Here is a 72,089-nt window from a genome sequence, read left to right as displayed (position 1 = left end):
TTACCATTACCATTTAAAAAACAATTATATTTTCAAAGAAACTTTTACATTATTTACTTAATAATAGAGCTCACCTACTTTCGACTTATTAGGGGAGTTGAGGATCTCTGTGCCTCCAACCAAAACTTTATTATTTCATTGTTGCATATTAGCATAAGAGGAATAGTATTTTGTGAATTGTATTCTAAGTATATTTTTTAATAGAATAGGACTATTCATCAAAAAAAAGAGGAATAGTAAACATACGTGGTAGCTAGAATTTTGGAGCAAAATTGGAACTTACTAGCAAGGGAAATGTTTGCATTAGATAACTTTTCAATAAATTTTCTAATTACTTTTATAAGGAGATAGTCAAGGGTATAGAATTGCCCCAAAGCTCTACACCACCTTATCTCTAATGATGTTTCAATGTAAAAACTCATGGTAAGAGTAGATATTTAATTCCACATTTGCCTATTTTCAAGTCTAACCACTCATAAGTTTAAAATAACAAATCTTAAAAAGTCAACCACAACCATACAACATGTAAAAAAATTGAAATTACAAATACTTGTGACTATTTTCAAACTTCATTCATGTAATCGAAATATATAAACTTACCTTTAATTGTTAGTTAAAAACATTTGAACCAAAATAACTTAGTACTTGAATAAGGGTCATAACTATCCACCCAATCCAAGTTTTAGCAAGTTTTAAATCGATTTGTAAATCAACATGTTATAACCCATGCAAAAGATGACAAACAAGATTTCAAAGAGTATACATTTAGCAAAACAAGGCCATATATGGCTTGCACTAGCTCAAGTAAGTAAAGTTTGAACTTATTGTGAATTTGTTCATTGGACTTCTTGTTGCATGAATATATCATAGACAATGTGCTGCACAAGTCCATTATTGCTCTTGGTTGAACTTGGTTAGTCTTCCTTGTTGCCGGGCTGGGTATCTTTCATGTCAAGGAAGATTTTGGGGAAGTTTATCAACTTCGTGGTAGGGTGGTAAAGCACTCCTATAATATTCTCGCCCTTGTGTTCTTAGACAGGTTAAGAGCTTTTGTCAAAATCGTTGACATAATCGGTACATCTTGATATTTTGGTAACTGAATTATGGTTTCTTTTAATTTGAGTATATATGTATATGTATCATTCTTAAAAATTTAATAATAATTAACCAACTAGTGTTGACTAGTTAGTATTCAAATGACTTTGACTTCTGCATATTATGGGGATTGTTGATGTGGCATTGGTTTTGCACGAGTAGTTCTTGCATTTGGTATAAAAGTCAACATTTTGATAGAATTAAATGTGAATGCATGCATTATTATGAAAATAGAAGTTAGACTTGCTCTCATTAAATAATTTTCTTAAATGTCCTTGATATGATTGTGATTAGATTATGTCATGTAATATCATCGCCCAAAATTGTAATAGACGTATGAAGAGGAATTATATCATTTATAAGTCCAAAACTACTAATTTAAAATCATTTAAGAACTTCAATGAAAATAAAACTATTAGTGGGGAATGAGGTAAGACATTGATTCACCCACAATGAATATCTGAAATGTTGTGTTGCATTAAGCTTTGAAATGAGATAAACTAGATAACTACCATAATAAATCATATGGAATTCTTGAGTACACCATTGAAAATCTTAAACATGCAGGGCCAAAGTTGAATGATTTATGGTCAAGATCCAAAAGTATTGCAATATAGCTTTCCAAAAAATATAACCAATTTAAAAACATTATTGCCCATAAAAAAATGCAAAACCCTTCTACAATGTGATGAACCTTGAGAACCTTGAACAATCTTACATTATAATTATTACCAAAGCAAATGCTAAGTCAACTTAGCATCTGCATAGTTTGTCTCATGAAAATATTAACAATTGAAATCTTAACCATATACATTGACATTCAATGGCATACCACAAGAACCATACTGATTCTATACAAAATAATGTTTAACACAATAATGCACAAATCAATGGAAGATATTTGATTTAATAAGCAATTATCACTCTAAATAACAAACCTCAATTGCTAACAAAGATTTGCAAATCAAGAAAAAACCAAAATGAATATAGATTGGTTTAAGAAAAAATGAAAAATGAATATAGATTGTTTTAATACCTAGAATTGCTTCTTGAGAAACTTTGTAACCTAGCTAACACAACAATATAGTTTGTTCCTCCCTCTAATATTTTGCCACAATAGTGACATATACTTTATGTTTTTGTTTTTTTAAAACTAATTACGCTTTCATTTAAGTTATGTATTTTTATTTATTATCTTATTGGATAACTTTCAACCTAATGCGCTATTTGTTTGAAGCCATGCCAAAATTTTATTTTTTCTATTGTTAATTTTTATTTCACCTTGTGCTCTCAATTGAAATATTATGCAATGTTCTATAAAGTACTTGAATTTCCAAATGTCTAGATTCATTCTGAAGGGTTTGCATATTTGAGAGGAAAGTTGAGTCACTTTGGGTAGTATTTTATAGTGTGTACATTGTATTTATATTAAAATTATTAATTAGTTAATAATAGTAATTAAACCACATGCACACATGTCTCTAGTTATTAATTAATTAATGATTTTAATATACACATACGTTTATGTAAAACATTTGTATAACTAAATATCATATATTTGCAAAGAAGTCTTATATTTATATAAATCATATAATAACCACTAATAAATGTGAAATGAGACAAATGTATTTAAGTGGATATTGGGTACCAAACATATGTACCTACAAGACATATAGACTCTAACCATTGCTAAATCCACTAGTACATGTCAGTTAAATGCCAATCAAGTCTCTTACAGTAGAACATTTTGATATAAATCTAGCATTAGGATCCTTCCTTCTCAACATAGGCACAAAATTTGCATCACCTTAAATCTTAACACTTACAAAATGAGCAATTTTCATTAGAGGGGTCATGAAATGGAGATTACTTTGAGTTAGTCATGAAAACATTCATACATGTATAATTTAACAAAGGGATACAAAACCAAATTCACCAATAATCAAAATTTTAATTGTTTATGTGCACACAATAAAAATGGAACATTATATTAAGTCTACACCCTAGTCCAAATTAATAGGACTACACATCTTCAAAATTGGCATTACTAGGACGTAACAAAAAACTATATATAGGGTGCATAATAACTTCGTAGGATGGTGTCAGTGTATAATTGTAATTTATAAATTCCTCACTATCTTGTCCATTTAATTTAATATATACTCTCTTTTATACTTTAAATATATCTCGTAAATTATTGTAAACCTAAGGGGAAATGAGAAGATGGCTTGTGAAGGTTGTGGCTACTATGACATGCATATGAATGAATTTAAAAGGTAATAGGCATGAGAGTTCTAATAGCTTGGGCAAGAGGTATGTGTAAAGAATGATCGTGTATAAGACAAGCAAAAACATGGATGTGGAGATATAATAAAGTATAAACATAACATAAGATAAAGTATTAAATGTAGGAGAGGCTGAACTAAGAAAGGTGATGATTTCTTGGGTAATATACCATATGATGTAGTGCCTACCCCTACTTTACTTTTCATGCTATATTGTCGAGTTCTTTTAGGCTAGCTTTTATGGTTATGTGTTATGATTTAGTGTTACTTGGTTACCTGATTTGATTGATGTTATTTCATACTTAGTTATTTATTTGATGAACTACTTGATTTTCGGTTATTTGATGTGTTCATGGTTATTCTTTCGATGATGATGCTTTGTATGTTTCACATAGTGATTTCAGTTGTTTCATGATGACAATTAGATGGATGATGTATATACGATTTTTATGGTTACTTACCCCATACTTGCATGTGTATTGTGTACATGTATATTTAACATTTTTGATGTGGTTGAGGGAGGGAGTTGCAGTCACCTCCTAGTCGAGATCTACATGATGTATCACTCCCTACCATTGCCTGTTTAGTTTAGATATATGTGCATATGTACATGTTCGACTTTTATGCAGATTGGAGGTACCAAGCATCGACTTCCCTGAATTGCCACAATGAGTGTGCCCTATCACAGTATTTCAATGGTAAAGAGGGGAGAAAGTTCTTGAGTCCAAATACTATATTGGGCCAATTGTCCTAAAACATAGGATAAGTATTTGAGTTATTTACTCTTCTGAATTCGTCAAGTGACATGAATTTGAGATTATGACCCTTAAGTTTGAATTTGTACTTTGTCTTTTAGATGAGTTTTCTTATTAAGTTTATGGGCCTGCTGTGATTTTCAATTATAATTTAATCAAATAAAGATATTATTAAATGATTTAATTTAACAAAAAAATTATAAAGAAAAATCATATTTTAATTATATTTAATTAATTGAGAAATTAATTAAATAGAGGAAATAAGTTTAAAGATTTAATTAACATCCAAATTTGGTGTAATTATCGTCGTTTAATTTAATAATAATTAATTTAGATGTTTCATTTTAATAATGAACTATAAATATTAATATTAGTTAAATTAATAAATATACTTTCTAAATACGTCTTATTTTAATAAAAACAAAGTGAGAATAATTTAAATAAACTTTATTCTAATTTAAAAAAAACAAAAAGTATGCACATGGAATTAAATAAATTAAAATAATAAAAGAAAAGGCTTTTGCATGTTCGTAAAACTGAAACCCTAGGTTGAGAAATTCTTTATTAAGAGATCAGAGCTCATTTCTCCAAACATAGGTTTGGGGGAGCAATTTTCGAAAAGGGTTTTGGGAGAAGAGGGTTTTTGCACTCTTCAAGCGTTCGTTAGGTTTTAGCATTAGATCGAGGTAGGAATTATGTAGTGTTTATCACAGTAATTATTTTGATTTGCCTCTATCTTCTTTGTGCTTGTTATATGGATCTTTTGTAATGATTGCCCCTGCAAAACAAATGCCACATCGACAATCTCCATAAAATGCGAAAAATTCAGCAAGAGTCAAAGTCTTTTGAATATTGACCAATCAACATTAGTTGATTAACTATCATTAACTTTAACAAAAATGATACATATACATATTGCTCATATTAAAAAGAACCATAATTTCATTACCAGATTACCAATACCAAATACCAGATACCAGATTTTCTAACCATGACGACAAAGTTGAAATGAGCTCCAGAACCTGTCTAAGAACACAAGGGCAAGAATATTGGAGTACTTTACCACCATACCATGAAGCTGTTAAGCTTCCCCAGAATCTTTCCTGACATGAAAGATACTCAACCCGGCAATGAGATAGTCTAAACAAGTAAAACTTAGAAGAGTAATGGAATCGTGCTATGCAATAATGTCAAGAACATTAATCAGTTAACAAGATAACAAACAACATTTTGTTAGATATCACATCAGTATCATAGACCCTTCACCATCATTTATAATAAGTAAAAACATGACAAGGTTTATGCACATTGAGCTCCATATACCCATCTACATACAAGGATAAAACCATAAAGTCCATTTATCATAGATCAATTTATTACATCATCTAAAGCTCATCTCTAGCAAGAAATTTAGACCAACTTTCAAAAATGCAAACAAGTACTACCATCAATTCTATAATTGGCACATTTTATAAATACACTTATATTAAGCCATTCACATCGCTAAGAAGGAAATTCTTTCTCTATTAATTCATAGTCCTAGGATGTTATCTTATCTTGAATTCCTCTCATAAAACATAAATACACAAGATGTATAGTAAGCATCAAGAATGACACTATTACATTCCATTCATCATGAAATACCCACATCTATGTAACATGATAATTTAAAGGTCATATATAAAAATGATGGCCATGTAAATATTATTTGCAAGGGAACCCCTAAGTGCTCAAACTATATTTAGCAGCCAACTTAAGTAAAGGAAAACTTACATACTTAGCCAATACCACCAAAGTGTACGATCAAAATTCAATAAGATTATAGGAGGTGTTGATAAAACATTTGTTATTCTTTCAGATTTTTCATTCATAGATTTCCCTCCTCAACTTTTCTATTAGTAATATTATATACAATGGTATGGTTCATGATTGTACCTAATTTCATGAAAGCTTTGAGAGGTAACTTTTCTCATGTACAAGAAAATATTTACCTAATGTACAACATTTAATTACGAATAACTTGTGTAACTGTTGGTTATATAAAGTATGAGGTTACATTCTTAAGTCATTCTTTAGTGCCTTAACAAGCAAAAATTCTATTGAAGTTAACAAGTGTGGATTCTACCAAGAACAATTTCATTCCAAGAAAAAATAAAATAGAAAGGGAACAACAAGGTAAGATATTTAAATAGTTGCACACTATATCCTTTCCCTAAAAGGCATCAGACATTTCAATCCACAACAAATGGAAAAAATTTAGTTTTTTTTTTGTTGACACCTTGTAAAGATTATGAACAAAAGAACACAACAATTTGGTATTGTGTGAAATCCTCACGTTTCTCATTTCAAGATTAAATATTTCTTTTTTCCCTAGTTTATTTAACCCCAATTAAGAGGGTTTCCTCATTTGGCCATAAATTTTAGATGAAAGATTATGAGCAGTTGTCTTTGAGAAAAAAAAGTATGCTTCAAGTTTGGGGAAAGGGTTCCTTGCTTGTCAAAGAATCCAGGAAATAAGTCATTGTTTTTCTCATAAATAGCTATTCGTTTACTTAACTTCTGAAATTTGGCACATATTTGTGGTTGTAGAACTATTTTTTTACATGTAGTCTAGTTTAATTTGTATAGGAAATGTTGTCCATTTCAGAAATCAATTGCATATTACAGAGGAGGAAGAATTTCTGTGAAGGATCATAGACTTTTACTAGAGATTAATATATTAAGCATTCTCATACTTGCAGTGCATCGTATTATCTATAAATGTTTTCTACTTGAATTAGCTTCAATTTCTGAAGTATTAGTATCTGATTTCATTCTATTTTTACATTAAACAAGTGCATTTCAAGTGTTCTTACATTGTGTAAAACTAATTAAAGCTAATAATATTCTTGGTCTTTTCACAAACCAAGGGCCAAATTTCATTTATCTGCTAGGAAACTTATGAAACCACCTATGCAATTCCTAAATACAGGAATTTTGAGCGAATATCATAAAGGAACCTGGGAGTTATGGTTGCTACTAGATTATTACCCTGCTGGTTACCTCTGACCCTCCTCCTCTAGCCGTCAATGCTTCCAACAACTATGTTTCCTTCCAAAACATTGTCCCCCACACGTAATTAAATGGTAGAGGTTTTTAAAAGTTGTGCTTATTCCATAGGGCTTCTTTTAACCGTTTCAGAATCTGCCCCCAAAACTCTTGTTTGACATGTTGCCAAAGCTAACAACACAGATAGAAATTACAATCCTTTACACAAATACCTCCTTATTAAGTTGTTGGTTCATGCATATGTAATTGACCCAACCTTCCTCCTCCAAATATTATAACTAACTCTTTCCCAACCACCATACAAAATTTTTAATTCTTATTTATTAAATTATCAACCAAAAAAAAAAACAGGTGGCAATGAGAACCGATTTATTCGGGTAAGGGGAGACTGGGTTGTGACATCTTTGTTTATGGAAATCGTATTTTAGATTGAAACCCCTGTTCTAGAATGCATTGTTTCGTTATTGATTATGTTAGAAACCAAAATTGAAACCCTTACTGAAAAGTTTGAATTTAAGAAAGAATTTTGTGGGTAGGGTTTGAAAAATCGAGAAAATATTATTGCTTTATAAAATTTGATTGATTGAAATTATTTTCCCTACTAGATCCATGGTGGAATTTTTTTTTTTTTAAATATGGAAAAATAAAGTTACCATAGTAATTTATCTTTTTGGTTAAAATGAGGCATGCATAATTTATTTACAAAAAAAGTATCAAAAAAAAAAAAAATCAAAAATATTTTTTAAGGAGGCAAGGCCTCTACCCTCCACCCCCACCCTTCCTTCTTACCTTGATGACAACCTTTAAGGGGTTGCACAAGACATGCTTGTTGCCATAGAAGTAGGTATTGTTGACATAATACCCTGCTGCTATGACAACAGGGTTGTCGCGACAACACCTTACCCAAGTGGGAAGGCTTTTGCACAAGAGAAAAAGGTAAGTCTTTTTCTATATTGAAATTTTTATTATATAATTATTATTTATTTAAAAAATTTAAAAAGTATATATAGTTTTATATATTAAAAGTTATTTAAATTGACGAGAAGAGGTTTCCACAATCTGGCATATTATTGGAATGTATTTCTAGATTGGATTGTGTGCTCAACTTTTGTATCGACAGTTCAAATTACAGTCAGTGATCCATCATCAAGATGAGAATAGTTGGAGGAGAAAAAAATGAGTGTGATGATGATGGATCATTGAGTGTGATTCGAAACGTTGATGCAAAAAATGAGCACACAATCCAATCCATAAATGCATTCCAATAGTTATTTAAATTGTTTGTAATTAGTTTTAAATAAAATTTTGTTAATTAGTATTAAATTATATATTTTTTGAATTGTTAAAATATAATTTAATACTAATTAACCAAATTTTATTTAAAACTAATAACAAACAATTTAAATAACTTTTAATATATAAAAGTATATATACTTTTTAAATTTTTTATAAATAACAATTATATAATAAAAAATTTAATTATAAAAAAAAAACTTTAAAAAAATGACTTGCCTTTTTCTCTTGCACGAAAGCCTTCCCACTTAGGTAAGGCATTGTTGCGGCAGCCCTGCTATCACAACAGTAGGGTATTGCATTAGCAGTACCTGTTTCTATGACATCAGGCCTATTGTGCGCAACCCCTTAAAGGTCATCATCAAGGTAAGAAGGAAGGGTGGGGGGTGGAGGGTGATGAACCCTATTTTAACCAGAAAGATAAATTACCACAGTAGTAAAATATTTTTGTGGTAATTTTCTTTTTCCATATTAAAAAATAAATAAAAAATTCCACCATGGATATGGTAAGGAAATCAAATTTCATAAAGCAATAATCTTTTCTTGATTTTTCAAACCCTACCCACGAATTTCTTCCTTAAATTCAAGCTTTTCGATAAGGGTTTCAATTTTGGTTTCTAACAGACGATCCAATAACAAAGAAGAATTCATTTTAGAACAAATTTTCGATCTAAAATACAATTTCCATAAACAAAGATCCTTATAACAAGCACAAAGAATACAAAGGTAAATTGAAAAAATTACTGTGATAGACACTACATAAATCCTACCTCGATCTAATGCTAAAACCTAATGAATGCTTGAAGAATGCAAAAATTTCCTTTTCTTGAAACCCTTTCAGAAAATTGCTCTTGCAAACTTGTGTGTGGAGAAATGAGCTCTAATCTCTTAATAAAGAATTTCTCAACCTATGGTTTCAGTTTTACGAACATGCAAAATCTTTTCTTTTATTATCTTAATTTATTTAATTCCATGTGCATATTTTTTGTTCTTTAAATTAGGATAAAGTTTATTTAAATTATTTTCACTTTGTTTTTATTAAAATAATACATATTTAGAAAGTATATTTATTAATTTAACTAATAATAATATTTAGAGTTCATTATTAAAATGAAACTTCTAAATTAATATATATAATTTAAAACATGGAGTTTCTTTTTAAACATCAAAATTTTGTATCATTATTGTTTTATTTTTATATATAGTAATGATTATTGTTGGGATTTTTTAAAAAAAGTTTTATTAAAGATAGGTTCTTTAAAATTACAAAAATAGGAAATTATATTATGATCATCTAAATCTTGAAGAGACATGTATTGGGAAGACTTTTACAAATGAAACTTGAATTTGATGTAGAACGATTTTTATGAAATCTATATCGAGAATTTTAATGGTTGATTAAGTAAACTTGTTTTATATGTCCTTTGGGGTTTTGTTCTATCTTGCGATGAGGTTTGGGGAAAACCTAGTTTTGACTAGTTAAGTATATTTACCAGAGGCTTGGGAAGTGATTGATTTATGATGTTATGTAATGTTATTTGGTCGAAATCTTTTTTATTCCCAACCATTGTGATACATTCACATATTTCTATGATGATATTTTTGATTTGTTATTTATTAGTGCTTTCCAGTTGCTTGTATAGGACTGAGGTGAATACTATGATTTTTTTGGTGTAACCTATGAGGTTTCAGTCAGTTATTTATTGGTTCTTTCCAGTTACTTGTATAAGACTGAGGTGAATATTGTGATTTTATGAGATGTAGTCTTTTTATGAGCTTAAGGTAGGTTACCTATGTGTATGTTAGAAAGTGGCTTGCAATAGAGGTCGAGGCCCTAAAGAGGCTGCTTGGGAACCCCATTGTAAGTTGCATTAATAAGTGACAACATTTCATTAAATGGGTTTAAATGAATTAACAAGAGTCACTGTTTTACCTCGCCCATGCCTCGAGTGCTAGTATAGGCTAGGACGAGAATAAAGAGGATGTTTGGTTGTGATCTTGCCTCATTAGTATGCCTTGTTAGTAAGAAAGAATACTGATGTGTCAATAAGAAAGGATATTGATGTTGCATATAGTCACTAGGGGGTTGGAGTCTAGAGAGGCTGCCAAGGTAACCTTAGAGTTGGCTCATGTGATGACACTTGCCCACATGAATATTAGGTTGCCTATGTGTCTTTGTTGCCTCTAGGATTAGGTATTACTTGTTTACTTGGTAACTTTGAGATAGATTGCTATTAGAATTCCTTGACCTAGATTCATGATATGACTAGGGATTGTTATCTATTTGGGACTTGAGATTATCTTCTCAACATGGTGGGAGTGGGCCATTAAGGTTTCACGAGGTCGGGTGGTAGTGTTTCTTATACCATTGAGATCCGACAACTAGATGTACTTGTGCATTTTTTCTATCCTTCTGATCTTGTGATTATGTTCTATGGTCATATTCTAATTTATCATACTTTGATTATTTGGGATCCTATGAGATGTTATATCTTATCATGATGTATTTCATACCTTGTGACTTGTATAGAGGATGATTATCCATTTTAGTTATGACATGTGGCATCTTATGTACTTATCTTTTATTTTATTTTATTTCATACTTATGGTTATCTTATGATGTGGACTTTGTTATCTTTTGGATTCAATCCTAATAAAACTTATGGATGTGACTCAATGTTATGGAACCCTTAAGAGATGTAATTGTTAATGTATTTCTTAGGTATGTATGTGAGTTATTACTTCCACTATGTTATCTCTTGTTGTTTTAATTTTTCAAAAAAATATTTGGCAAACTTAGTGACATAATAGGCTATTTTTTTTTGGATTCCCTAGTGGGGCATTAAATTTGGCATGAGAGCCTAAGTTTCTACATTGGGAGCTCTAGGTATATTGGAACACCACTAAATGACAACTAGTTAACTTAAATGAAACTTAAACAACTATATGTATCTATTACAACTTGAATACCTTGAACTTTAGATTCAAATACTTAAACATAGAAAAGGGAAAATTGAAATAACTCTTGATTTGGTTTTCAAAACATGTTTTCTTATGATTGTGCTTTAAGGTAGCATGTCTTTGTTGACTTTGTGGGCATTTTTGTTGTTCTTGCTTGGATGTTGTAATAGGATCGTTTCTGAGAGTAGATCAACTGTTAAGGGTCATAGTGCAGGCTAAGGTAGAGATTGTGGGAAAGGTAGAAATGATAGCCCTCCTCTAACTCATAGAGAGAGTCCTGTTTAGGAAGAGAAAAAGGAGGAGAACAATGGAGACCAGCATGCTAACTTAGAGGAGGCTAATTTGAGGTAGTTGATGAGGATTATCCTAGAGTGCCTACCCCCTCTAAAGGGTGTTGATTAGGAGGAATTACATCATGCTAGAAATGAAGAGAGACGAAGATCTAGGAGTTCTTGGAGAGATCCTCATGGTGATAGACAGAGGTCAACCAAGGCCGTGCATATAAGGGACCTATAGCAGGCCAAGATCAAACCCTTCACCATACAAGGTACTAGTTATGATGTAGAGCAGTGGTTGATTGCCTTGGACAGATGTTTCACAATGCAAGAATTTGACGCCAATGTCAAAGCAAGATATGCCACCACACATTTGGAAGTCTTTGTGGCCACATCGTGGAATATTGAGAAAAAGAAGCTAGGTGTGGACATGAATATTGTTACTTGGGAGTTGTTCCTTGAAAACTTTCATGATCACTTCTTACCAAAATAGTGGAAACATCAGAGGGTTGATGAGTTTCATAATCTAAGGCAATTTACCATGACCATGGTGGAGTAGGAGTGAAAGTTTTATGAGCTCATGCCATATGTAGGAATCAGTGACAGTTCACCACTGATGGTACAACACTTCATTTGGGGTTTGAATAACCATTTTATTGGGGGTGTAAAGGTATTCCAACCTAAGACTATTAAGGATGTGGTACATCAGGATATTCTTATGGAGTAGAACGTTACTTTGGGAAATGGTGGTTTTGTGGGGGCACTTGCTAGTGGTCATGCATCATTAGGGTCCAAGGGCACACAAAACTAGGGCACAAATAGTAATAGGAAGCCCCCTTACTCTAAAGGCAACCAGGGCTAGCAACAACATTAGTAGAAGGGATTTTACCCTCCAACATATAGTGGTAGCGATGGTTCCAATTCTTAGAACTTCCAAAACTCTCAGTGCAATAGGCATAATCAGTATAGTTAGCTTGAGCATAGTAACCACTCCTTTGACAACAAAGACAATCGTCAACTACATGGGAGGATGCATCTAGATTATGATATTTTATCCCTACTTGTTTATAGGCTTCCAAGAGTAAGCCTAAGTCTATGGGGTGGATGCAGTGCCTACCCCTAGTTTACTTTTCGTGTTATATTGCCAAATTCTTTTAGGCCAACTTTTATGGTTATGTGTTATGATTTAGTGGTACTTGGTTACTTGATTTGATTGGTGTTATTTCATACTTTTTTATTTAATGAGCTTCTTGATACTCAGTTATTTGATGTGTTAATGGTTATTCTTTCGATGATGATGCTTTGTATGTTTCATATAGTGATTTCAATTATTTCATGATAATAGTGAGATGAATGATGTATATACGATTTCTATGGTTACTTACCTCATGCTTGCATGTGTACGGTGTACATGCATTTTTACTTTATGCTTGACATTTCTAATATGGTTGAGGGAGGGAGTCGTAGTCACTTGCTAGTCATGATCTACATGATGTACCACTCCTTGTCATTGTCTATTTAGTTTAGAGATATATGCATATGTACATGTTTGACTTTTATGTAGATTGCAGGTACTGAGCATCAACTTCCCTAAATTGCTAGGATGAGCGTGCCCTATCATAGTATCTCAATGGTAAAGAGGGGAGATAGTTTTCAAGTCCAAATCCTAAACTGAGCCAATTGTCCTAAAATGTAGGACAAGTATTTGAGTTATTTACCCTTCCAAATTTGTCAACTGACGTGAATTCGAGAGTTTGACCCTTATGTTTGAATTTGGACTTTGTCTTTTAGATGGGTTTTCTTGTGGGTCAGCTGTGTTTTTTCTTTTACAATTAAATCAAATAAAGATATTGTTAAATGAGTTAATTTAATGAAAATTTTATAAAGAAAAATCAATTTTTAATTATATTTAATTAATTGAAAAATTAATTAAATAGAGGAAATAAATTTAAAGATTTAATTGAAAGTCCAAATTTGACATAATTATATTTATTTAATTTAATAACAATTAATTTATAAGTTTCATTTTAATAATGAACTCTAAATATTATTATTAGTTAAATTAATAAATATTCTTTCTAAATACGTCTTATTTTAATAAAAACAAAGTGAGAATAATTTAAATAAACTTTACTCTAATTTAAAAAGCAAAAAGTATGCACATGGAATTAAATAAATTAAAATAACAAAAGAAAAGGCTTTTGCGTGTTCGTAAAATTGAAGCCCTAGGTTGAGATATTCTTTATTAAGAGGTTAGAGGTCATTTCTCTACACACAGGTTTGGACCAACAATTTTCGGAAAGGGTTTCAAGGGAAGGAAATTTTTGCAATCTTCAAGCGTTCGTCAGGTTTTAGCATTAGATCGAGGTAGGAATTTTGTAGTGTTTATCACAATAATTCTTCTGATTTATCTTTGTCTTCTTTGTGCTTGATATATGGATCTTTGTTTATGGGAATCATATTTTAGATCGAAAACCTTGCTCTAGAATGAATTGTTCTTCGTTATTGAATCATCAATTAGAAACCAAAATTGAAACCCTTATCGAAAAGCTTGAATTTAAGGAAGAAATTTGTTGGTAGGATTTGAAAAATCGAGAAAAGATTATTGCTTTATAAAAATTTATTGATTGAAATTGTTTTCCCTACCAAATCTATGGTGGAAATATTTTTTTAAAAATATGGAAAAATAAATTTACCACAATTATTACTGTGGCAATTTATCTTTCTAGTTAAAATATGGCATGCATAATTTGTTTACAAAAAAATTATTTTATATATATAATTTATTTACAATTAAAAGTTATTTAAATTATTTGTTATTAGTTTTAAATAAAATTCTGTTAATCAGTATTAATTTATATGTTTTTTGAATTGTTAAGAGGAGTTTAATTAAACTATATACATATAACATGGGTTTCTTTTTAAACATCAAAATTTAGTATAATTATTGTTGTATTTTTGTATATAGTTATGATTATTGTCAGGATTTTAAAATTTTTTTTTACTAAATATAGGTTCTTTAAAATTACAAAAATGGGGAATTGTATTATGATCATCTAAATCTAGAAGAGACATGTATTGGGAAGGCTTTTACAAATGAAACTTGAATTTGCCGTAAAATGATTTTTATGAAATCTATATCAAGAATTTTAATGGTTGATTAATTACACTTGTTTTATATGCCCTTTTGGGTTTTGTGTTCTATCTTGTGATCAGGTTTGGGGTAAACCTAGTTTTTGACTAGTTAAGTATATTTACCAAAGGCTTGGGAAGTGATTGATTTATGATGTTGTTATGTAATGTTATTTGGTCACGATCTCTTTTATTCCCAACCATTGTGATACATTCACATATTTCTATGATGAGCTTTTCAATAAGTTATTTATTAGTGTTTTCTAGTTGCTTGTATAGGACTGAGGTGAACATTGTGATTTTCTTGGTGTAACTTATGAGGTTTTGATCAATTATTTATTGGTGCTTCCTAGTTACTTGTGTAGGACTGAGGTGAATATTGTGATTTTATGAGATATAATTTTTTTATGACCTTAGGGTACGTTATCTATGTGTATGCTGAGGAGTGGCTTGTAATGGAGGTTGGAGCCCTAAAGAGGCTACCTGTGTAACCCATTATAAGTTGTATTAATAAGTGATAACATTTCCTTAAATGGGTTAAAATGAATTAACAAGAGTCAATGTTTTACCTTGCTATGCCTCGAGTGTTAGTACAAGCTAGGATGAGAGTAGAGAGGATGCTTGGTTGCGACCTTGCTTCGTTAGTATGACTTGTATGTAAGAAAGGATACTGATGCCGCATAGAGTCATTAGGGGGTCGAAGTCCAGAGGGGCTGCCAGGATAACTATAGAGTTAGCTCATGTGATGACACTCTCCCACATGCATATTAGGTTTCCTACGTGTCTTTGTTGCCTCTAGGATTATGTATTACTTGTGTACTTGGTACCATTGAGATAGATTGCCATTAGAATTCCTTGACCTAGATTCTTTTTATGACTATGGATTGTTATCCATTTGGGACTTGAGATTATCTCCTCAACAAGGTGGCAATGGGCCATTTAGGTTCCATGAGGTCAGGTGGTAGTGTTTCTTATACCATTGAGATTCGATAGCTGCATGTCGTTGCTGGATGTACTTGCATAGTTGTTCTATCCATCTGATCTTGTGATTATGTTCTATGGTCATATTTTGAACTATTGTACTTTGATTATTTGGAATCCTATGAGATGTTGTATCTTATCATTATGCATATTCTTTTAGCATTTCATACCCTATGACTTGTATAGAGGATGATTATGCGTTTTGGTTATGTCATGTGACATCTTATGTACTTATATATTATTTCATTTGATTTCATACTTATGGTTATATATTATTTCATTCGATTTCATACTTATGGTTATCCTATGATGTGGACTTTGTTATGTATCAGATTTAATCTTAATAAAACTTATGTATGTGACTCAACATTATGGAACCTTTAAGAGATGTAATTGTTAATATATTGCTTCAGTATGTATGTGAGTTATTGCTTCTGCTATGTTATCTGTTCTTTTTTTAATATTTAAAAAATAATAATGTTTGGAAAACTTAGTGACATAATAGGTTAATTTCTTTTGGATTCCCTAGCAGGGCATTACATGTTATATAGACATTTCATGAGGTGTATAGTTGGGGGTAAGGCCATAAGGAGGACGAAAGGTGGATAAATGATTTAAACTACATGGGATATATCAATATAAGTAGGAAAGTTTATTGGGAGGTCAGTGCCTCCATCCCCTCTAGGTTGGTGGCTCTGTCCAAAATAGACTGGCAGATTTGTGACATGTACTTAACCACCTCCCATGGATCGTTGTCTCTAGCTATTGTAACGTTCATTGACAGCTCGAGCTTTTGGTATAATTGCATAAGTGATTCCAACAAGTGGTATCATAACATTGGGTTATGTGTTCAAATCCCTTGGGTCATGCTGAGGGGGATTGTTGGGAGGTTGATGCCTCCATCCCCTCTAGGTTGATGCCTCTATCCAGCATAGACTGATAGATTTGTGAGATGTGCTTAACTGCCTCCCGTTGATCCTCGTCTTTGGTTGTTGTAACATTCATTGACAACTCAAGCTTTTGGTGTAACTGCAGCAGTGATTGCAACAAAGTTGTTATGAGGGATTAACAATGGTGGTGGAAGGAGTGAAGGCCAAATATGTTTTTGTGATAGATAAAGGGAACACACTACATGACTAGGCCAAATAGATGAAGTATTTTTAGTACAAAAACTTGCAAGATATCTAATCCAAATGACTTATCGATGAGCATAAGTGAACTATACTAACTAGTTGTGTTGGAGCTTTACACTTAGCTAAACTAACAAGCTCATTTGCAAAATGTTGTTTGGCTACATAAATATCATGGTCATAACATTAATATCCTTGGCATAAGTGTCTACAATGTCTATGCCATTGGATTCAATGAACATGTTTAGGTTTGAAGAACACTGCTAAATACTTGACTACAATAATTTGTACCTTGTATTATAAATAAAAAATAAGAAGCTAAATCTAAAAATGTACTTTTAAATTCATCATTAGAAATACCAATGATATTATTAAAACTAAAAATTAAAACCCTAACAGTTTAGCCAAGGGTTGTTCAAGTGGGAAAAATTGTGGTAAATGATAAACTTCAAACCTTAAAATGTCAAGTTTTTTTTTTTACAAATGTGAAAAACTTAAAATAATGAATGTAAAATCCTAAAACAAAACTCTAGGGTGGTATACGATTAGAGGTGCTCATGAACAAGTTAAAAGGAATGTAGGGTTTCAGTAATCTTAATTTAGGCTAGTAAAATAAGATGCTAATATATAAGAATGAATTAATCTAGATTAATAACCGATAGGCTAAGAAATAGATAGTATAATAATAAAGCGGTAAATTAACAAAGTAAGCATGAAGAAGGTTCTAGGTTTGATCATCTTAAATTTGGAAAAAGATTTTGGAATCTAGAGGTCTTAGCATTGAAAACATATCATCTTTATTTGTGTCGCACCTTACATCTTATATAGGAATTGTGCCTTATTATGGGTTAAGGCCATGCGTATAAATAATATTTGCATATGTAGGTCTATATTTTGTCACACACATCTTATCTTGCAATGTTCATGCCTTTTCTTTGTTTCATCAAATTTCATAATGCTTATTTTTCTTTAAGAATTAATGATACTTAAATAGCTTTTTAAGCTTTCGAAATTGGAATCATGTTTTCTTAGGTTAATTTTCAAAAAAAGTGTTGACTTCATAATGATATCAATTATCAAAGACAACAAGCTTTGTTAATACAAATCTTCCTAGAATGATTGTGTAAGCTCTAATTCATTTTGGTGCATCAATTTGAAAGATTCTTACAAATGATGCTCCTCAAATGCTAGATGATGAGAATATATTCATATATAAGGGAATGTCATGCATATGTCATATGTTACACTTATTAGGAGGGCATAAGATAATAAACTAGTAAAGTCCATGTAAGAAATAAGTGTTTCATCACCAAAGATACAATAAATATTATCCATATAGAAATACAATGTTTGATTATAAAAAATAATGAATATGAAATGTATGAAAAAATTATGATAAAGTGAATGAAATGCTGAATAAAAATAGATGAAAGTTAAAAAGAATAAACAATTTCATATAAGATGTATCTCTATATCATAAATAAATATCAATTCAAACAATTGTTCATAGAAATATACAAATTCGTATTACCTAATATTAAAATGTTAGTATCCACAACCTTCTAGAATTGATCTATATAGAAATATACAATTTAATTAGAAAAAAACAATGAATAAAAAATGAATGAAAAAATTATGATAAATTGATGGAAATTACAAACAATTTTATATAAGATACTTTCTCCATAAATATAAAATATTCAAACAATCGTTGCTGTGAATATGGAATAATTGCTACCCAATATTAGACTGTCCGTGTTGATAGCCTTCTGGGAAATTCTCTTCATCGAAAGCAGTTCAATTTGTTTAGCCCGACGTGCTATATTCTGTCGCATTTTTCACCCGGAAAGTAGTTTTAAGGTCGCAACAAATATTTTCGTTTAAAAAAGTTCAAAAATCTTGTCTCGATCTCAGGAATCTAGTAGCTCCAAAACCCCACTTTTTAACATCTTCTCTTACCTTACTCTGAATAGATTGAAGCAGCAGCTGTGGGGAGAGTGGTTCGTCCATTTTCAAAAAAGTTCATCTTTTGTAGGGTTTCGTAATATCTTTCTTACAAATTCTGCCCATTTTACCTCGTTGGCATCGTGAACAGCACAACATAATTTGTACAGAATCTTGAGGTAAGTCACTTGCCACTGTTTCAGTGAAATTCCTTTTTCCTTTTGAATGTATAGGAGCCCGGATCATTTTGTTATGTTGTTTTATATCATTGGAAAACAATTCCATTGTTCTCTGTTAAATAGATGGCCTTGGTTGTGTGATTTTATCTTTGGCTGTTTTCATACATGATATTATTTTAATATCTAGGTTTAGATGACTATTTATTTCTTCACAAGTGATACTATGAACTGTGAAAGAATATTACGATTGTGATATGAATATCAGGATTTAACTGTGTGATTTTGAGTCAAACTCGATGACCCATGTTTCATGAGTAGTGATTCAACATGAATCCATCTCTCATGAGAATAAATGGAACACTTAGCACTCATTGGATCTAGGTGATGCTCACAGGGGTGAAGCACCGGGACTTCCCGGGAGGTCACCCATCCCAGTACTACTCCAGCTTGAGCGCGCTTAACTACAGAGTTTCCTCCATAGTTAAACCCAAAGCTTGCAACCCCATTTGCAAAACCTTCACCAAGTGTTGTGCCTTATGAACCATTCATTAGAAAGCCCCTTAAGCTCATCAATTGATAAGTAGGAGATAATTTCCACAGCTAGTCAAATTGTGATATGAATATCAGGATTTAACTGTGTGATTTTGAGTCAAACTCGATGACCCATGTTTCATGAGTAGTGATTCAACATGAATCCATATCAACATGAAATTATCTCCTACTTATCAATATTACGATTATTTGCTGGCCTATCTTATTTTTCTTGTTCTTAAAGTTTTTTTTTCTTTTTGACTCATAATTTAGTTAGTATTGAATGGATACCAGCTACTGCTGATGCTTTAATAGCAATGGTTGCCAGAGCTATTTATACATAAAGCGAATAACAGAGATCGGACCTTCGATTTTTTTGAACTTATCACATTCTTCTCCACAGATCTATTTCTTCACTGTTTGAAGGCAAGGAATTGTTGTGACAAACAACTAAATTTTAAAAGGTTGTGTTGAATAAGTGACAAACAGCTTGGTTTTGCAGATGATTCCGTCCTCTCACATGGTTGGTTACATGGTTAGGACTCAGTGGTACAATTAGGTTTCAATATGCTTTTGATATGTTACATTCTTTCCAAAACTACTTGTCTATGCTATCTGAAAAAAAACAGAGGTGTCACATTTGAGAGATCATCTGCCCACAGATAAAGAGAGCTAGCGTCTATTATTTTGCATCGATTTGGAATAATTGAATATTCCTTTTATAAGCGATCATAGATATGATTGTATCTGGCAGGTCTATCCTTAAACTATTAGTTTTCTGTAACTGCAAAGAAATATTCTCTCTCTGAAAATTTGATTCAATTCTTTTCTATGCAAAAAATTGAATAGTTTGGCATGTGTTGCTGCTGGTCTCCGATCATCCAGATTTCAATTGGAAGGGACACAAAGAGTCCCCTATATGTGCTGTATGCACCTCTAAATGGTTTTCAGCTACATTTTGTAGAGAAAGGTGCATGACACTGTTTTCTCTTGATGCCATTTAACATAGTGTTAGTGAGCAGATTGTCTTCCAAAGAAAGACATACAAACTAACTCTAAAATGCCCAGACAGGAAGACTAAATCAACGCTAATAGTTGGGTCACTTCGCTATTGAAGAGCGTAAGCGCCCTCTGAATTTATCCGGGTACAGCTCCCCGTGTGTGTTTTACAATGAATCAAGTACACTACAATCGATAATGCTTTTGACCTGAAAGCAAGAAAGGTACCTGAACATCTGCTTATAACTATGCCACAGATGCTGAAAATGGATTTACAGAGCAGAGAGAAGAATGGGAAAAGATCACTCAGTCAATCCTTTTGATCCTCCTACTGTCGGAAAATAACAATGAGACTGAAAGCCCCAATTTTCAGGAACACAGTTACATAATACTCAAAGGTTTTATAGCAACTGTGATTATGAACAGAGCAGTATTTAAAGATAATTAAAAAGATTGAAAGTTCTATTTTAATCAGAAGAAAAAGAACATTTAAATTCAAAGATTTAATCAACATTCTTCTCCTCTCTTCAAATACTCAATCAAAACCTCAAAGAACAAAGATTATGGAACATAAACCTCCCAAAAAACCAAAACTTTCTAATTTATCTCTGTTCCCCTTTTACAAATAGGAGTTCTGAAGAACATCCCTCCCTTCTCTCCGTCACTTACAAATAGAAAAACAGAAATGGCTCGCCCATTTCTCCAGTAGCACAATGTCCCCCAGCTCAAAAGCGGAACCCTTGGCCTTGCAGAGATTTTACAATAAATAGGTTTCATGGACCTGTAATTCAGTTCTTGTAACTGAATCTTGGAACAGTTTCCCATATTCTATCCAGTGTTTTATCTTCTTAAAGTTTATTATAATTTCCTTTAAAAATCCGTCCACAAAAATACAAATATACATTATAATGATTTTAATATCAATGTGGCTGGAGGTGATATTTGTTTTTAACGCTATCGAGTCTGGTACGTGCAAATCATAACATGATGTTCATAGTTGTATAAATCTTCACTCCTGTTTCAGCTTGGAAAACATATTTAGTGACATCTTTCATATTTGCCAATGAATCCAATATGATCCCTGATGGAAAACGCTGTCTGCATTCCCCCACAAACATTTTTCTTATGACATACACCACTGTGGATGCAATGACGCTTTCATGATACTCTGTCTCATATAAGGATGATAAATTTCATCGTGGGGATCTTCTGTTTATTGGTATTTTTCCAAGTTACTAATGAATTCCATGTCAGCATGCTTCACATTTTCGGTTATGCTGATGAAGCCTCTTCATTGCTGTCTCTTGCGTATATGTGATCTGTATAAGCTGGAGAGAAGATGGATTTGCACCGCTTAATACATGATCCCATGTGTTCACTATTGTGCCTCAGATTCTGTCTATTACCGTGGGTATCGGTGGATCCTATGTCTTTTTACAATTGGGCTCTCTTGACTCGTGCCTTTACAATTCATAATCCACATTCGATGCTTTGTCCCTTGCCACCTTCACGAGTCTCCTTGAATATTAGTTTTTAAAACCTATCTTTATTATATTGACATGTAGCAATAATGAATCCTTCTTGTATCATCTAAAGGGGAGACATAACTGACCATGTTGTTGTAGTGTACACAAAGGCACAACCCTTACCAATGTATTGCCCTCCACACTCATCATGAGAACCTGATCGCTGCCATTTGTGAAATTCATAGGTTTCTATCTCATCCGAGTCTCATCTATAATGAAGCTTCTTTATTTGCTCAAGGAGATTGATCTCTTTCCTTCAATCATTGGCAAGCACCATATTTATATTAAATGGACTATCTTTGGGTTCATTTAGTAATATTTGTTCCATTCCTCATCATCGCTCGAGCTTCCAAATCAAAATTGTGAGATAGGTGACGATGTTGACATTCTACCAAACAATTCGCATGCAGTTTACTTTGCTTCACCTGTGGGCCATCTTCAGATGAGTGGAGCCTTGTGGTGTGGCCTTGGGGATCCTAAGTGCTGGGTTCAAGCATTCTGATAAACGGTTTGTATGTGCTGTCAGTGCTCCACTCAATGGAGGTCGATGAAGTTCAACCTTTGTTCCTTCATCAACGTTGATGTTTTTCATCGAAAGGCAAGCCAAAACGCTGACTTTTATCTCAACGATGAATGGGGGCACGATGTTTGGAGGAATTCTACACTTTGACTTCTCTTAATGATTGCCAAGTTCGATCGAGTGGCTAAGGAGCTCGACAATCTTCCATTGATGAGATCATTCGAAAGAGAATGGTTGAGAAGATCTCATCATAACTCGATAAGATCATACTTCCTTTACATTCATTTCTACGGCTGATGAAACTCGTGCCTTGATTTATATGGCTGTGGTTGATCCATGACCCTATCTCTTATAATCATTGGCATTCTGTGCATTTGTTGCAGGGCTGCTGATGGATTACATAAATTTGGGATTCCAAACCGTGTGAGGGAGTTGATTACTTCACTCCCTTCTTCATCAGGGTTATCTTTGAAATCAGGTACTCAGCTACAAACCCCTGATTTATGGCCTCAACAAGACCATCCTTTCAATTTTCGTGACATGTGAAACTGATATGGCATGAAATCCCCTTTGAGCTATTATATTCAAACTATTCTGCCTCTTATACATGTACAATTTTGATTTGCCATTGCTTGATAAAATTGGAGGATCTCACATTATCAACCTTCTTCAATTTGTCTTGGTCAATTATTATAGGAACCCAACCATTCCCTTTTGAATAACTTTGAGTAGGCATGTCGAGATGCTGAGGGTTCAACAAATCCTATGAAAGATACATTATATTTATCAAAAACATCAAGTTGCAATAGTCTTGATAGTAATGACAATTAGCTCACAAGATGACTAACCATATTAGTACCATCAAAGTTGGTTGTGATAGTCTTGTGAATGTCCTCTTTGTAGATAACTAGAAAAAACTTCCATAGACTAGAAGACATGGCCCGAGAACACACACAATAACACACCTCTGAATGATACCAATCCTTTCACACTTATTTTTGAACCAGTCCATTTATTGCAATTTGAAGCTTTGATTTTGTACCCCTGAATTAATATGGCAACTCGTCCATGAGTTTGATGGATCATTTGTAATACTGATTTGAACTGGCTTTGAGGCTTCAAATCCACTATGTTGAACCTTTACTCTCAAACTGATTCATATCTTCAACCCATGATCTCTGAGCTTGAATATTGTGGATAATGACCGGCTTGATGAAATCTGAAACATGAACTTGAACCTGTAGGGTGAATTGCTTCGAACCAAATGAACCATTTGAACCTGTTTCAACAAATTGAACCACTTTGAACTGCTTTGAACTTAGTTCAAAGGGGTTCAAGACCCTATACTAAAAGTTTCATTATTGAGGTCTATATGGGTACTAACTAATAGGTAATATTTATGAGCCTTAGCTTCTTCAGTCTTATCTTGATTGATGAGATCTAATGAAGAATCATCAATGCTTTCTGCTTAAATAATTGTTACTTTTTAGCTTTTTATAATTTGGCACCTATGCAATCATTGATTATCAACTCTTGGGACCTTGCTAATTTGCACTCGGTTAAACTTATGAAACTTGTCTCCGTACATGGTGTATGGAATGTTAGTGCATAAAAGATAAAACCATTTCTTGCAAAGAAGAACTCCTTGACAATGGATTTCACCTCGAACTTCTCTTGCAAAGAAGAGCTCATTGACAAGGGATTTCACCTCAAACTTCTCTTGCAAAGAAGAACTCATTAACACGAGATTGCACCCCAAACTTTTCCTTCATAGAGAAGAACATTAACAAGGGATTGCACCTTGAACTTCTCCCTCATAGAGAATAACTCATTAACAAAGGATTGCACCTCGAACTTCCCCCTCACAGAGAAGAACTCATTGTACTCATAAGCACAAATGAATGCTGAAACTCCCTCTCAACAGGGGAAGCATATTTGCAACTTGATTATCACAATAAATTGATTCCCATGTTTGATCAGGCAAAGAGCTTTTGCAGTCGCACTGCTATACAAGCTTGCTAATCCTCTTCAAAGAATTTAACACTCTCCATTTGCCACTCAAGCTCCCTCTGTATCTTAATTCCTCCTTTTAGAATAAACTGATCATAAGATAATCTAAATAGGTACTTCTTCTTCAAGATCCCCCAACTCAGATCAGGCTGCAATCTCTCATCATCCTTGTGCTCCTTGATTCATCTTGGGAGCGTTTTAGAGAGATTAGTAATAGGATCAAACAGATTATTGCTAAAAGTATATAGGATTCACGACTCTCAATGTAATTGTATGAATTAAATATATAAAGTTCATGATCATATTCAAGGTTACAATCATAAAATACTTGTCTCTTCATAGTTTAATCTTCCTCACTATGCACCAACAAACTTTCCAGCAGTAATATCTTGCATAGTTACTTAAAGTCTTTTCAATATTATTTGACTTTGAGGTGCTAGATACATTCATTCAACCATATAGAGAAATATTATGATAATAGATAGCTTCTATAATCATCTATTATTATCTAATGGTTATTTATTTGTAATCTATTCTGAATATCAAAATGTTTCTTATATTTAGTTAGTCAACTAATAGCTAGAATAGAATGTGCCTATTCTTTATGATTGTTTCCTAAGGAAACATTGTCTATTCATTTGTATATATTGATCTATTGATCATTGTTAAAAACAAGCAAGTATTTTACCAATTGCTTTGTAATATGATATCAGAGCAAATACTTCAATTTTTTTTGAATAAAAATAATATTTTCATTTTTGAAATTATCAGTGCCTTTTTTTATTCAGCCTGCAAATCATGCCCTTGTGTTGGCCGTTTTTGGTTGTTTTTTCTGCCTTTGCAAGGTTTCAAAGTTGCTGTTTTTTGGAGTTATTCTGCTGCAAATCTGGCCTAATTTTATGAGTTTTTCCGCAACTCTTGGTCATTTTTTCTGCAAAAAATGGTGGCTGGTTTGCCATAGTTATACCACCCTGGGGACAGCGGAATGGTGGGACAAGTTTTTGGGACGGGGGGATAGATAGATAGATAGATAAAATTTGAACGTCCACGAGGCTAAAAATAGCCTATGGGACAACAAGACAACTCAAGCAGACTTAAGTAACAATGTTCGTTGCTTGTGTAGGATGATGATGAGTCCACCCAATTGCTCAATGTACTCTTCATTGAATAGGTTATGCCAAGAACTGTCACATATAGTGTCTGCAAATTTATCTCTACTACTCTTGTAGGCTTCACATTCTAAAATAAAGTGCTGTTCAGTTTCCACTTTCCTAGAATTGTAGAATCTGCAAATTCTCTCTTCCCAAGCCTCCTTTGGCCTCTTCCAACGTCCGGTCTCACAACGAAGTTGGTGAGAGTTGGTTCTCAGCTGAGCAATAAGAATTTTAGCCCTCCAAGAAATGTTGGCTCCTATGTATGCTTTTTGGAGTTGATCACAAGCGGGGTTGAACTCATTTATATAATATAATTTCTTCCTTCCGATCTCGCTTCCCCAATTTCTCTTGTAGAATTTCTCCATGACAAAGACCTTTATTTCTTTATTATTTGTGGGGCACATATTGAATTGAATATTCCATTTACTCATCCATTTGATGTTTTGTTGCATCTATGTCCTTTTTCGCTGACATAGTGTGTCACTAAAGACCACTTTAGGCCATCTATTCGATTTTTTTTAGATAACTTAGAAGGCGAACCATAGCACGTGCCTCAATAGGAGCAGCCCCCATTTCACTTAGCATGATATCATATGGAACAATGCTTTTGATTTTAAACTTGCTTGTGATCAAGCGCTTTTGGATTCCTTCGATTTGTTTCCATTGTGCTATAGTAGTGTTGCTGGCCTATTCACACCCGTAAAGAACAACTGGCAGCACAAGAAGACCGAACAAGGTTTGAATAGTTTTCCAATCCCACAACTCTGCTTCACGACACCTATTTTGAAGAGCATAAAAAGCCTTCCACCCCCCTAATATCCTTTTATACCTGCAGTTAGACCAGCTTAGTTTTTTGTTGAAATCGATGCCAAGGTATTTATACTCCGCAACTTCTTCAAGAACACTTCCATTGTAATAAAATTCATGTTGGTGTAGTTTTTTATTATTAGAAAAAATCATAACCTTAGTCTTGCTGATATTGACCTGCATCCCCACCATTCCGCAAAAGCGCTCAAGAGAAGATAGATGATCTTGCAAACCATATGCAGATTTGGTAATTAAAATGAGATCGTCCGCATATAGGAGCAGCTTTATAACAAATTCACCTAGCTGAATGCCTTCACCCTTTTGCATGTTTAACCACTCTTTCAGTTTGTCAATATATAAACCAAACAAAGTAGGAGATAAAGGGCAGCCCTGTTTGACCCCGATATCGCTCCTAAAAGATTCTGAAATGCCATCTGAAGTTCTGATTTTAACTTTCACCTCTTTGTACATCCTATGGATAGCAGCTCTGAGATGCATAGGAATCTCCAATTCTTCCATCCTAAACCAAAGCTTGTCTCTCGGGACGGTGTCAAAAGCCTTTTTAAAGTCGACAAAGCAACAAAATACCTCTTCCTTTTTCTCCCATTCTTTTTCAATAATGTGTCTCAAAGTGACACAGTGATCCACTGTCGAGTGCTTTGGCCTAAAACCAGCTTGCCCTTTAGCACATTTATGGTTTTCTTCTACCCATTTGCTGATCCTAGTTTCTATCATGCTGCCAAAAAGTTTAGCAAAGAGGGGATTGATCATTATAGTCCTGTAGTTGGAGGGATTGTTAACATCACCACTCTTAAAAAGTGGTATTGCAAGGCTGATTGTCCAATCTTTCGGAAACCCTTCTTGGCAAATTTTGTTGAAAATTTCAGTGATGTGCGGTGCAAGAGTTTTCATACCCCACTTTAGATATTCTGCTTGGAGCACAACAAGGTCTTTTGCTTTACCTCCACCTAACTTCTTAATCCCTGCCTCTATCTCTTGCACAGTGAAAAGATTTGTATCATCATTGACCAAAGGTGGCTGTCCCACTCCACCCTCTTGTTCATAAAGTTTCTTAGCATATTCAAACCATTGAGTGGCAGTAATATTATTATTTTCAGTTTGTTTTCTCCTTGGTTGGAGTTCTTTCCAAAAACGTTTGGGGTTATTTCTGCCCAAGAAAATTAGCTCCTCTCTCCTTGTGAACATAAAATCAATTTTTTTCTTCTTTAGGATCTGTTTGTAGGCCTTAATGTCAAGGTTAGTTTTATTTGACTCCCTTAGGTTTTGTTAGAAGTTGTAATCTTTCCTTGGTGTATTTATAAACCAAGGTTAGACCTTCTTCCTTTATTGTTGTAATATATTAAGATATAAGCCAAGGTATCCTAATATATTTCTTTTTTTGTCCTTTTTCCACTACATCTTATTTTGTCATCTAGTGGAATATGTGAGGACAAATATATATTGTAATTTCTAATTTTAGATTATTCCTCCTTAAGAGGAATCTCACACTTGGCCTCACACACATATGAATGGTGGCATTCATAGACATGGGAGTTACATTCTAACTCCTCTCTTTCATCTCTATTTAAGAGATGACCCTCTTCTCTCATTTCACAACAATGAGGTTTCTTCCTCTTCTCAAATATTGTATGAGCTCTTGCTCTCTTGCTCTCTCTGTCTTTCTTCTTAGGCTTTTCATGCCTCATTCATAATGTCACAAGGGGTTTTCTTTGCTTTCCCCTTTCCAAATATCTTGTCTCATGGTGTTGGAGCTTGAAGCTTTCTCTCTCCTATTTTATGGTAATATCTTTTCATGCATTTACTCACTTAGATTCTTTCCTGGTATTGTTTATTTACAGATTTCTTTTTCCATTTCTATCAGGTTTCTCCTAGCCCTCTTGCATTCCTTATCAAACCAAGCATTGGCTGGAAAACAATTAGTTTCAGATTTTCTATTTTTTGCTCTCTTGCATTTTGAAAGAGCCTCATGAATTAGATTTGATAAATCATAATTGTTAACACCATGTTTATACATAGGGTGTCCCATACAAAGTTCCTCAAGAGTAGTTCTGAAAGTGTTACTGTTTTCTGAAGTTAACAAAATTCTGCCCTGAGAAGGGGGGGTATTGAGGGCCTTGGGTTTTTGCTCCAATCCGCCTATCCTTTGCCCAATACAAATTTATGTACAGCGGTCTATGATCTGATTTGAGATCCCAAATGTGTTCTTTAATTTCAACTTCTTCAATATTTTCATACAAATTCTGCGAACAAATTACATAATCTACCACACTTGCCCTGTTGTATGTGTTGCAAGTGAAAGTGCCCGACTTAGCCCATCTAGCCAAACCATTACAAATTATGAGATCAAATGTGCCACATAGAGTGATCAATTCTTCCCCAAAATGATTGCAGCCTTTAGCATCTTCGGATATTCTTTCCCCTTGATGATTTCTTTCTTCTGTGAGCCAAATAGGGTTATCATTTACTTTGGAGCTGAAAATACTTGCTTGCCAATTTGCTGTCCTAGCATTGAAATCTCCAACAAGAAGAACATCCCCATGCTGCGAAAAAATAGCAACATCTTTCTTTAACGCAGCATAGGGGTCATTGTGATCTAAGCCACACTTTTTATAAGTTTTAGATACTTGTGGAGCAAAGTAACAAGTTGCAATCCTGATAAGAGTGTTATTTTTCACAATTTTGAGCCATATAAATTGTTTATTAGAATCAATCTTTTCCAACTGAATGACACGACCTTCCCTTTCTTTTACTAGAACCATTATACCTCCATGACCTTTACCATTTCCCACTACCTCATCCACACTACCATCTTCCAGTAGGCTTCAAACAATGGGGTCTTACATCCCTCATGCTCATGTGTCTCTATGAGACAAATAATGTCTTTGCCTTCCGCAATAGGTCCTAACCCAGGCCCACGTCTCCATGGATAACCTCTGCAATTCCAACAAACTAAACTTAAGGACGCTTGGGTTAAGTTTGATTGCTATTTGTTTTGATGGGATACAGGTGCCTCAATTTGGGGATGGTGGGGGGACGGTGGTGGGGGATAGGAGGGGGTGTGTATATATATACATATGGTACATTAAATTGCTAGTTATGAAAATATGTATTGCAATATAAGATGTAAAGATGTAAAAGAATAAATACTTGAACATTGGATGGAATTGGAACATTGAACATTGAACATAAATGGTCAAATTAACAAATAGTCAACATCGGGACGTCCCTCATCCTCGGTGGAGGTGGCGAAATTTGGTGGCGCCGCTGGGGACGGGGGGATGAAGTCCCCAAGTCCCTGGTGCATCCAAGTCTCCAAGACATGAGGCAAAAAGGGGGGGAACGCGTTTCCATGTTACTATGGGTTTTACTTATTTCATGGTTGTTTTTTTGCTTATTCGGAGTTGTCTAGGGTTTCTAAAACCCACATCATTAGATTTGCACCTAGAATTTGCTGTTTTTTTGTAAATCCACAATTATTTTGAAGTTTTTTTTGCAGCTAGGGCCATTTTTGTTTGAAACCATAATTTTCTTTACCAGATCAAATTGTTTTTTTGGAGATTCTTGGTGGGTTTTTTGAGAACTCAATTGGCTTGTCCATATTTCTGGGTGCCTCAATTTTCGAGTCAGCAAATCCAAAATTCGACAACATCTTCCTTTTGGGTTTTCCTAGCTCTCTTCTCGTTACTTCTTCATTTTTTGGGTCTTCTAATTTTTGCCTCAAAGTCCGTGCCTTCATAGATTTTCGCATTTTTTATTGAAAACGTGCCATGGCATCTCTAACAAATATTCTGCTCGAGGGTACTTCAAAATTCAATGGCTGGAATTATGGCACATGGAAGCAACGAATGCTAACAGTCTTTGAATATCAAAATACTAATCAGATTGTTCTGGGTACTACACAACGTTCGACTGCAGGTGGTACTGATTTAAATACATGGGATTAGAATAATCGGTAGGCAATGATGCTTCTCAAATTATTCGTAGTTGATGGTCAACTCCCTCAGATTCCATTTGGCAAGACAACTGCCTAGATATGGGAGCATCTCAAGACACTACATGAGACTTCAAACAAAAGCAGTGCCTTCTTTCTCAAGAACTCTTTGTTTTCTATTGTCATGGATGAATGAAAGTCTCTCTAGGAACACCTGAATAAGATTTGGCATATCCATGATCAATTGCTTGCCATTGGATGCAAGATGGAGGAAGATGACATTGTGGTAATAACTCTCAAAAGTTTACCCAAGTCCTATGAGTATTTTATCGAGATGCAACATCATTTCTATTGGTGTTGATCTGAAGTTCACATATCTTTGCACACTTTTGCTTCAGCAAGATCAGTGGAAACCAATGTTACTAGCCTCAGACTCGGCGTGGACTCGGTCAGGCCCAAATTGGCCTCAGACTTGGTCTCGGTAGCTGGACTCGGCAAGAACTTGACAAATTAAAAAACCTTGAAGTTTTTTTCATGCATCATTTAGCCAATTAACTTCAAATACACAATAATCATGATCATTAGAGTCGGATCCATCGCTCTCGGCCTCAGGGTCCTGCACTAGGTCTCCTTGTGCTTTAGCCTCCTCTACTGCTATCTCTACTGTCGAATCCCAAAACCCCAATACTCTTACCTAAACTCTTCTTTCTCTATTCTTTGTGTTTGCAAGTGATAGAATGACCTTTTTAGGTCTTACTCACGCTTAACATACCCAAAAAAAAAAACCAGTTTTTTTTTTTTTTTTTTTTTGTCTTTTCTAGACATTGCCTGCCAGCCGAGTCAGGTTGACGGGACTCGGCAAGTTAGCCAAGACTTGGCCAAGATTTGGTCGAGTCCGAGTCCTGAGGCAGTTTGCCTTGTTTTGCTTGGCTTGCCTCGGGACTTGTTGAGTCTTGTAACATTGGTGGAAACAACAGTTCGATAGCAATTCCAGCTCCACCTCCACAGAGAAAGCCTTTGCTGCTAAATCCTTTTAGAAGGATAAAGGCAAGTCTTATTCACAACAGTCTTCTCACCAGAAGTCCTCTTTCCAACATCAAGAGGCTCCAAGAAAAAAAGCATTCAATGCAACTATTGCCACAAGTATGGTCACATGAAGGTTGAATGTGGAAAACATTTAGCTGCCCAAGCTAAACAATCTGGTTTGCGACCCAAAGCAAACAATGTAGAGCACTCTGAGCAGATTGAATTTGCCATTAACGCCTTCATGACTAAAAGCCTTGTAGGTCATGTGAAGTCGTCTGTTTGATACATTGATTCAGGTGCTTCTCGTCATTTCACTCACCGTAGAGACTGTTTCATTAACTATCGGTCTTTTTTAGATTTAGTTATTTTTGGTGGAGGGTAAGAGTACATTGTTGTGGCAAAGACAACATTCAGATTTAGTCTGCTAGGAGGAATCTCATTTTCCTTGATGTGTACTATGTTCTAGGGATGGAACTCAATCTACTTTCAGTCAATTAGATGCTATAACACTCCATGGTTGGATATCACCTTTCGTTCACATCAGTGCAACATCATTGATGGGGATACCCAATCTGTTGCAGTTGGCCTTGAGGATCATGATCTTTTCAGACTTGTTTATTTTATTAATTCTCAAGACCTAGTTATGGCTGCTCAATGTTCTTCTGTCAACTCACAATGGCATTAATGGTTTGGGCACTTAAATGTGCATTATCTCTCTCAACTTGCTCTGGAAGAGCTTGTCCTCAGTTTGCCAGAGATTCAGACTTAGCGTGGAGTTTGTGATGCATGTTAGGCTGGGAAGCAACATCATAGACCTTTTCTTGTTGGCGATTTGTTGGTCCGTGTCTTAGGTACTTTAGCTTATTCATGTCGATATCTGCAACCCTATGGCTACTCCTTTTGTTCTTGTGTCTAGGTATTTTCTGTTGTTTGTTGATGATTTTAGTAAGAAGATGTGGGTATATTTGCTTAAAAAGAAATCAGACGTGTTTACTATATTTCAAAAATTTAAACCTCTACCTGAAAAAAGAGTTTGGGAAATCTATTATTACTCTTAGGACAGAGGATGGGGGGAGAATTTGTTCTATTGAATTCTCTAGCTTCTATGATATTCATGGCATCAAAGTGCTAGTTAACCACACCCCACACATCGCAACAGAATAGTGTAGTTGAACATTGGAACATAACGATCACTAAGATGGCCATATCCATGCTCAAACACAAACACGTTTCGAAGAAGTTTTGGTTAGAAGCAGTTAACATTGCAGTCTACCTTTTGAACCGGTCACCCACTGTAGTAGTCAAAGGTAAGACTTTGGTGGAGGCCTGGTCAGGTCGCAATCCCAAAATCAGTCAATTGAAGGTTTTTGGCTCTCTTGCCTATATTTGGATCCTTAATGCATCACGCACCAAGTTGGATGTCAAGAGTCAAAAACTCATGCTTGTTGGATAAAGTAGTCTTTACAAAACCTACCGCTTGATTGACACTGAGACATCTCATCTGAATGTATAATCGTGATGTAGTCTTTGATGAACAACGAGGACCATTCATGTTTGTTTCTGTTGTTCTTGATCCAGTAGATCAGCCTGTGAAGGCTCATGATTTGGGAATATGTCTTCCATTAGGTCCACCTAATGGGAGGGCTCCAACGGCTCCTGTAGCTTTAGTTCTATCAGTGATTCTTGTACAGACACCTTCAACTTCTCCTACAGGATCACCCCGATTTGTAGATGCTTCCCCTATGTTTGATCTGGCTCTTCTGATGAGGAACCTGATTGTAGAGCATCTTGTGATGCTAATGTTGGCCCCTCTCCTCTCCAGCCTAATTGTTGGGCTAAGACACTTGCTGATATTTGAGATGATGAGCTCATTGATGGGAGTACTGCTCGGAAAAAGAGCAAACCTACATAGTTAGTTAATTTTGCTCTTATGGGCAACATTCACAGTGTATTTGAACCTTAGACATACTCTAAGGCTAAAGGAATTCCAGAGTGGGAATAGGCCATGAAATTAAAACACCAAAGCCTACTGAAGAATCACACCAAGGTCCTTTTTAATCTTCCACTAGAGAAGTAACCTATTGGCTACAAATGTGTTTACAAATTAAAATACAAGTCTGATTGTACTTTCGATTAGTACAAAGCTTGTTTAGTTGCAAAGGGCTTTTCTGAGTGTCAAGGCATCGATTATGAGGAGATCTTTGCTCCTTTAGCAAAGATGAGCACTATTAGATTAGTCCTAGCCATGATAGATCAGTTTGGCTAGAAGGTTCATCAGATGGATGTCAAGAGTGCTTTCTTAAATGCTGACCTATAAGAAGAGGTCTAAATGATGCAACCTCTTGGTTACAAGGTTGCTGGTAAACAACATAAGGTTCCCAAGTTAGTGAAAGCTCTCTATGGCTTGAAGTAGGCCCCGAGGGCATGGTACATGAAAATTGATAAGTACCTCAGTGATCAAGGCTTCCAGAGGAGTTCTTCAGACTCAAATTTGTACATCAAGACTACTAACAGTGACATCATCCTTCTGGTCATTTATGTGGATAATTTGATCAACACCAACAATTCGACATCTTTGATTCAGGGAATCAAACTTTATTTATGCCAATCTTTTGATATATGATTGATTTCGCGCTCATGCATTATTGCCTAGGTGTTGAGGTTTGTAGTAGTCCTTTGGTATATTCACTTCTCAGTTTAAATATGCAAAGGCTCTGTTAAACAAATTCTATATGCAGGATTGCAAGCTTGCATCCACACTCATGGAGAAATGTCTGAAGTTATCAGCCAAGTTTGATTCTTCTCCCATTGATGATACTACATACATGCAACAAGTAGGAAGCGTTATCTACCTCTCTGCTACTAGACTTGATATCAGCTTTGTAGTCAGCTCCATCTCACATTTTATGACATCTCCTAAGGCTGATCGTTGGATGGCAGCCAAACCCATGCTTCATTATGTGAAGGGCAGTGCAAATTCTAGACTTCTTTCTTCTCGGAGTTCTAATCCTAAACTTAGTGGGTTCACAGATTCAAGTTGGGCAAGTTTTGTTGACGACAAAAAGTCAATTTTTGAATGTGTGTTCAGTTTGGGATCTAGTGTCGTCACATGGATGAGTAAGAAGCAACAAGCAGTTTCTCTCTCCTCCATAGAGGCTGAATACAAAGGGATAGTTAAGGCAGGTTTTGAAGTTGTTTGGCTTTGTTAGATGCTTGGGGATATGCAAATGTTACGAGCAGGACTTACCACTTTGTTTATCAACAAAGATGTTATCAAGTTAACACGAAATCCAGTCTTCCATGAATGGACCAAGCATGTGGATGTTCATTGTCACTATATACGACAACTGGTTGAAGATGAAACAATAGACTTGTAGTTTGTTCCCACAACGAATTAGATTGCCAACATTCTCACCAGGCTTCTTAGTCTTGATAAGTTTGTCAAATTCAAAGGACAGCTTGGTGTTGTGGTTAGATTAGCCATTAGGGGACGATATTACGATAATAGATAGCTCCTATTATCATCTATTATTATTTAATGGTTATCTATTTGTAATCTATTGTAAATATTAGGATGTTTCTAATATTTAATTAGTTGTTAGTTAACTGATAGCTAGAATAGGATGTTTCCATTCTTTACGATCGTTTCTTGAGGAAACATTGTCTATTCATTTGTATATATTGATCTGTTGATCATTGTTAATAACAAGCAAGTTTTTACCAATTACTTCGTAATAAGAAAGCCAATCACACCCATCAATAATTCAAGTCAATAGAAGATATGGCGAGCACAATCACAAAATTTCTTACTGCTGCCAACTTCATAGTTGTATTCAAATCCGTTACTTTTTGAAACACAATTGCCCATTTCCAATGGCAATATCATCCATATTGCTTTGGAAACTTACTCATATACTTGACTCTAATCATATAACAAGAAGGGTTAAAATGATCTCAAGATTCAGCCCCTATTGAAAGAGAGTCAAGGCTTGACCAAGCTCTACTACCATGTTAATTTTATGGTAGTGCTTGTTAACCATTGGCAAACCATCAAATCTGTTGCCTTCCCAACCAAAGATGATAAGCTCGTATCATCACCCTTGAACATATTGCATGTTTTGCATATTTCAATATTCATAACCATTTATGCAAGAATGGCCTTGCATACATATTAATCAAACGCCTCCTAGTAGACCTTCAGTCGGCCTGGTAGTTTTGGCACCAAGAATAGGATCAGACCTATTCATATAGGTCTTGCCCAATTACTTCATTGTAAGCTACATGAATTACCCAAATAGGGCTAGACCCAAATAAGGATTGATATGGCAAAGTTCATTGGCAACATGGCTAAGATTGACAAGCCAATTAGCCATTAGGTGTACTAGGTCGGCCCTAGTAGGGATCTAACCTAGCTACACATCAACATATTTTTGCTTGCAGATTGAGGAAGTGGTGCATTTCTTGTGAAACACAAATGACACAATCTTGTGCAAATTTCTTAAGTAACAACTACCATCTTTTGTTTTGATCAGTTACTTCTATAGCCTCCTTCCATGATCCTTGTAAAGATGAAAATGACAACTAATATGATTGTCACACAAAAGACTAAGAAAACACGTCAGTTTTGAATCAGAACTTGTGCTTTGAAAGACACCAAAGTTTGTTTTTATGAAACTTGACACAACATAAAAATGTCACGTGGTTGCTCTATATGGGAATTGTAAAATATACTCATAGCATAGTGGTATTTTAGAATATTTGGTTGATTTGTAGATGAGTGCTTTATTAATCGAGTTTAGTTGGAATATTTCTAAACCACTTGAATGATAATCTTAAAACACTTTAACTACGACATTACATCACAATAGGGAAACATGAAGCTAAACCACTTAAACAATTATCTTAAAACACTTTAACTACGACATTACATCGCAATAGGGAAATGTGATGCTACATTACAAATACATTATGAGCTAAAAAACACGATACAATGTAACATGGAAAACAAAACTGTTCTTTTATGAGTGGGACAAAGGGAGACAGAATGGGTTATGTATAAAACCATTTATCGACTAGGAAAAGAAGTTTTCCTTGTAAGTTTAGAGTCTAGTTGTAGAAGCACATAGCCATGCAAGTGATGAGAAAGAATTGTTGGAGAGAGGCTTAAGAGGGCTTTGAGGATAATACCTTGGTAAAAATTTGTCAATGCCCAGTGTTTGAGGATAGTCCTATATCTCATTGATTTTTTTCCCAAAGAGGGTCAAACGCTTTTGACTTGGAGCTATGAACCGGTGAGCTCACAAATGGGGACCTCATCCATATTTAAACATTCAACAATAGAACCCCAATGGGGTTCAACCTTTGATTGCAAGAACAATAAAACCACAACTTAACTTTCACAATATGCCAATGGTCACAAAAAGGATTCCATCTCATTGGAATTAAGTCGCATCTTTTAGAGATGCTCTTTTTGTATATCTTGCTAAATCTTGCTGCTATGATACATCTTCAGGAATGATAACAACTTCAGGCTTTGCTTCATTTTCATACATCAGATCCTCTTCACATGTTGCTTTAGTATACTCAACCCTAATCACATTAAGAATTTTTGACTTTTTTTGCAGCTATACGTGCTGTAACAATTTAGTCTTGTTCTAAACTCACCATAATTGAAACATGCTTTCTGTGATAGGTTCATTAATGACTGTAAATGTTTGACATGTTCCCTAGAACTGACATTTCTCATCATCAATGCTGTTGGAATCTGCAAAACTTGTAGTTGCAACCTCCTTAGGAAAATGCATACCTTGGTCTTTTGATAATGGATTGAGACGTTGAAGAAAAATGCCAATTCTAGAATGAGTTTTCTCTAATTGTTTTAATCAGCAATTGCTTGAACAATTTGAGTGGTTAGGAAAAGAAGTTTTCCTTTTAAGTTTAGAGTCTAGTTGTACAAGTACATAGCCATGCAAGTGATGAGAAAGAATTGTTGGAGAGAGGCTTAAGAGGGCTTTGAGGATCATGCAGGGAATTCCTTGGTAAAAATTTGTCAATGCCCAGTGTTAGGATAGTCCTGTATCTCATTGATTTTTTTTCCAAAGGGGGTCAAACGCTTTTGACCTGGAGCTATGAACTGGTGAGCTCACAAATGGGAACCTCATCCATATTTAAACATTCAACAATAGAACCCCAACTTAACTTTTGATGGCAAGAACAATAAAACCACAACTTAACTTTCACAATATGCCAATGCTCGCAAAAAGAATTCCATCTCATTGGAATTAAGTCACATCATTTAGAGATGCTCTTTTTGTATATCTTGCTAAATCTTGCTGCTACGATACATCTTCAGGAATGAGAACAACTTCATGCTTTGCTTCATTTTCATACATCAGATCTTCTTCACATGTTGCTTTAGTATACTCAACCCTAATCACATTAAGAATTTTTGACTTTTTTTGCAACTATACATGCTGTAACAATTTAGTCTTGTTCTGAACTCATCATAATTGAAACATGCTTTGTGTGATAGGTTCATTAATGACTGTAAATGTTTGACATCTTCCCTAGAACTGAATTTCTCATCATCAATGCTGTTGGAATCTGCAAAACTTGTAGTTGCAACCTCCTTAGGAAAATGCATACCTCGGTCTTTTGATAATGGATTGAGATGTTGAAGAAAAATGCCAATTCTAGCATGAGTTTGCTCTAATTTTTTTAATCAGCAATTGCTTGAACAATTTGAGTGGTTAGATTTTCTTTGATTACATCTTGATCTTATATAAGCTCTTTGAACAACCTTTCAAATGAAGAAATTAAGTATTTGCTTCATTCTCTTCCTTGGTGCAATTGACTTCTTGTTTAATAGTAAGAATTGGACCATAATTTTTCGTTTTAGATGTTGAATTGATTATATATTCTTTAGGACATATGGCATACTTGCACAAGGTTACGCTCTTTCTCAATTTAAAATCCCTCTATAGTATTAAAGAATTTGAGTTAAATATGCAATACATTTGCTTCTTTTTGATAGTGTTTTATATGTATTCTTCATTAAATTAACACGTGAAGTCATTTTCAATTTATGATTATGCAAATTATTTATTATTGTAGAAGTTAGTGGTGACTCGTCAACACCTGCCAGACCAAAATTTCTTCCAGAAGAGTGAAAATGGCAAGAATGGCTTGTTTTCACAGGGCAAGACTGATTGAATATTGGTAAAATATGAGATATAGAATGAGATGGCCTTTCTTATAAAGACAAGGTGAGAGGTAGGACCAGACATGTTGACATTTGTCTTAATCCTTTGTTATAAGACAACCACCATAGTGAAATATTATTGATGGCTTAGGTAACTAGAATCAAATAAAAGTCCACAAGGATAAGATATGATAAGATCTTATCTAGAAAACTAAGTCATCTAAAAATAAAACATAGGACCTAATCAACCTTAAGTCATGTAATAATTCCCTTACTTGGAACTAGCAAGGTACAACACCTTTACTATGTACAGAACCTTATTTAGGTCAGCACCCCCCCTAAATGCAATCTTAGTGAGTAGACTATTATGCAAAGATGCAAGAATATCATGGGCCCAACTAGGAGGCAATGTTAGGCATCCATGTACAATGCAAACCTCTCACAATTGTTAAAAAGGAGAAAACCCATTGGGACAAAACTCCTCTACAAAAGAGAGAAAAGGTACAAACAAATGCAGACAACAATGACTACGTCCATTATGACAATGCAATTAGTGATTCTACCACAAGAGGGAAAGAGAGAAAATATAGCCCCCTACAACATATAATATCTTGCAAAAATGTTGATTGGTTGAATCTCCCTTGCAAAGAAGATAAATCAATGCTTTCCATTCCGGAAAGAAATTGGTAGGAAGAAGAATTCAAATGTATGATAATGTCTTTAAAAATTGCTAATGTGTTGTCAAGTCCTTGATTGACGAAGATGCCAAAAACCCAATCAAATACATAACCAATCACAACAAAAGGTGAGAAACAATTAACAAGTAGAAGCTGATTTTGAACTAGCTCCAAAGACAAATATGAAGTGACAATAGTTGCCCCGTGACTACCATTAAATCAGAGCGATAACCCCTCACATTGGTTCTCCAAATCTGTAGTATGGAACTCCTCAAGTAAAGATGCAATGCTTGATAAATAGGAATCCCAATTAGGAAGACACATAAATGCCTGTTGCAATGACTTACTGGAAGTTTTTAATGAACCATCAACAAAAGATGGATGCGTGATTTGAATTGGAGCAGTAGTAGGTATAGAATAAGTCTTTGGATTATCAGGATACTCACGTTTTGCATCATATTCAAGCTCCTCCAAGGTGTCATCATCAAAAGGGAAGATTGCCAACATCATCAAGTGGACTGGATGGTCTGAAGGAGGATCATTTGGGAACATAGGGTTATATGCTTCTCCGAAAATCTCCCAAATCTTGTTCCAAATGGTGCTTGGGCAACTGATTACTGAAATCTGGTCTCTTTGAAGATGCTTGCACCAAAACTTGTGTTAAGAATATTAACCTGATCACCTATAGGTCTGATATTACAGACTGTACTACTTTTTCTCTGTATGATATATCTCTAAATTAGCATTATATATGTAACTCTAAGGGCTGGCGACTTCTCAGGAACCAACAGTATATTGTTTAACTAAACTAACAAATAGTTAAGTGTTATTAGTTATGTCTTCCATGAATCGCCGACTTAGGAGTCTGGTTATTGCTTATTTAGGAAGGGTTATGTCCCTTTAAGGGACATACCTTTAGGAAGGATATATAGATAGGTTGTAGATGTAGATTAAAGGACACACAGTTACAAAAGTTTGCTCCTCTAAGCATTTACATTCTGTGATTTATATCTGAGATACTCCCTCACAATAAAAGGTTAAATATTCAGTACTGGATCTGCATCATATCAAGCACTAACTTCATCAATACTCAGAATTTTAGAAGGCCATTCTCAGCATTTAAGACTGGATTAAAAGTCTGATTCAGAGATAAGGATTAAGCAGAAACTTTACATGGTATCAGAGCCAAGTTATCAAACCTAGGGCTCTGCAAAATTCAGTTATCAGACTTAATATATATTTAGTAACTTTCTCCTATCTTCAATGGCATACACAATCAGACTTGAGGACAGGTTTGATGGGAAAGAACGCTTTGAAGCCTGGAAATTCAGAATCATGATGATTCTTGAAGAGAACAATGTAAAACAATTCATTGATGGAGCATCCAAACAACCCCCAATTGAACCTCACAAATCCATATGGAGCAAAGGAAATAAAAAAGCTATTCAAATCATCTTGGATGGAGTTAAAAATGATACCGTACCTATGCTTACAAAACATCAAACTGCCTTTGATATGATGAATGCATTATGAAATGCATATGAAGTAAACAATGCAACTAGGGTTCTTGCAGTAAAAAGCCAACTGAATCACATTCAGATAAAGAAAGGAGAATCGGTAAATTCTTATTTCCTAAGAGTTGCCGGCATTAGAGATGAACTATCAAGCATAGGAACCATCATTAATGATACAAAATTAACACTTATGGCTATAGATGGATTGCCAGATTCATGAGAGACATTCGCACAAGGAATAAGTGCCAGAGATCAGCTTCCAGACTTTAACAGACTCAAGAATGATTGTCTTCAAAAGGAATCCAGAAAACTAAAGAAAGGAGGGAAACCAAAAGTAGAAGATAAAGAACTTCACGTTCTTAATACAAACTCCTATAAGGGCAAGAAGAAGCATTTCAAGAAGAAAAAGGGAAATCAAAAGAATGGAAAGCCCAAAAAAGATCTCTCTAAAATAAAGGGTTTTAAATGTGAAAAATTTGGACACTATAGATCTAATTGTCCTGAAAATTCCAAACAACAGGCAAATTGTACAAATGTCATTAGAGAAGAAGATACTTATGATCCTGAGAACCATCTTTTGTATTCCTTTCTATCAAATGAAATCTCAAATAAAGCATGGGTAATTGATAGTGGATCTTCTAGACATATAACAGGATACAAATAAACTCTAGATTCTTTATCAAAAAAGGTTAATGGTGAAGTTACCATTGGTGATAACTCAGCACACTCCGTTGAAGGAATTGGAAATTGTATTTTGAAACTAAAATCAGGAAATACTCTTCTTCTTAAAGGTGTACTCTATGTACCGGGGATTAAAATAAACCTAATCTCAATTACAACACTTGAAGATGATGGACACAATGTTGCATTTGTGGATGGCAAAGTATTAACTTGGGCTAAGAACTCTTCCATCAAGAAAGCAAAGTTAATTGGTCAAAGAAAAGGATATTTATATGAATTGAATACAAAATCTAGTCGATCCATTCAAGCCCTAGTCCACGAAGTTGCAGATACAAATGAAATATGGCACAAAAGACTAGGGCATCTAAATTTTAAAACTTTATCAACTATAGAGAAGATGGTTACTGGATTACCCAAATTAAATAAAGACCACCCTAGTATTTGCAAAGGGTGTGCTTTGGGTAAAAGCACCAGAAGTCCCTTTCATGATAGTACTAGGAAAACAAATAATGTACTAGAATTAATTCATTTGGATTTATGTGGACTTATGTCTGTCCCTTCTCTTGGAGGATTTTGGTATTATGTCCTGTTCATAGATGACTTCTCGAGGAAAACATGGATTTACTTTTTAAAATGCAAGTAATCAGAAGAAATCCTACAAAGATTTAAAGAATTCAAAGCATTAACTGAAAATTTTTCAAGACATAAAATTAAAACCCTTAGAACTGATAAAGGAGAATATACCTCATACTCGTTTAAAAAGTTTTGTAAAGAATTAGGGATTAAGAGGGAGTACACAAAACGGGGTAGTAGAAAGAAAGAATAAGACAATTATAGAAGCTGCTAGGGCTATGATTTTGGACCAAAATTTAAAATATTATCTTTGGGCAGAAGCCTCTTGTACTGTTGTATATATTCAAAACAGAAGCCCTCACTCCTATCTTAAAGATAAAACCCTTGAAGAAGTATTCACTAAAGTAAAACCCAATATAAGTCATCTTAGAACTTTTGGATGTCTTATATATATCCATGTTCCAAAAGAAAAGAGAACCAAGTTAGAACCCTCTAGAAGGAAAGGTATTTTTGTAGGGTATAGTGAAACTTCAAAAGCATATAGGATTTTCATACTTGGACAGAAAACTATTGAACTTAGCAGAGATGTAATTTTTGAAGAAGATCTTCCATTCAAAGGAGCCATAAGTTTTGATGAACCTTCTCCTTTATCTAGTTCTGAAAGAAATAGTGAATTTGGATCCCAGAGGGAGAACGTAGAAGAAATCAAAGATGAAATTCAAAATATGAATCTTAAAGAAAATTCAAAGAGAAGACCACTTTGGGCCATAAAAACAGTTGAAGCAGCTCAAAACTTTGTTGCACCTTCCAGAACAGTCAGAGAAAGCAAAAGACCTAAAAGATTCTCTGGTTATACAACAAACAAGAGTAATTTATCCAAAACAGAGCCAACCAGATTCTTTGGTTATACAACAAACATGAGTGATTTATCCAAAATAGAGCCAACCAATCCTTCTGATGCTATTAAACATACAGCCTGGAAAGAAGCTATGACAAAAAAATACCAATCTATTATGAAAAATGATGTTTGGGAAATTGTTCCAAGACCTAAAGAAAAATTTGTTGTTTCTTCCAAATGGATATTTAAAATAAAGCATGTTGCTGATGGTAGTATTGAGAAGTATAAAGCTAGATTTGTAGCCAGAGGATTTTCTTAGAAAGAAGGGATTGATTATGAAGAAACCTTTGCTCCTATTGCCAGATATACCTCTGTAAGAGCAGTCTTAGCAATTGCCGCATCAAAGGGATGGAAGGTACATTAGATGGATGTGAAAACAACATTCCTAAATGGAAAGATTTCAGAAGAAGTATATCTGGAGCAACCTGAAGGATTTGAAACTCATGATCCTAACGCTTTTGTTTGCAGGCTCAAGAAAGCTCTCTATGGGCTTAAACAGGCTCCCAGGGCCTGGTATGAAAGAATTGATAAGTATCTCACCAGCTTAGGATTCTCCAAGAATGAAGTTGATCCAAATTTATATTTTAAAAGAGATAAAGACGATACGGTAATTTTGATACTGTATGTTGATGATTTACTAATAATAGGTGATGATCATCTCATAGATCAGTGCAAGAAAGATCTAACTATAGAATTCAAAATGAAAGATTTGGGACTCCTTCATTACTTCCTAGGACTGGAAGTGCAACATAATTCTGACAGTATCATACTTAATCAAGGAAAGTATACATCAGACATTTTGAAGAGATTTGGAATGTGGAATTGTAAACCCATGTCTTCTCCAATGGAGGCTAATCTACATAAATTTAAGGAAGTAGCAGTAGAATGACCTTCCATAGATTATACTCTCTACAGACAGATGATTGGGTCCCTTACGTACTTAGTAAATACAAGACCAGATATTTGCTGTGCAGTTAATGCCTTAAGTCAGTTTATGTGTCAACCAAAGGAGATTCAGCTAGTTACAGTTAAACACATTATGAGATACTTACAAAGCACTCTTAATTATGGACTCAATTATGAGAGAGTTGCTTTAGACTTACATGGATTCACTGATTCAGATTGGGGTGGAAGTGTTAAAGACAAGAAAAGTACTTCAGGATGCTGTTTTACTTTAGGATCATCTATGATATCTTGGATATGCCAAAAGCAGTCTTCAGTAGCATAGAGTAGACAGGAGTTCTGTGAAATTGGAATACATTTGCATTGCAAATCAAATAGCAGACATACTCACCAAACCTCTATCTAGAGTAAAGATAGAACATTTCAGGAAGAGACTTGGTATGGTTGAGTTGTAATTCATTTGTACTGTATTGATTATTAATAAAATAATTTTTATTATGTCAGGCTATTGACTGTTATGGGCTCCGCCATGTGTATTCATTATTTAAAGAGGTGACGATCTCTAAAATAATGAATACTTGTATAAAAGGAATTATGAGAGATGACAATCTCTTAGATAATGTACTAAAACAATAGATTTTACTATAAGATCTAGATGAGTTTTTAGATTATATTGTGATGTTGACATTGCTATGTTCATAAGTCACAAATTGGATAAAGGAAGAATCTTAGTATTCTCTAGGTTTATCTTGCATTTTGGTAAATCTTAAAACTTAGGATCTTGTTGTGATATAGAAATTCCAGTTTCTATGAAATCACAACTTGGATAAATGAAGAGATTACTCTTTAGATTTATCTTGAATAATATCACTAGTACCAGTGATTTGTCATATCAGAGGTTTAGTAATATGACTTTGTATCATGTGTTCTATGATACCACATACTAAGAAGAATCAGACAGATATAGAGTATTAATTCTTGCTTATTCATCTGTATTGGTGTTGCTAGATGTAATATCTCTCTGTAGGATTATTAGGTTAAGAGGGAGTGTTAAGAATACTAACCTGATCACCTACAGGTCTGATAGTACAGACCGTACTACTTCTTTGTGTGATATAATTCTATATTAGCATTATATATGTAACTCTAAGGGCTGGCGACTTCTCAGGAAACAACAATATATTGTTTAACTAAACTAACAAATAGTTAGTTAAGTGTTATTAGTTATGTCTTCCATGAATTGCCGACTTAGAAGGAGTCTGGTTATTGCTTATTTAGGGACATACCCTTTAGGAAGGATATATAGATAGGTTGTAGATGCAGATTAAGGGACACACAGTTACAAAAGTTTGCTCCTCTAAGCATTTACATTCTGTGATTTATATCTGAGATACTCCCTCACAATAAAAGGTTAAATATTCAGTACTGGATCTGCATCATATCAAGCACTAACTTCATCAATACTCAGAATTTTAGAAGGCCATTCTCAGCATCTAAGACTGGATTAAAAGTCTGATTCAGAGATGAGGATTAAGCAGAAACTTTACAACTTGTCAATCTGGTTGAAGATGCTTGTCAATCTGATGATATGATTATCCTTATTACCGCAAGTTGATATCTTTAGTGTTGTTTTTGGCTCGGGGACGTGTCCGTAAAGATGAGTCAAAGATTGAGGCACACACAATGTATTAGGATGAATTGTATAACCATGATTGCAACAATGATACACTTCTCAAATGATAAAATTAGAGATGAATACATGCAATTTGACTGAAATGAAGTGATGAGATTAAAAAGCCACCTCTTCAGTTGCCAAAATGCCCAAGTAATTTTGCAGTATGTAATTATTGCAAAAACAGAATAATCATACTTGGGACAAAACGGGAAGTGCATGAATGGTTGTGAAGAGCTCAATAGCTTTCCAAAGCTGCAAGAATCACAAATATTAGAGATTCTATAAAAAATAATGAAGATGTGACTTCAATCAATAAATACTATCATTTGGTTGAAAAGATCTATTTGAGCATGTTTTAAAAAAACAAAATTTAAGATTTTACTTCTAGATTTGAGAGATTATTTTGTTCTATTCACATATCATTTATATGCTTAAACATTGTTTTGCTGACAACAGTATCATGATGGTTTTGTTTTATTTCTTCTTTTGCAGGGAAGGATCTTTCATTGATGGAGTTGGGATCACAGGAGAATCCAAGTTCTTCAACTTTTTCATTCAGCGAGGAGGACCATACTCTTGGAAATTCTCTTCGATATGTTCTAAATCATGAGTATGTATTTGACTGATTGCATTTTGTTGTTCATTCGCCTAATAATTCATCTCATTTTTGATTTTTTCCCTTTCCTAAGCACTTTATTGTGAGTAAGGAAGAATTATTATATGTGTAGGGGTTTCGTGTTTGACCATGTGCTTTTATAAGGTTAGGGAAGAGGTTGCTGGGCGAAGTAAAAGGAGTATAGAGAGGGTTATATAGAAAGTTAATATCCATAAATGGGGGAAAATTCCAATTGGTTAAGATTCAAGAAATAATGTACATGTACAAATTAATGGAAGTGCATTTAGTCATTTGTTCTGAAATCGAAGGAGTGTTTGCAATGTGCATTTAACCTTTGAAACATCCTTCAGAAAGAACCTTTGAAAAAATCATGGGATGTCTAAAATTTATTACATTAGTAGGTTGGAATGAAAATGTAGTTTTAGCAAGACAGAAATCTAACTGTTCTATTTGCCATTATTGTCTGTAAACTCAACCTTGGCGCAGCATATCTCTGACAATTGATATAAGCAGAGGATCCAAGATGTCATTCCTGACAAGTGCTTCTTAGGTTCCTCTCCTGCCATAGCATTAATCTTCTATTTAACATCTGTGCTGATTTCCTGCAGTGTTAAGCATTCAAATCTTATAGGAAGAACTTAAGTTTTCTAGTTTATACTTATAGCATGAATATTTCTAGATTTCAAAGCCAATAGATAATATTGCCAAATATTTTCAGGTTTGATCAAACTGAGATTTATTATAACTTACAATATGTAATGCCATTAGAGGAAAAGACCTTCAGAAAACTTGAAGAATTGAGTAGAGGGCTGATTGTCAACCAATTTCATGTGACATCTCTTTAAAAAAAACTAAAAGCCTAAATGTTTCAGCATCACCAGCTTGTGCTTAAAAACACATCAAAGTTATGAATTGTCATTTGCAAACTGGATTTCAAGCAACTCATCCATATTTGACAATATCATTCTTACAGTTAGATGAATGGGTCAAGTTCCTAAGGAGAAAATGAATAAGTTTGGCTTCTTTTACAAACAACGAAGTTGGCAGTTTAGAACTGTGGCTAATAGAACTTTGAGGACACAGTATTTGTGTTAATATTATTTTAGCTATGGTCGATTTGTTCAGGCCGACGTAGATAACATAAAGGTTTTGTGAATATAATTATTATATTGTTGATAAACAATTATTATTAAATTGATAATATAATAATTATATTTATTGTTATAATATAAATATTATATTGCTAATATAATAATTATTGTTATAATTATTGATATAATATAATTATATAATTGATATATAATTACATATTTGAGATAATTATATTATCTCCTACTTATTATAATTATTATAATTATATAACATAATTATTGTAATATAATTAATAAAGTCAAATAGTGGCGATCCTTGGTGAAGGGGTGTTACATCCCAATTTTTGACCCGAGTTAAGATGTTCATAAAGCCGTTGAGGTTTCATGTGAAGTCGGTTGACAGTTAAATTTTGTCATAGTCATGTAATTTCATATGAAGATGACATTCTAGTTAACCGTTATGATGATATTTTAAAGCTATTTTGAATAGTTGGTTATTTATCATGAGTGTATGGGAATTGAAAAGGCGGTTAGCTGTTATGATCATTTATAAAATAATTTGTTATGGTGATATGATTTAACTATGGAGAATTTTCTTGTAGGGAGCACGTAAAATGGGTGGAAGCATTATCAGAAAAGAATTGGGCACAGGGGCATCACCATCACTAGGCAAATGGATATGAATCTTGAATCACCATGGTTGAGGACCTAGCGACTGCATAATAGGATACACAGATTGGACACGCATGAGTTGGTTGGACAATCGATAAAACATAAAATATTTTAACATAATCAAAATACACACCTTTAATGGTTTATGATTAGCATTCTCATCATTTCATTATATATATATATATATATATATGCGCATAAGTATAAATGTATGGTGCCACCATAGTATTAAATTATACAAGCTCATATCTATTAATATACGTATACCTTGAGAAGATATGAAGATAAAATAATCTTCCGAGTATACCCGTATTTAGATATGCGTACGCAATACGTATAACCTTGGACAAAATAATTATAATACGATGCCACCACTCAAAATTATGTGTGTGTGTGTGTGTGTGCAAATATATATGTATGTATGTATTTATAATTTTTAAATTATTCTTTTGTTTAGAAAACCTTCGAATTCTTCCTCATATTTATTAGTCTTTTTAAGAGACGAGAATGTACACTTGGCATCTCTTTTTATCGGTGAACCAAGAAGTCAGCTTTCTTTTAAAACTAAAAGCCTTGATCCTAAATGTTTCAGCATCACCAGCTTGTGCTTAAAAACACATCAAAGTTGTGAATTGTCATTTGCAAACTAGATTTCAAGCAGCTCATCCATATTTGACAATATCATTCTTATAGTTAGATGAATGGGTCAAGTTCCTAAGGAGAAAATGAATAAGTTTGGCTTCTTTTACAAACAACGAAGTTGGCAGTTTAGAACTGTGGCTAATAGAACTTTGAGGACACAATATTTGTGTTAATATTATTTTAGCTATGGTCGATTTGTTCAGGCCGACGTAGATAACATAAAGGTTGTGTGAATATAATTATTATTTTGTTGATAAACAATTATTATTATATTGATAATTTAATAATTATAATTTTTGTTTTAATATAAATATTATATTGCTAATATAATAATTATTGTTATAATTATTGATATAATATAATTATATAATTGATATATAATTACATATATGAGATAATTATTAGAATTATATGACATAATTATTGTAATATAATTAATAAAGTCAAATAGTGGTGATCCTTGGTGAAGGGGTGTTACATCCCAATTTTTGACCCGAGTTAAAATGTTCATATAGCCTTTGAGGTTTCACGTGAAGTCAGTTGACAGTTAAAATTTGTTATAATCATGTAATTTCATATGAAGATGACATTCTAGTTAACCGTTATGATGATATTTTAAAGCTATTTTGAATAGTTGGTTATTTATCATGAGTGCATGGGAATTGAAAAGGCGGTTAGCCGTTATGATCATTTATAAAATAACTTGTTATGGTGATATGATTTAACTGTGGATAATTTCTTTGTAGGGAGCATGCAAAATGGGTGGAAGCATTGTCAGAAAAGAATTGGGCACAGGGGCATCACCATCACTAGGCAAATGGATATGAATCTTGAATCACCATGGTTGAGGACCTAATGACTGCATAAGTATTAAAGTATGGTGCCACCATAGTATTAAATTATACAAGCTCATATCTATTAATATACGTATACCTAAATCTGTGTATACCTTGAGAAGATATGAAGATAAAATAATCTTCTGAGTATACCCGTATTTAGATATGCGTACCCAATATGTATAACCTTGGACAAAATAATTATAATACAATGCCACCACTCAAAATTATGTGTGTGTGTGTGTGTGCAAATATATATGTATATATAATTTTTAAACTAGTCTTTTGTTTAGAAAACCTTCGAATTCTTCCTCATATTTATTAGTCTCTTTAAGAGACGAGAATGTACACTTGGCATCTCTTTTTATTGGTGAACCAAGAAGTTAGCTTTCTTTTTACAACTTCTGTAAGAGCTGTGGCTTCTTCCAAGCCTTTATATTTTCCGTATGTCTTCATGCAGGATACAAGTCTGAGAACCAAACCCGAGTTCAACACTTTACCCCTGTTCCCTCATTTTCATCTCTTCCTTATTTTTGTGTTTGGATTGGAGACAAATTTGAGTCATTGTTTTCATTGAAAGATCTCCGATTTGAGCTCTGCATTTTGGAACACAACCTTCAAAGAATCGGCTGTACGGAGTCAAGCCCAAAGCTCCATATCTTTCTTGATCAGGTTATGTGTTCAGCTTTCCCAAATCGAATTTGATATATATGTTATGCATTTGATAGTACAGATGCAAGGATTGTGTCAATTATTTCTATGTATCAATGTTTGACTGTAATATTGAATAGTACATTCGATGAGTCCATCTCACAATGTTAAGTCTGAACAAATTATATATGTTATGCTAAGACTTTTGAATATATTAGCTTTATATGTAATTCTGTAAGTTACAATTAAATGATTATTCAATATTAAATATTGATGCAATATTTGTATGGAGATATTTGTTTGTGTTTAATATGCTTGCAGGATATATTACAAGTCAAATTTGTAGGTTATTCTGGGACCCGCACATCTGCCTTGTATTGGCCATCTTCTAGTCAGTTACATGTTCGTCTTGTTATTCTTCAATAAAGATTATACATTAGTTATCGTGGATAACTGTCAATGGTTTTATTTCCTTGCACTGAAGGTCTTTTGAATCGGCGATTATCATAATCTTACTTATGACATCCTTTGGCATCAACTATGTTATTATTCTTATCACTCACGACTTTTCCTTGCCATACGATATTGACAAATGGGAGAGCACGATTGGAAAGGTTGATTCTTGAATCGTTTTTATTCAAGAAAACACGAGCGTCTTCTGATATTCACATCAGTCCAGCGTTCAAGTGTTGTAGGTGTTTGACGTATATATTGTGTTATGTTGTGCTCAATATTTTTGTTGTAAGCGATGTATGATTGAGTATATATGATATTATTCAGAAGTGATAAAGTTATCTTTTGTTTATGTGATCATAGAGTAGTAGCTTTGAATATTGTAATCAAAGTTTTTACATCAAGAAAGGTTTCACTTTTGAGGCTGGGTTGTTTCCCTCAGTGAAGAGGGTTTTTCCCAAGATATATGCTGATGGTATTTATATAAGTTTTCTAGTCTAGTTTCAACATGGAATCAGAGCTTGGTTTATAATTTCTAAGACTGGACTAAATTTTTTCTTTTCATTTTCATCGTGGTGCTAGGCTTGAAGGTAGAAGATCGTCTGGAAGGAGCTTCAAATTTCATCTCATGGAAATCCAGAATCTTGCTAGTTCTGGAAGAAAATGATCTTCTTTCTTTTGTGGATTATGAAGTTTTAGAACCCTTTGATCCTAAAGAAAAGGCAACTTGGAAGAAGAACATGATTATGGCCAAAAGAATTATTATCGACTCCATGAAGGATCATTTAGTCCCTACTGTTTCCAAGCTAAAATCTGCCAAAGAAATGTTTGATTCACTTCATAGTGTGTATGAGATAAATAATACCAGCAAAACTCTGACACTTCGTATGCAGCTTCTTCACATCAAGATGTGCAAAAGTTACTATTGTCTCTTTCTTCTTGAAGATTTCCGAACTTAAAGATCAGTTGAGCAGTATTGGAGAATCTGTAAATGACAAAGAACTTGTTATGCTCGCAAATTCACAATGAATGGTCTCCCTCATTCTTGGGAATCTTTCATTCAAGGAATTAGTAGTAGAAGTGATTTCCCAAACTTTGAAAGGTTGAGAACTGATTGTATTCAAGAGGAATGTCGTTTGGAGGCTAGAGGGAGTTCTCGTAAATCTAATCAAGTGAAAGATCAAGTGCTTACTTCTCAAACTTCTAGGAAAAGAGGAAGAAAGAAATTTTTCAAAAGGTTTGAAGATAAAAATCCTTCCTCATCTTCTGAATTTAAAAGAAAAAAAAGATTTCTCGAAGATTAAATGCTTTAGGTGTGAAAAACTTGGTCATTTTGCTAAGCATTGCATTGTGAAACTAAATTTTCATGATGTGACTATATTTGATTCAAAAGTTTCTTCTCCCTCAAAGGATTCTTATAATCATTCAGAAGGTCTTGTTCTTATATCAGCCTTGTCTAGTCATGTGCAAGCTGATCGTAATACTTGGTTAATAGATTGTGGTGCATCTCGTCACATCTCCGGATTCAAGCATCATATTTCAAATCTGATTGAATCAGATCCTCATCTTCAAGTAATTATTGGTGATGATGCATCTTATTCTGTTAAAGGGGCAGGTAACACTTTATTAAAATTAAAATCTGGTATTCCTCTTCATCTAAGTGATGTTTTATTTGTTCCTGGTATCAAGAGGAATTTAATTTCCATTTCAGCTTTGGAAGATAAAGGTCTTAATATTGCTTTTTCTAATGGAAGTGTATTGGCTTGGAAGAAAGATTCTGATTTTAATTTTGCCCAAATTATTGGTGAACATCATGGGAGTCTTTATAAGCTTGCAACCAATCAAGTTCATGTTCTAAATCATTCTACTTCCAATATCAATTTATTATGGCACAAGAGATTTGGTCACCTCAATTTTAAATCTCTTTCATCTTTAGGGAAGTTTGTTGTAGGTCTTCCCTCTCATAGCTCTTCTTTTGATGGTATTTGCAAAGGTTGTTCTATGGGAAATTTTTCGAAAAGTCCTTTTCATTCAAGTGAAAATAGATCTAAGCATGTATTAGAGCTGATCCATTCAAATCTATGTGGACCAATGTCAACGGCTTCTTTAAGTGGTTTTTGGTACTATGTTACTTTCATTGATGATTGTTCTCACAAAACATGGATCTACTTTCTTAAATCCGAAGAATCTGATGAAGTTCTATCCAAGTTCAAGGAATTTAAAGCCTTAGTTGAGAACTTATCTGAAAAGAAAATTAAGACTCTTAGATTTGATAATGGCGGTGAGTTTATTTCAGGTTCTTTTCAGTGTTTTTGTGTTGAAGCAAGAATCAAGAGGGAGTTTTGTGTCCCCTATAATCCTCAGCAAAATGGAGTTGCTGAAAGGAAAAACTAATCTATTGTTGAGGCTGCTAAAGCTATGACTCATGACAAAAATTTGCAGGTTTTTCTTTGGGCAGAGGCTTGCAGGACAGCAGTTTATGTTCAAAATAGAAGCCCTCATCGCATACTTAATAATATGACTCTAGAAGAAGCTTTCACCGGTACTAAACCTGATGTAAGTCATTTGAAAGTTTTTGGTTCGTCAGTTTATGTTCATATTCCCAAAGATAAAAGATCAAAATTAGATCCTTCAAGTAAAAAGGGAATTTTTGTTGGTTATAGAGAATCTGCAAAAGCTTATAGGATTTACATTCCAGGGAAAAAATCTATTGAGCTTAGTAGAGATGTTTCTTTTGAAGAAAATTTTGATTGCTCCAAATCTGCTGATTCTTCTCTTGATATTGATTCGAATGTTCCTCTGGTTCCTGAAAATTCTTCTTTTGATTCTCTCAATCCTTCAATCTTCTCTGAGAGGGAGGATTCTCCTTCTCCTAAGATTCAAGATATGTTCGAAGCTGAACCTAGTGTTCATTTGAATGAGAAGAAGAGACCTTTGTGGGCAAGGAACATTATGCAAGAAGCTGAAAAATTTTCAGCCCCTAAGGGAACTTTTTGGGAAAGTAAACGACCTTAAATTTTTGATAATTATTCTGCTTTAATGTGTAACCTCATTGACTTTGAACCTTCGTGTTTTGAATCGGCAATAGGTCAGCAAGTTTGGAAGGATGCCATGTTATAAGAATATGAGTCTATTTTAAAAAATAAAGTTTGAGAGGTTGTTCCTTGTTCTAAAGATAAATCAGTCATTTCTTCTAAATGGTTACTCAAAACAAAGCATGCTGCAGATGGAAGTGTGGACAAATTCAAAGCTAGATTTGTAGCTAGAGGTTTTAGTCAAAAAGAAGGTATAGATTATGATGAAATTTTTGCTCCTGTAGCAAGGTATACTTCTATCAGAACCATTATTGCTATTGCTGCAAATAAAAAATGGAAAATTCACCATATGGATGTTAAAACAACCTTTCTCAATGGTTTTATTAATGAAGAAGTTTATGTAGAACAGCTTGATGGATTCATTATACATAACAAAAAATCTTATGTATGCAAACTTCATAAGGCATTGTATGGTCTTAAGCAAGCACCTCGAGCCTGGTATGAGCGCATTGATGGGTACCTTTTGAGTTTGGGTTTTTCAAAGAATGAAGTTGATCCAAGCATTTATCTCAAAAGGTATTAAGCTCTGATGTTGATTCTTGTTCTTTATGTTGATGATCTCTTTATCACAGGAGATGATGAAATGATAGTCAAATGCAAAAAGGATTTAACTTCTGAATTTGAGATGAAAGATCTGGGTTTAATGCATTACTTTCTTGGTCTAGAAATTTGGCAACAATCTAATGAAATCATTATCAGTCAAGGTAAATATGCTCTTGATATTTTTAAGAAATTTAGTATGCTAGACTGCAAGCCAAATATGACTCCTATGGAATCTAATTTGAAGAGAATTCAAGTAAATGCGGCTGATTCAAAATTAATTGATTGTACCATTTATAGACAACTGATTGGTTCTCTCATGTATCTTGTCAATAGAAGGCATGATATTTGTTTTGCTGTCAATACTTTGAGTCAGTTTATGAGTCAACCTCGAAAATATCATTTTACTGCAGCAAAACATATTTTGAGATATATCAAAGGGACCTTACAGTATGGAGTGAGTTTCTCTTGTTCTAATGATTTGCAACTTCATGGGTTCTCAGATTCTGATTGAGCTGGTTGCATTGTGGATAGAAAAAGCACTTTAGGATTTTGTTTCAGCCTTGGTTCAGGCATGATTGTTTGGTGTAGCAGGAAGCAAAAATGTGTAGCTTACAGTACTGCTGAGGCTGAATATGTGGCAGTTTGCTCAGCAGCTCGTGAAGCTATTTGGCTTCAAAAACTCATAAATGGATTATTTGGAAAATCCTCTGAACCTACTACAATTTTTTGTGATAACCAAAGCTGCATAAAAATTTCTCTAAATCTAGTTTTTCATGACAAATCAAAGCATATAGAAATTAAGTATCATTATTTAAGGGACATGGTTCTTCGGAAGGCTGTGGAGCTGAAGTATATTAGCACTGAAGATCAAACTGTTGATATTTTTACCAAGCCTCCAAGGTGAAATTTTATTTTTTTAGAGATAAGTTAGGAATGGTAAATCTTAAGACTTAATTGGAACTAAGTCTAGTTTATTAAGATTTATCTATTATTATTTTTGGTGTGTGATCTGATAAATATTGTAAGATCAGCTACGACAACTCTTTCACTATGCGATAGTGAGTATCATGTAGAGAGAGTCCATGATATTATCATGTTGAGTAATTCCGTGATGAGAGTTGTATGTTATGTTGAGAGATTCCATAACTACTCATGTTGAGAGAGTCCATGAATGAAGGCTTAGCTGTGAGTCTTACAAATTTGTTATGTTGATCAAATTCAGTTATGAAGAAAATGATTTTTTTCATGTGAGATATTCCATGACTTTAATCAAATTGAATCTCTGTGTTAAAGCATTTGAGTACTGTTTATTTAGTTCACAAATTCCATATAAGCTAAGAGGGAGTGTTGAATATATCAGCTTTATATGTAATTCTGTAAGTTACGATTAAATGATTATTCAATATTAAATATTGATGCAATATTTGTATGGAGATATTTGTTTGTGTTTTATATGCTTGCAGGATATATTACAAGTCAAATTCGAGGGCTATTCTGGGACCCGCACATCTGCCTTGTATCGGCCATCTTCCAATTGGTTACATGTTCGTCTTGTTATTCTTCAATAAAGATTATACATCAGTTATCGTGGGCAACTGTCGACGTTTTTATTTCCTTGCACTGGAGGTCTTTTGAATCGGCAATTATCATAATCTTACTTATGACATCCTTCAGCATCAACTATGTTATTATTCTTATCACTCACAACTTTTCCTTGCCATACAATATTGACAAATGGGAGAGCACGATTGGAAAGGTTGATTCTTGAATCGTTTTTATTCAAGAAAACACGGGTGTCTTCTGATATTCGCATTAGTCTAGCGTTCAAGTGCTGTAGGTGTTTGACGTATATATTGTGTTCAATATTTTTTCTGTAAGCAATGTATGATTGAGTATTTATGATATTATTCAGAAGTGATAAAGTTATCTTTTGTTTATGTGATCATAGAGCAGTAACTCTGAATATTGTAATCAAAGTTTTTGCATCAATAAGGGTTTCACTTTTGAGGCTGGGTTGTTTCCCTCATTGAAGAGGGTTTTTCCCAGGATATATGTTGATGGTATTTATATAAGTTTTCTAGTCTAGTTTCAACAAAGACACCTCTTTGTTTTAGTCGGATTCCAGATTTAAGTTATTTCTTTGTAGTTCCTTAAGAGAAGTTCTCGGGTCTTAAGAACTGTATTATGACAGTACTGAATTTATATTATTCTTTCCACTAACTAAGTTTCAGCAAAAGAGTTGAATTACTTTGAGATTTGACACCTAGGACTCACTTGGTTGGATGGCCAAGAAAGAGGGTGAAGAGGTGAGAGAAAGATCTGCAAGAACAAGAAAACAAAATCAGATGTGATACAATAAATTTATTATTTTTAAAGAATCATTAAATAGCTCATGCATATCCACTTAATTTATCCTGTTATCAAATTGAGTGGTGGAATTAAGTGCCAGGATGCATAGTGGCTGGATAAGATGTTTCATGTCTATTCCGAGTAGGGAGAGCCTTTCTAGTTAGAGAAAGTGTCGGGATAAGTTTAAGGTCCATGGTTGGGAGGTTAAGCCCCTGACAATGTTTCCCCTCTCCACAAGATATTAGGTCATGCATTATACAAATATAAGTCAAGCATTCAAAACATTTATTGGTAACAGGTAATTTACTTTTACGATGTTTATTCAAGTAGAAGATAAGATTGATTGATTTATATCATCGTTTCAGTTATTTTCCTTTAATGAAAGCAACTTTTCTCGTCAATATAATTGGTAACTAGCTAGATCAGTTGATCTTCCAACTGAACATGGAATATATCTATATGCAAGGGATAGGTTTATCCGATGGTTTGTCTTCCATTTATGTGAATCATGAATACGAGCATATTTTCTAACTAATTGTTATTGCCATAGTTAGCAATGGAAGGAGAAGGGATGATACAATGGTATTTGATGCCCTAAATGATACAATGATATTTGATGCTCTAAAATGATACAATGGTATTTGACGCCCTAAATGATACAGTGGTATTGATGCCCTAATTGATACATTGGTATTTGATGCCCTAAATGATACAGTGGTATTTGATGTCCTAATTGATACATTGGTATTTGATGCCCTAAATGATACAATGGTATTTGATGTCCTAAATGATACAGTGGTATTTGATGCCCCTGAATGATATTATGATATTTGATGGTATTGGTGTTTCAATAAAGTGGTATAACTATTTGTTCCTAAGCGACATATGTATTAACCTGGGTTTTTGCAGAAGCATCCCTAGACGGATTTTGATTTTTGAATTCTATGGTATGTAGATTTTTCCCTCGTTAAAATCATTGATGGTGTTTTTCAAATTGTTAGTTATGAATTTTTTTGTTTAACTATTTTGTAACCATTAATCTCATTCACATGAACATAACTATTATAACTATCTTCCTATGAATTTGGAGTATTAACTGTATTTCTTTGATATTTTAGTTGTTAGTTAAGATCTGGGAAAAGTGGTTGTTACAAGGGGCATCACTAATATATATATATAGGAAGAGTAAAAACTTCCTCTTTGGATATTGAAGATACATACATGAGAAAAATCAACATGGTATTAGAGTGGGTGATAGATCTTAGGAGATGAAAGAAATTATTGCACAAGTTTATTAAGTTGATTTGTTGAAGCTAAGGATTGTGAAGTCATCACAAAAGGATCCATTGCGGAGAAAGCTTGGCAGTTAATATGATGAAGAGATGGAAGCTGCTTATGGTTGAATGGTATTATTTATTTCTGTGTTACTCGGTGCTTTAATTAAAGCCATGAAGATAATATTTTGAACAATACGTGGGCTCTTCATTCTCATATCGCATTGCAGTGTGGTTGCTTATTTCAACTGATGGAATATGATTACCTGTGCATAGATTACAGAGGAATATTAACTAATCATTATTGTGTCCTATTTCCAGCGCAAGCCTTTTTGTCTGAAGGCATAATACAAATAATCACCAAGGGACGAATTAATATATCTGAAAGAGAGTCGAACGCCTTTCTTATTGGCATCAAATCTATCATGGATGCTGCTTTGCCATTTCATAATTCATGGGAGTGTTCCCAGACAACGACGAGAATGCTGAATCGACTGTGAGATGATAATCGAGCCTCAGTGCTGAAGAATATTGCCCATGTGAATCCTGCTGGAAGGATTGATTATCAGATATCCTTCCCGATTAACACTCCCTCATAGCTAGGTAAGGACTAAGGAGTAGCTAGGTAAGGACTAAGGATTGAGAACAAAAAGTCTCTATTAACACTCCCTCTTAGCTAGGGAGGAATCCTTCTTCTGGTTAGTCCTTCTGATGCTATCTTCAACACACTCTCTTAGTTAGGGAGGATCTCCTAGGATATGCTATTCCTGCGATAATAGAGACTTTCTGTTCTCACAGCCTAATGTTCCTAGAATCATTTTGAATTCTAGATTGAATTTCTGATGGATACACTTGCATTTTTCTAAAAACCTGCCAAATTCAGCAAGAGATTCCATTATCTTGAATAAGAAGCTGCAACCTTGGACCTTATCAAGTAGAAGGTTCTAATCATTGAGATGTAGGATGATAATCCTATTGATGAATTTTCCCTAAATCCTTTGAAGACCTTCAACAATCTGCCCCCTCCTTTCTTCAGAATCAGTTTCAAGTGTTTGTTCCAAAACTGCTATAACTCTACCCCAAAGCTGCACTTATGTCTGCTTCGAAATGATCAAAGAAGTCTTCTTAGAACTGCATTTATGTCTGCTCCAGGTCTGCAATAAAGTCTGATATAATATGCTTCAGATATGCAATAAAGTCTGGTTTAATTTGGTCTAGATCTGCTCCAAACCTGCTCTTTTGTCTGCTCTTTATTGCAGAGATATGCAATGAATGGATGATTAATGACTTCCAAAGAACTTCTTGTATATTTCTCCAATGCCAAATGTTATACCTCTTCAAAGAAGTTGGCCTGCTAAACAACACATAGTTTTATTTGTTTTTAAGCCTCCTTGGATGGTGTGCTACCCATGGGGTAGGCCTTGTTCTAAGATAGGGCTGCCGTTGCACCAAGAGATCAACTTGTCGATGCACGATACAACCATGAGACTTATAGAGCACATGAGGCATTTAAGCCATGTCACGAATCTTGAAGGGAAACATTGGTGGTTAGTCCAACAATCCTCCCTCAACGTTACCCGGGGAGATTCGAATCTGTGACCAAGCTCTAATACCACTTGTTATATGCTAGGGCTGCCATTGCACCAAGAGATCGACTTGTCAATGCCCGATACAAGCACTAGACTTATAGAACACAAGAGGTGGTTAAGCCATGTCATGAATCTTGAAGGGGAATGTTGGCGGTTAGTCCAACATGCCCCTTCTTGAAATTGCATTAAAGAAAATACTTGAAACTAAATTAAAATTCTTTCTCATACCTGCATTGGTGATTGCACCTAGGTTGGTCCAAAACAAGTTCATTTATATATTTATATCTAGATAGATGTCATCTCTCATAGACTCGGCCTTTTCATAATTAATGTAAATCTTGAGGGAGGACACTCCTTATGGTGAAGTCAGCCACTTCCATGCTCCATGCTTTTTGACATCAATGACAACTCAACTCGTCCAACAAAGGTTGCTGGGTCAAATTTCATAGATTCTTCCCTAATTTTGATTTGTAGGATTTGGTCAGGAATTGAGTGAAGTACATACTTTGTAGGCTTTCCTCAATAAGCTGCTAGTTTTATTTCATCTAATTGTAATTGTAGCACATACTTCTTTATCCACTTGCTGAATGACAATTGAACTCACTAAGAAAAGGTAGAGGACTTAGTTTATGCAAACTCCAACTTGAACCCTTTTTTGCACAAATAAAACAACTACAAACTAAGGGACATGAATATGTGGGATGTAAAACTAGAGAATATCGAGTTGGATGCTTCCACTTCCCAACATGTTGAACTTGAGGAGGAGCCAAATAACAAGTATACTTTTAGTGTGAGTGCCAGTGACATAGCTTGTGGTTCTTATAAGCTACCACTTCATCTAATGTCAGTGGTGATGATTTGTTTTGAAATTCCACATGATACTGATTGTTGACATTGGTACTTTGATATTGAACGATGAATATTATATTTATAATCACATTTAAGTTTAATTACTCAATGTTGAAGTCGTACTTTTATTTTTTTGTAGTGGTCTTGTTTAGTATATGATGCAATTTAGCATTCTTAATTGAATTCCTGCTTTTAGGCTGCACAGATGCATATGTTTATGATTTCTTGGTATGTTTGAACCTAATATGAACCTAAGCCCAATTTGTTTTTTTTTGAATTTTTGCATACCAAATTCTGTACTTGATCCCAAACCTGTACCCGAAGTGAGAACATAGATTATGAATGATATGATATTATCATCATTTTATTTTGAGATGTTTTAGCTGTTTCTTATTTTGTCAATCTGTTAGTTTCTTTACAAACAAGCTAAGATAGAGAGACGACTTTATAGTTGATTCATACAATCTGTTTTTCTCGGTGATTTTAAGCTGGTGCATTGAATGAATATTTTTTGTCTTCCTTTTGCCTTTGGCATAGTTGATAGTTTTAGACTCTGCAATAATTCAGTAGACCCAGTTTTTGGTAACAACTTGGATTTGGCAAAAACTTGGGAAGAAACTTAACTAAGAAAACTTTTCAAACATGTAAAACACATTAGTTTGTAAAAACATTCACCGAAAAGTTGAAAACATATATATTATTGAATTTAGGGAACACTTACTGTTCTATTCATATATAGATCAAGTCAGAGTTCAATACATATCATAGACCACAAAAAATGAGTTCGCTGTACATCAACTTCAAGTTTCATTTAATTAAACTTACAAATTATAATTTTCTTTTATTACTAAAGCTCATGAAAGTGTGCTGCTGATGTATGGGTGTCCTTGAACTGGATGGTGTTTGATTTGTTGTTCTTCAATAACTGCAAATTGAGACTCCCATGTTCTAACATTGTTGCTCTAGAAAAGATTGCAAAACAAAGCAAAACAAATTTTTCATTCAAAATCGCATTATGCAACTGTGGGCAAGTATTTTGATAAAAGTATTGAGATTTTTCATTTTGGTGGGTGGTCGATGAGTTGTTTGTGAGCTTTTGACAGAAACTCACCAATTCTCACTGTGTACACATCATTTAAATGACAAAGAACAAGTGTAGGGTACTCAAATCTCATTCTCATTTCCTTCTTATTCCCTTTTAAATGTATCAGACAGAAATACTGTTGGTTGTAAATTCTGCATGATTGTTTAAAATCTGATATTCATGGCACCTCTGATATATGTATAGATGAAGTAATTTCGGAAAATATGTTAAACAAACTAGAACAGAAATGAGATAGTTTTATGTTGTTTCAATAGAAATTAATTGGATAAATAATTAATAACCATTTATGTATTATCTGAAAAAAATTGTTTTGTATTATTGCAGTCCAAGGGTGGAATTTTGTGGATATAGTGTCCCCCATCCTTCAGAGAATCGTATCAATGTGCGAATTCAAACCACAGGTTTGTAACTTTTCTTGTTCTTTTTCCTTTTTAAGGTTATTTCCTCTTTAATTGTTTCTTTTTCCTTTAGATGCTACCAGTTTGCTTTTGCTCCACATGATCTTAGATTCTTTACACATTTCTTCTTTCTGAATTTTTGATTTTAGGAGTGGTCCTTCAAATATAGTAAGTTTGTGACTAAATATTACAATTTTGCAGGACCGTTCACTTAACAATCACGAAGTGTAGTGTTACTAATGGCTTTAATAATGGCATTTGTTTTTATATTGTCTTGGTAGTATTTTTTCAGGACACAAGTATTGTGGTCTTAAAAATTCTACAGGGTTCTTGTTAAGTCAATTGTTGTAATGTTTTTTGAAGTGGAAAACAATTTTATGTCTGTGACTTACTGGGCACCATTAGTTGAATGATTGGCTTGATTTCTCTTGCTTTCGTAGACCTTTTTCAACATGTCAAACTTGTTTCAAGAATTGCCATTCCTTTTAACCCAAGCGAACTACTAGATATCAATGCTATGTTGTCCACTTTTTATGGATCAGTATTTGTTACCTTAAACACTTGATGGCACTGTGGGGAAATTTTACATGGATTTTATGACAGGTCACTTCCTTTAATGCAATTCTGCCAAATATCTGCTTCAAAAATACTCTTGCATGTAAACTTTGGATGTTTGTACATGAAATAAGCACAGTTACTTTCCAATTTGTGGGTGTAAAGAAGCACATTAGCAAAGAACTCGATACCAATCACATCTGTGCCTGGAAGTATTATAAGTTTTAATCTAAAAAAAGATAGGGAAACTACTTAAATGTTTCTCCTGTGGATGCGTAATCTAGTACGGTAATTGGTATTTAAAACAAATTATTGGAATAGCAATTTAAAGATCATATATTGTTTTTTAAAAGAGGGGTAAACCCTTTGACCCAGAGCTATGAATTGGTGAGGCCATGAATGGGGGAATTCATGCCCATGGGATTTGAACCTTGATGGCAAGAGCAACAGAACTTAAACATCAGAACATGCCAACATTGGCAATTTAAAGATCATATTAAGGATCTTGAGTCGTCAAATTTTATGTAAGATTTAATACAAGACCCTGTTTTCATTGAAATATCAAATACAAAATCTTAGTAATTTGTAGTAACACCTGTTATAAGTGGAAAATATCATCCTATAAAGAGCTTTACTTCCATTATTTGCTATACAAGCTACTGCATCCATTTTTGAAAATTATAATGGGGATAGAATTAGGATTCTTGAAATCAAACATGCTAGTAGTGTGTAAACACCACTTAGCTTTTCTGAAATAAACCATCACTGTGTAACATAAATGGCTAATTAATAATTATTGGGTTTAGCCATGCTCACCAATGAAGAGATCAATAAGCTTTTTGATACCCATCTCTGGACGTGGAAGCAGAAAAAGAGGATTTGCCGTGAGAGGTTATTCTTGCTGTATGAAATCATCATTGGACCAATGGGACTTCTCAATATCAAAGGAAAATAACTTCTTAATTTAGTCTCACAAATTTGGAGCCGGAAACTATGATAGTGGTTTTGTGAATGTATTCATCCTTTGCCTCTCTGAAACATATAAAAGTACTGCCGAGAAGAGTGATCTTTATCACCATGATTCCACAATTTTTTTGTGTATGACAATAAAGTCTTCTTCATTCAAAACTTGGATTAAGCATACGAGAAGTACTGTGACAGTAATCACATTAGGAAGAAGACTAAGACTTTGGTAAATTAACTTCCAAACTATTTTGTGCCTTTCTATTTGTCCCCAATTATATTCTTTAGTCACATTTTCCTGTTTCCTTCCACATTTCGATTCCTTAGGTGAACTTTTTAGTTTCTCTTTTTTCTGTGATGAGTTTCATCAGCCTTGGGCATTAGAAGAGGTTCTAGTGTGAGTATCTGTGCTTTATTCTAGTATTGTCTGCCTTCCTTGGTCCTTACACTCTACCATGGATATAATCAATCTGTATTGCCGCTTTTGTGATGGTGGATGGTGGCATACCAGTTTTCTTGTGCCCCATACTTTGCTACAGACATTGATAGCTCCAACTAAGCCTTGGTTTGGTCTCCAGTTTGACATACCTTACTCGTTTCCTCATTTGTATTGCTATTTGCTAGCAGCACTCTGCTTTATTGTGTCTTACAATTATTTATTTTATTGTTTTCAATTTTGCTTCTAGGGTTCTCTCTTCCTAGAGCTTTCTATTGCCGACTGTTTTCCTCTAGTCTGATTGACCTACTAAACTATAATTTGGGTTTAACCTCCATTTATAGTTACATTTGTTTCAGTTGCTTTTCAGATCACAGGGTTATTTTTACTTTGAGTCTAGTTAATTATTTTTGCTGTCTCGCAGGACAGCTGTTTAGCATCTTTCATATCATTCGCTTTGCACTTTTCTAGTATCGTCTGCCCCCCTTGGCTGTTGGCACTCTCCTATGCACACTTTGAATCTTTATTGTCCCTATTGTGGTGGTATGATGAAGTTTCCAGTTCTGCTGCCCTGAACTTAGCTATAGACTTAATGGTCTTAAGTTTTTGAAATAATTATTCCTCAAAGGTTCATCTTCCTTACTTGGATTTATGTATTTTTATTTGATTTGTGTTTGTTCTCTAGTTATGTGGACAGTTTGATTTGTCTGAGTTTCCTTTTCAGATCATAGGTTTCTTTTTAACCTAATACAGTAATACTTAGTTATTGTAGGTGAATGTACTTGAAGTCGCATTGACCTTGTTTGGTCAGTTGTCGATATTAATTCAATTTTGCCCCTTTCCAATATACATTCCCTTACTGTTTTCTTCTTTCGTGTTTGGGCTGCTGATGGATTTGTCATATATTCAGGTGCATATTGATCCTTACATTCTTTTTGTTTGTCTTCCAGGACAAATCCCTAGCATTTTTCACATCATTTGCGAGTGTTGTCTTTGAGAAGCCATTCAGGTTTATAACTGTTTGCCACTTAATCAAAGTTTTCTCTGCAGCTCACTATTTCATTTTAAAACCAGAAGATATCTTTCTTTGCTCACGACAAGAATCGACTAAAATGACTCGTGTATCACCATTTATCCTAAGGCGGCTATGGCCATTTATTCTAGCTCAATGCTTCTGAGCTGGATTCTTTACATCAGTCTTTTGGTTGAAAGTACTAAAATTTAGTGGTAGTAAATCAAATTTCTTATAAAATAGGTTCATAATTTTACTGTCTATTTGCAAGTTTCCCGCATTTGTGAACTTTATGATTGTCCAGCATTTTAATTCTTTCTATTCTTTTACTTATCAGAAAGGAAAGCCTTCTGCTGGTATGAATCCAGCTCATTCAGATTTTTTCGTCACAGTAAGTTGGCTATGAGCCCTATACCTAATTTCAATCAACTGTGTTAATTGATTGTTGCAGGCGATCCTGCTAAAGATGTGCTCAAGGATGCTCTGCACGATTTGATGCTGATGTGCCGACATGTGAGAAGTACATTTGAAAGAGAAGTTGAAGATTTCAAGGCAACAGAGGGTGTAAAGGAAATGAGTACACAATGAAATTCAAGGCAGCAGAGGGGTATAAGCATGAAGATTATTTAACACACTGTACCAGTTACCCTTAGCTATAACACATTATGGTAGTAGCAGTAGCTAATATATTGGGTGCTTATCAGCAAAGTTGCAAATTACATTTTGTATCTGATATGAATATTCTGTTGTGCAAAAGCTTTTGAAATGCTATTTTTCTTCAAACTTAAGTACTTAGATCTTGACAATTTTCAAATGACCTGCATTGGTCTAGCATTAAGACAGTTCTGAAATTTTGGAAGATAACTTATCATGCTAATGTGCTATGTTAATGGCAAGTCTTTTTCATGTCAATTAAATCTTTTTAGTATGCTCGGATTTAGAAATTAAACGTAACACTTCCTATATGCTGCTACTCTCACTGTAGTGGGCCATCTTGAATATTAGTTGAACATGTATGGGCTAAGAGAACCCTTGAGGGGTTGGGTCAGAGGTCTCAACCTCTGCACTCTCAATAGAGCCGTAAAAAAATGTGCATGACATAGCTACATTGTCTTCCTCCAAGAATTACCCACCCTCTTCACAGTACTATATTTGGGCGTGAATTGCGACGACATGCCATCGCAATTACAACGGTAACTCGTCGCCCAATTGACATTAGTGTGAATTGGCTCTCGGCGGACGGGTGTTGGACTTTTGCTGTCGCAAGTTGCGACGACAAGGGTGACGACCATAGGTGTCGTAAATTGAACTATTGTTTTGGCAAATCGTTCATTTTCACCGTAACAATTACGATGGAAATCTATCAAATTGCGACGTCTGTGCGACATAAATGCTATTGGCCCCACAAGCCATCGGAACCGTCTGTCACAATTGGGGCGGGCATGTGGTAGGAATGCGGCGGGATCGACGACTAGCTATCACAATTGTGACGACATGCAGTATTAAAAAAAAAATGAATAGCTATGATGTAATCATAGGTTAATATTGAGCTGTCATTTTTCCGTTGCATCCAAAATAAGATTCTGCTACTCTGAAGTGAGAATGTATGTGCAACTACGTTCTGTATGCATGGACAATAGAAGGAGTTGAAAAAATCTAGCACGTTTACATTTATTTAATAGGTCTATGCAAACCTCTAACAAAAATGCAAACTTGTTGGGCTTTTTTAGGTCCACCTGATGTCGTTTGCATATGAATTGAGATTGCATGTTGAACTATGGTGTCCTTCTGCATTGCTTGAAACCAATAGATTCACATAGTTAGTTGTCATACAATCATAGGTTAATGTTGAACTTCACTTGGTTTCGAGAATAGTTTAATATTCTCTACTAAGTAGGGCCAACCACGTGAAGGCAGAACCTTTAACATCTAAAATATTTAAGAAATGATCAATTTAAAGTACAAAAAAAGGTTGCAGACTTGCAAAAGTGACATCATTTTCCCATCTTTTGGTGCATGTCATTTTTTTCATTGCATCCAAAATAAGATTTTGCCACTTTGAATCGAGAATGCATGTGTAGTTGCGTTCAAATGCATGGACAACAGGTAGAGTTAATAAAACACAACATGATTACATTTATTTAATAGGTCTATTAAGTTTTTAAAATTATAGACCATCATCATAAACAATGTTCGTGAAGGTCTATAACTTAAAATGGGTATAGTTCGCAAGAAATCTTAAAAAAATATCATACCAAATATTTTTAGAAAGAAACAAACCATAACCCATTTAAATGGGTCTATTGTTGATTAGCTAGGTTGATATATACACATATTTAATCGGGTTATGGCTTCTACAAGGGAATGAGCTTCGTGATTATGACATTTACACAGAAGCAGAACTTGCTTCTTTAACTCCTTACACTCAACTCTTCATTGAAGTTATTCTTCTAGCAGTGAGAATAGTTGCTACAAATTCCTGGGAGCCAAGGGACTCTGAACTTATGCTACATTTTTTGGTGACATAGGAGAAGTTACTACTAGCTTCAATACTTCATAACATTATGGATCATATAGTGATGCCCAAATTAACAACGACAATAGATACTTGGGATGCACAGATTACAAGGGCATGACAAGAAATTCCTATAGAATTGTCATCATATTAGGTACAATAAAACAAACGAGATGCAGTGATCAAAAGGGCATGACAACGAGATGCAAAGAACACAACGACACAACAACAAAATGCAACGATCAGAAAGGCACATAAATGAAATCCTAGATCTCCACATGATACATACATAGATACATACATGTGTGTATGTATGTATGTATATATATATAGAGATATTTTTTAAGGTGCTTATTACATCTTAGCACAACAGAAAAATTGATCCAGCTGCGTACATATTCCAAAATCCAAATAATTAAACAATAAAATTTACTCAACTCGTGATAAGTGACTTCGCTCGAGATTCTGCACAAAAATAATGCTAATTGTTCCTTTTATTGTACTTAATTTGATGACAATTCTACATGAATTTGTAATCAACCCAGGGAATCAACAACCAGACCCATTTAACTAGGTTATGGCTTGTATATATATGTATATTTAACTTGGTTATGACCTCTACAAGGGAATGAGCCTCGTGATTATGGCATTTACACAGAAGCAGAACTTGCTTCTTCAACTCCTTACACTCAACTCTTAACTGAAGTTATTCTTCTAGCAGTGAGAATAGCTACTACAAATTCCTGGGAGCCAAGGGACCTTGAACCTACACTAGGTTTTCTACAGACATGGGAGAAGTTACTAACGGCTTTAGTACTTCATTACATTCTAGATCATATAGTGATGCCCAAATTAACGACGACATTAGATACTTGGGATCCTCGCAGGGAGAGCGTGGTAATACATGCATGGTTACATCCTTGACTTCCATGGTTGTGCTAGCATATGGAGCCTTTATATCCAACCACTGGTTATAAATTGGGAATGCGCTTCATGCCTACATTCAAGTGATGCATCTGCATATGCAATTTTATCACCTTGGAAAATTGTATTTGATCCTACTAGCTGGGAACAACTGATTGTTCGTTTTATTGTACCTAATTTGATGATAGTTCTATAGGAATTTGTAATCAACCTAGATAATCAACAACTAGACCAAGTTAACAATAGCAATAGATACTTGGGATCCTTGCAAGGAGAGCGTGCCAATACATGCATGGTTACATCCTTCGCTTCCATTGTTGGGCCATCGTATGGAGCCTTTATATCCAACCATTCATTATAAATTGGGGAATGCGCTTCATCCCTGGCATTCAAGTGATGCATCTGCATATGCAATTTTATCACCTTGGAAAATTGTATTTGATCCTGCTAGTTGGGAACAACTGATTGTTTGTTTTATTGTACCTAATATGATGACAGTTCTGTAGGAATTTGCAATCAACCTAGCTAATCAACAACTAGACCAAATTAATAGCAGCGGTAGATACATGGGATCTTCACAAGGAGAGTGTGCCAATACATGCATGGTTACATCCTTGGCTTCCATTGTTGGGCCGATGTATGGAGCCTCTATATCCAGCCATTTGTTATAAATTGGGGAATGTGGTTCATACCTAGCATTCAGGTGACGCATCTGCATATGCAATTTTATCACCTTGAAAAACTGTATTTGATCTTGCTAGTTGGGAACAACAGATTGTTTGTTTTATTGTACCTAATTTGATTACAGTTCTACAAGAATTTGTAATCAACTCAACTAATCAACAACTAGACCAATTTAACTAGGTTATGGCTCGGGCATGTGCTATTCTCATTTATTATATGGTTGCAATGTTGGAGGCAACATTTTTTATTTGTGCAAGATATGGAGGAAGAGCAGTGGTGTTGGCAAACATGAAAATTTAATAATGCGAAGTCACCTTGAGGAACTTATGTATGCTCTTGGCAAACATGTCATCGGAAATATTCATCATGACCTTTTTTGCTTCTAAATGTTTTTGCATGGAGCCTTCATACACCTAGTGCTCACTAATGTCTACTTAAGAATGTACGTGAATCTGCAATGCACTGCTTTGTGGTGAAATATGTAAAAAATCATATAATCCCTCATCACACAAGGTCTTTCACTTGATGTGCTCAGTCATTAAGTTAAGCATCCAAGTTTGCATTTCAAATCATGATTTATCTATTTTGGGCGTAAGAACTGGTACAACAACCTAGAAAGAGTACCTAAGAAGAGATGGATCTCACATTCATTCATTAATAAAATATAGAATTCATTCATTATCACATGAAGTAAAAAACAATTATGAGCATCCATAAAATAATCTCATAATGTCCAAAGCTAACATCTAACATTAGTTCATCTTTTAACATTCATTAATAGTAGTGCATAAGCACATAACATTCAATAACATGTGAAATAAGGTATTTAAACATGCCCCAACTAATTATGATTTAATTTTGGATCACCTACCTAATTAGTTTGGAATTTTGTTCTCACCAAAAATCAGAAAATGTAAGAACAACTATGCCAAAAAGAGCGTAAAAAGATAATTATCGTGCACCGATCATGTTTTTTAGCTCCTTTGGCACAATCGTTCTTATAATTTTTTGGCTCAATCTCCAACTGGTCAGTATGTGTTTTGAAAAATTATTGTTCCACTGTGAGTTAGGAAAAAAAGAAATACCAAACTTGAAAAAGATGTACATAAATGCAATTAATTTTAAAACTTCAATTTTATAAACTTACAAATAGAACCATAGAATTATAAGAAACTATTGTGGTTTGTACTGGTTGAAAATCATAGTTACAAGTGATAAATTTATATACCTTTGATTCAGAGAGTGCAAATAATGAAAATGAAGTATTGCAGAAGGTGCAAGCTCAACTACCCCCCAGATGCTCAATAGGTGTAGGATTTCAATCATATTCAACATTGGGCACCAAATCAGGTAATATGTCTCTTGTCGATTGGATCACTTGTGCCTCTTTCTTATGAGATCATCTAATTTTTGGCCTTTGATTATATTACCATGGCAATTCCCATGATTTAATTATGGCTCAAAGTATTGACATCAATTGACCCTTGAATGAATTAAATATCATCTTCATCTTCTTCATCAAAATCTAACTTTATTGTTGATAACGTCTAAATAATTGTTACCTTTTGTTTTCTCCTTATATATGTATCCTCCTTTTGTTCTTTCTTTATTTTCTTACCTTTCTCCTTCACATCCTTTGCATATGTTTGATCTTCTTTGTTCTCATCTCCTTCGATAATATCTTTTACCATTACTTGTTGCTTCTATCTATCAACTGCATTTACATTAGTCATAGCTTATTCCATGACTTGATCCATCTCTGTGTTCTCTTGAGCATCCACCTGTTCATTTGGAACATTCAGGAAAGGAATATCATCTATGGTGACCTCAACATTGTCAATCTTCCACCCTCCATCGGTATGATTTATCTTAGGCTCATCTTGTTCATGTCTTCTTCTGGTTCTTGCTCTTCTACTCCTTCTTATTCAAGACCCATAAACTTCTTCAAGATAATATTTATCTCATCTGAAACTGATTGAGACTCACCATTAAGTAGCCTTTTCAACCTTTTATTGGTCTTGAATGGTGGTCTAGTCATCCCAATAATTTCTTTGATTTCTTCCTTAGTCATCTCTAGTTGTAATTTAAATAGAACATACTCAATCAATTCTTTATCTTGCATCAATGCAACATGACACCTAGCTTTAATCTTGTTGTACAAGGATGTGATGATCTGTCCTTGTAGCTCAATGAGGGATTTACTTAGTTTGTTCATACTGGAAAACAACTACATCCTCAATATATTTTTGCTCCTTTTCATTGAATATATTATTGTTCTTATTAACATCAACCAATGTACCCCATTACTAATTTTTTCACTGTTTTATCTATGGAAATGAACTTACCGATATTAGGTTGAATTGATCTCATGGTAGGGGAACCAACTACGTTAGACATCTACCATTGGCCTTTAGCTCAATATGGCCATAATTGAATTGGATTCCTTCTTCCTCACTCTTTTCATCATCTTTTTGCCTTTTTTTTCCTTATTCCTTTTACTTGTCGCTTTTAGTGTTTCGGTAACCTTTTGTTGGTAAACAAATTGTTCTTTCCAATGTAACTCTTAAATGCCCGAACCTGTGAGAAACAATTTGATACCAACAATTGGATAATCTATCATGAGGTTGATAGATTTCCTCTGAATTGAAAGGTACAACTCCCTTATCAATGATATTCAATGAATTTGTTTGTTCCTAAACTAATTGGGTACGTTCTTAACCCGAGAACGAAAGAGGAAAACCAAGCTAGCCCTAGACAAAACTAACTCAGGCAGAGAATTCAGTTCTACACCTAGCCAACCCCAGGAATTCACATTTCCTATGACTCCCCGACATTGGTAATGCAATGTGAATGCTATGTATGCAAATGCATTGGAAAATGAAATGAAAGAGAGTGTTAAATAATCCCAATTCTTGTAATAGGAACGTCTACAAATACTCTGATCTACAACCCATTCATAATTCAACACAAGATGGAAGATGATGCCCAATACTGAAAATAACAATACTCTGATTGATAATAATCAAAGGAGAAATACTAAATGCTCTGATTTAGAATAAAACCCCTGCTGTTTTGAACATCACAAATAAGAATACTCAGATTTTATTTGCTC

At 34.2% G+C, this 72,089-nt stretch overlaps 2 protein-coding genes across 3 annotated transcripts; both read left to right on the top strand.

Moving 5' to 3' along the window:
* Positions 1-18,653: 18,653 nt before the first annotated feature.
* Positions 18,654-65,771, top strand: RPC14 (RNApolymerase 14 kDa subunit). 2 transcript variants are annotated; one of them, XM_089815616.1, is made up of 5 exons: positions 18,654-18,815; positions 18,929-19,078; positions 46,218-46,335; positions 61,815-61,891; positions 65,306-65,771. In XM_089815616.1, exons 3-5 carry the CDS (start codon positions 46,235-46,237, stop codon positions 65,440-65,442), a joined length of 315 nt encoding a protein of 104 aa, XP_089671742.1. In that variant the 5' UTR covers positions 18,654-18,815; positions 18,929-19,078; positions 46,218-46,234; the 3' UTR covers positions 65,443-65,771. The 2 variants fall into 2 exon arrangements, with proteins under 2 accessions (XP_089671742.1, XP_089671741.1); XM_089815615.1 differs by having other exon boundaries at positions 18,654-19,078.
* On the top strand, positions 32,802-34,812 carry LOC149575815 (secreted RxLR effector protein 161-like). Its single transcript, XM_089816074.1, has 3 exons — positions 32,802-32,910; positions 33,128-33,192; positions 34,342-34,812. The coding sequence occupies exons 1-3, from the start codon at positions 32,802-32,804 to the stop codon at positions 34,810-34,812; spliced, it is 645 nt and encodes a 214-aa protein (XP_089672200.1).
* Positions 65,772-72,089: the final 6,318 nt, after the last annotated feature.

Source organism: Cupressus sempervirens, chromosome 2 (assembly GCF_028749045.1).
Source record: "Cupressus sempervirens isolate cs-2001-9-10 chromosome 2, ASM2874904v1, whole genome shotgun sequence".
Taxonomy (NCBI): Eukaryota; Viridiplantae; Streptophyta; class Pinopsida; order Cupressales; family Cupressaceae; genus Cupressus; species Cupressus sempervirens.
This window is presented reverse-complemented; position numbering and strand designations above follow the sequence as displayed.

Coding starts and splice junctions, on each gene's coding strand:
- LOC149575815 (XM_089816074.1), top strand. CDS start 32,802: ATGGCCATATCCATGCTCAAACACAAACACGTTTCGAAGAAGTTTTGG. Junction 32,911..33,127: donor ACCCACTGTAGTAGTCAAAG/GTAAGACTTTGG, acceptor ATCGTGATGTAG/TCTTTGATGAACAACGAGGA. Junction 33,193..34,341: donor TTGATCCAGTAGATCAGCCT/GTGAAGGCTCAT, acceptor TTCTATATGCAG/GATTGCAAGCTTGCATCCAC.
- RPC14 (XM_089815616.1), top strand. CDS start 46,235: ATGGAGTTGGGATCACAGGAGAATCCAAGTTCTTCAACTTTTTCATTC. Junction 46,336..61,814: donor CGATATGTTCTAAATCATGA/GTATGTATTTGA, acceptor GTATTATTGCAG/TCCAAGGGTGGAATTTTGTG. Junction 61,892..65,305: donor TGTGCGAATTCAAACCACAG/GTTTGTAACTTT, acceptor TGATTGTTGCAG/GCGATCCTGCTAAAGATGTG.